This window comes from Balaenoptera acutorostrata, chromosome 5 (genome assembly GCF_949987535.1).
Source record: "Balaenoptera acutorostrata chromosome 5, mBalAcu1.1, whole genome shotgun sequence".
Classification (NCBI taxonomy): domain Eukaryota; kingdom Metazoa; phylum Chordata; class Mammalia; order Artiodactyla; family Balaenopteridae; genus Balaenoptera; species Balaenoptera acutorostrata.
Genome location: NC_080068.1, coordinates 123,673,599 through 123,745,687, shown reverse-complemented (window position 1 = coordinate 123,745,687; position 72,089 = coordinate 123,673,599). Strand labels below are relative to the sequence as shown.

The following is a 72,089-nucleotide window of genomic DNA, read 5'->3' as shown; positions in this document are numbered from 1 at the left end:
CTACTTCAAATGAGCGTTGTAAACCCTGAAACTTAAAGATTGTATTCTTTGAAGTCTTCTGGTAGGTACATCCTGAATTTTGAAGATCACACTTAAAATGATCAAGATTAATGTTTTAAGTGATCATCTGTGTTAGTCTTTAGTCACTTATTCAGTCAGGGTCCAATCAGAAGACAGAAACCCTGTCTGTTCTTTAACTAGAGAGAATGTAGTATAACCAGGCGTTGGAGAACTGAAAAGCGCAAACCAAGGGCAAAAAGGGAACTTGGAGGTCTCCCAGAGGTAGCAAGTGAGAAAGCAGAGGGTTCCCCTGAGCACAAACAGAAGAGGTGGAACTGTTCAAACCTGCAAGCCTGGAATTAGAAGCATGAAGGAGTTTGGTGGAGCTGAAACTCAGATCTCTGGGGATGAGACACAGTTAAACTCATGCTGCTGTGTCTGACCTGCGACCTGTGACCTGGACCTCTAAGGACAGGGTGCTGGTGTTTCTGACGGGATGTGATGAGGCAGACTCTACAGGCTGGGAAAACCGCAAACGGGCATCCATTGCTGCTACTGCAAAATACCACCATGGCCGAGTGGAGAAGCCCCACCGGGTGAAGTCTGAGGGCACAAGAAGCAAAAGCAGCAGTGGGAATAAAAGAGGAAGCGCTGAGGAAGGCAGTGCTCCTTCTCTGGCCTCCAGCCCTGCACTCTCACCCCGTCATCCATCCATCGGCAGAGCCCACTCCAGAGCAGCTGGCAAAGCGGAAATGTGTTCCGCCAGCTCCTCAACACCACAAAGCGGAGAGGGAGAAGGAGGGAGGTACAAAATGGAGTGGAAAGAGCTTAATGCCAGGCACAGAAATGTTATGTATTCAAAGGGGAACCTTTGAAAAGAGAATCATTCCCAAACCCAAGCAAAGAGGTGAAAAATGAAAAGTCCATCATTGTTTTAGGAAGACCTGTGAACTGTCCACAGCTTCTCAAACATTGGTCAGTAGAATTTATAAGTTATTCTCTTCTATGCTTTTGAGATAACAAATATATTAGAAGATTTTGATGAAACACCATAATATTACTCTCAGTTAAGAGTGAATTAAGTGGAATATAAATCATCTCTCTATCTCCACTCTGAAGCAGAACTATTCCTCTACCTTAAGTGAATATCTGTCTCTTGAGCTGCCTGAATTAGGTGTTTCACCCACTGAGAGATGCCGTTTAAAAACAAGACATTTTGTGTTTACTTTAGGTTAAAATCAATTAAGTTGGCCTTTAAGTTGGTTCTTCCCATTTGTATTATAAAACTGATTTTCTAGTTCTCTTGAACAAAGATAGTACAAGAAGCCTATAATAGACCTGGAGGTGTGTGTGTATTTCTGCGAATGTGTGTACGATCTATAAGAACTGGCATCCCAAAATAAAAGTGAGAGTTAGAATAAAACTGTTGCTATACTCTTCTTCTACTGACCTAATTCTGTTAAACTTAGCCCCAAACATATTATAGCTTCAAAAGAACACAAAAATGACATTCCAAATTAATATCACCTCTTTTGAATTATGTTGATGACTCTTTGTTGAGTTTTTGAGCCTGTGAGTTGAGGTAGATTAAAAATGGTCACAAATTCTTTACAGATTCTTCCATCAAGAAGGGGAGTCTAGGGACTTCCCTGGTGGTCCAGTGGTTAAGACGACATGCTCCCAATGCAGGGGGCCCGGGTTCGATCCCTGCTTGGGGAGCTAGATCCCTCATGCATGCCTCAACTGGGAGCCCGCATGCAGCAACTAAAAGATTCCACATGCCGCAACGAAGATCCTGCACATAGCAACGAAGATCCCACGTGCCACAACTAAGACCCGGCACAGCCAAATAAATAAATATTAAAAAAAAAAAAAAGAAGTGGAGTCTACTTCCTCACCTCTTGAATCTGGGCTGGCTTTGTGAGTTTCTTTCATCAATAGAATGAGGCAGAAGTAACATTGTGTGACCTCCATGCCAGGTCTCAAGGGGCTATTTCCCTCATCTCTGCCCCCTTTCTTGCAGGCCTCGGGGGCTCACTGCCCATTGCTCTCCTGTATTTCCTGCCTCTTTTCAAGAGCTTCCCACTGCTGTGGATCAGACAAGAGTCCTTCCTGCCTTCCTCATAGCCTAGGACTATCTCACTTTCCATGCATGCAAAGCAGCAACAAAGCAGCACTAATTATTTTAAGTGGTTCCATAGCAAATATTTTATTTATTTTAATGTGTATGAGAAAAATAACATAACTGGCATGTGAAACAGATATTACTGTTTAGGTTGTTAATTTCCTTTTTAAATAAGCTGTTTAGTAAAAATAAAGGTCTACAGTTTAAACAGATCAAGTAAGTAATAGTAAAGTCTGTGTTTAAATATGGAAAATTTGGGGGAAATTCTGCTATAAGGAATATTGGCTCAAATCCCACTTGGTGCAAATACACGATCCAGTTTAGTTTCTCTCCTTTTACCAAGAGGACCCCTCTAACTTCAAAATCCTCCCCACTTCAGTTTTCTATCTTCCTTCCTTTCACTCAGATTGCCCATGAAAATCAAGCAACTCTTTGAAGCTTCTCTAACTGGTAGTGAGATGCAAATTCTTGAAATATGCTACTCTGCCTCCCAGTAAATGTCAGTGTATGTTTTTGTTTTCTCATTACATAAGTATTGACTCTGTGATGTTACCTCTAGATTTGGTGCTAAGTCACATACCATCTCTTTTTTCTTGGGCTTCTCGACTCCTCTGATGCACTCTGTATTTTCCTGCCCCCGTGCCTACTACTGACTATCCTTAACCCTAATCACTTTACTACGTGTCTTTATTTTCTCATCACTCTCTATTTTAAGTTCTTAACTACTATTTTGTCTTCTCTTCACTTTTTTCTCTCCTTTTTATCCCTACTTCCCATCACCTTCATTCTTCATTTTATTGTTTCTCCCCCTACATGTGTTTTGCTAGACTTCCCTTGAAATACAGAGGAAGAGCAAGTAGGGGATTTGTAAATGTATTTGCTCATGTAAAGATGAAGAGAATCAAACATTTTTGCACTTCTGAAGTTCTTTCTGCACTTGGATCCTGCTTGATTTGTATCACCTATTCCCTAAAGAACATTCTCACTCAAAATAAATTACAAAATTTCTGGTCTAGAATTGATCGGATATAAGATTATCTTTAGTCCTTGAATGAGACTTTGTGTTTAACACAAATTACATATTCCTCATAGGTTGGTGTGCAATTTCCCACACAGATAAGGTCTTTGAAAAGTTCTTTCAAAATCAGAATGATTTTTCTATGTTTTGACAGATGTACAAATGAGTTCTTTGGAGTTTAGTGTTTCAAATGACCACTGAGTCTCCAACTTACTTGAATTTTCATGATGTTATTCTCTTTTAATTGTAGAAAAATGTCCAGCCCCTAAGTTTTGTTTCTTCACCATAGGAATTCCCTCAGATTTTGACTGAGTAGTCTAAGGTTTGGGGATTGGAAGTGATATGATACCAGTATGATTAGCACATTCATAGAAATTTATAGATTTACAAATATAGACAGTTACTGATAAAATGCTAGGAAGACAAAAGAGAAAAATTCAAGGTTCTAAATAGGTAATACTTATGGAGAGAATATGTCATATAAGGATTAATCTGAAGAAATGAAGCAGGTTTAGACTAGATAATCTAAGTTTACATTAGCAAAAATCAAAATTTCCCTTTGTAACACCAAGAGTTTTCAGATTCACATCAGACTCTATCAGAATGAAAGCTGTTTTCCCAAAATAATTTCAGTGGTTCATTTACAATTTATTATCTAGAAAAATGGCTTTATTCCTTTTAAATGACTCAAAATAATGCAATATTTTCCTTCAATAGAGCATAAGATTGTTGAGAAGTTATTCTCAGGGAACAAGAACCACCTATGTTTCTCATTACCTTGCACATAGAGATTTTGAATTTTACAGGGTAGTGATTCATATTTGATCTAGTTTTATAATAGAATCTGATTTGGCACAATGGATGAAATACTAATACATTTGTTTCATAAATGCTGGAGAGGGTGTGGAGAAAAGGGAACCCTCTTGCACTGTTGGTGGGAATGTAAATTGATACAGCCACTATGGAGAACAGTATGGAGGTTCCTTAAAAAACTACAGATAGAACTACCATATGACCCAGCAATCCCACTACTGGGCATATACCCTGAGAAAACCATAATTCAAAAAGAGTCATGTCCCAAAATGTTCATTGCAGCTCTATTTACAATAGCCAGGACATGGAAGCAACCTAAATGTCCATCGACAGATGAATGGATAAAGAAGATGTGGCACATATATACAGTGGAATATTACTCAGCCATAAAAAGAAACGAAATTGAGTTATTTGTAGTGAGGTGGATGGACCTAGAGTCTGTCCTACAGAATGAAGTAAGTCAGAAAGAGAAAAACAAATACCATATGCTAACACATATACATGGAATCTAAAAAAAAAAAAAAAAAAATGGTTCTGAAGAACCTAGGGCAGGACAGGAATAAAGACACAGACGTAGAGAATGGGCTTGAGGACACGGGGAGGGGGAAATGTAAGCTGGGACGAAGTGAGAGAGTGGCATGGACATATATACACTACCAAATGTAAAATAGATAGCTAGTGGGAAGCAGCCACAAGGCACAGGGAGATCAGCTCGGTGCTTTGTGACCACCTAGAGGGGTGGGAGGGAGACTCAAGAGGGAGGAGATGTGGGGACACATGTGTATGTATAGCTGATTCACTTTGTTATAAAGCAGAAAGTAACACACCATTGTAAAGCAATTATACTCCAATAAAGATGTTTAAAAAAACACACATTTGTTTCCTAGATGTAGCATTTAAAAGTAGAAATGTGACAAAATCCAGTGTTAACTGGTCTAATCCAATAAGGAATTTAATATGTTTGAGTCTGTTAATGCACACTGAGAAACTTAACAGATTTTTTAACATTGTTATTCTATCCAAGAAAAGTTTTATTTTCTCAAAGGGAACTTTTAAATATGCCACACTACTAAGAAATAGTTAAAATGGATGTTGATGTGACTGGACTTGGCTTGTTCTTGAATTCTTTAGTTCATTCCCCACATTTGTAAGGGACTACCTTGAATCCATTCCAAAAGGGGGCGAAGAGGGTGTCATAGCTAAAAGCACTGCCTGGGTTCAAATTTCTTCTTGGCAAGAAACAGGACAAGTTCTGACAGCCTCAGTAGCCTCATCTCTAAAATGGGCATCATAACAATACCTACTGATGCTGGCTCTTGTGGGGACTAGTGAGCAGTAACAGTAGAGGTGTGTAGAAACCACCTAATTAATAACAGGGATTAGACAGACAAAAGGTTAAAGTGGGGATGCCTTTTTCTCTTTTTTTTTAAGTAACTGACCTCTAGGGTTAACAAGTTCCTTGTAATGGAAACTGGTTGAATCAAAGGTATATACAGTCATGTCTGCTTTTTATGAGCTGCACATGTGAAGATTTTTAAAAATTATGTTAGCCCTCCTAGCCACACTGTTTTTCATGGACAAGCCAGTTTGTCAAGTGCCATTAGGGAAGGACCCATACTGTGTCAACTGGATGGAGTTTAAATGGTTTTCAAGTAAAAGACTCAGGCAGCTAAATCAGGTTGGACTATTCCACTTCCCTCTGGTTTAATCTTCCAGACTTGTGACCTGAGAAGTTTATGGCTAGAGTTGATGAATTCGTACACTTTGTGAAAACAGTATGTGTGATTAAATTTGCTCTTATAGAGTGCCAAGAAGCCACCAACTCAAATGCTGTGGTAAAATCGTTTTTTTATTATTGTCTATTAACATGACAGAACCAAAAAGAGAAATGAATATGTGAAAACAGTTGATAGAGAGGTTCCAAGTAATATACCTGGGCAGCCTGGGCAGCTGGTTAAGAGCAGAGGATTTGGGGTCAGACAGAATGAGGTTCAGGTTACTTGTGTCCCTAAACCTCAGTTCCCTCATCAGTGAAATGTGGAAAATTATGTTTTTCAGTCTGTGCTTTCAGGAATAAACTAGATAAAATGTGTAAAGGGAGGAGTATTAGATACAGCACATTTTATAAACCTGAAATTGCTTTTTGGTCATCCTAATGACCAGGTTCTTGATGATTCCATTCATTTCATTTTTTTTTCACTTACAAATGGTCTTCTGATTAGGCAGGGGCAAATGTTTTATGCATTTTCAGGCAAGTTGAAGCCAGGGAATAAGAATGGGCAGTTATTTAGTGCCTGTTTATATATCTGGCACTTTACATATTCAAAACTGTTTAATTCTGACAATAAAATTCCTCTCAGGGAAATTTTATTATTTCCATTTTACAGATGATAAAACAGAGCTTGAGAGAGATTAAACAACTTTCCAAGTCACACAGTCTCCAAGTCGTTAAGGGGCAATGTAGGAAACTGTACGCAAGACCTCTGATTCAGGAGCCTGTGTTCCTTCCACTCTATCGATGCCATTAAGCTTCACAACATTTAAAAAATAACTGGGCTTTATGAGCACCTAGAGGGGTGGGAGGGAGACACAAGAGGGAGGGGATATGGGGATATATGTATACATATAGCTGATTCACTTTGTTATACAGCAGAAACTAACACAACATTGTAAACCAATTATACTCCAATAAAGATGTTAAAAAAAAAGAAGAAATAGAGGGCTCTGGAGAAAAATCAAAGAAAATAAAAGCTGATTCTTTGATATAAATATAATTGATAAATTTTTAAAAAATAAAATAAAAATAACCGGGCTTTGTGTCTGAGTGGCCTTAAGGTAGTATGACATCACTGGCATGTAGCTATCAGGCACTTGGGCCAATCTTCCTACATTAAAGAATTTTCTTTTTAACTGTGTCTAAACAAGCCATGCAAGGTAGAAAATAAAGCAATTTTTAAATTATCCCAAATTATAGGGACATATTAATCACATAATCCTGGACTCCCTGTTATATCTAAGAATACCTCCCCACCCCTATTCCTTTCAGCCCTTTTTCGGCTCCAGACTGGCCCAGTGTTTTCGCGTCTCTTTTTGTGGGTGTGCACATATCTTCAGTACCCTCACTACAGTGCTGCTAGCTTGTCTTGCATGGTCTGCTCTCTCTACATAATTGACACAGTGCAGGCTACTGAAAATGGCGAGCCATGTCGATTTGGTCAACCAGCCTGGATCAAAGTATAGCGGTGGAATAACACAGGCTGAGACTCAATGTCACCAGTGGATTCCTTCTTCTAGAACATAGGATGCACTCAGGAAATGTTTCTCTGGATTGACATTAAAAAATACTTTAGTTTTTCTATCACATAACTGATAAAGTGTAATATATCAACTAGCAAAATTGTTCACAGGAAATGCAATGAATGAGCAGATATATACAGTTGACCCTTGAACAACACGAGTTTGAACTGTGCAGGTCCACTTATACGTGGATTGTGGATTTTTTTTAATAAATACTACAGCACCACATGAACCTAGGTTGGTTGAATCAACGGATGAGGAATCACGGATATGAAGGGCTGACTATGGGACTTGAGCATTGGAGGATTTCAATATCCACGGCGGGTCCTGGAACCAATCCCCCAAGGATACCAAGGAAGACTGTACTTTGAAGTGAAACAATAGGGGATTTTATGTAAGAGGAACCTATTTATTATAATCAAAAGAATGCCTCTTTTACAAACCAGGAGTATCCTTCTTAAGTATGGCAAACAATGCTTGCTTTAATGTTTTATTTGTTTAGGTTATACTCCTTGCCAAGAGGAATGAAGCCCAAACCTCATAACATGGTCACTCCAATCTACCCAACCTACATATCCGATTTCTTTCTCTATATTAATTCTATTAATTCCATTACCAAACCCATCCCAGCTAAACTAGTCTATTTTCTGCATCTTGGTATTTCCTTCCTCTGAACCTCTCCCAATGACACTTCTGTGGCTTTGATGCTCTCGGTCTCCTCTCCCTTAATTCAAACTTTTCCCAACGGTGAAAAAGTTATATCCTGCCATTTTTACTACTCCCTTGGAACTATCACTTGGTGTCTGATGTTGTGACCAATATTTGAAAGCCAACTGACTTGTCACTATTGTGCTATATGCTCTCTGAGGGCAGGGGTGACATCTGTCTTTTTAATAATACATCCTCAGGATCAGTCAGGCAATAGGCACTCAATAAATATTTATTGAATGTCTAAAGGAAGGAAAGAAAATATGTCTGAACTCATCTTACAGACTTTTCCTGGGCAAACACTATGCTTTAGATTTTTGTTTTATCTCTTTAGCATTGAGTTCAGTGCCTTGAACAAAGCAACAATAAAAATATTGTTTTTCGATGCACTAAGTTAATGTTTGGAAAGCCACGCAAAATTGCGTTTGAGGTTTCTTATAAAATTTTTAATCTTTTTTTTTAATCCAGTGTTTCTTTTGTAAGATAATGGTAATTCTGATTTAAATTAAATGTATTTAAATGTACTATAATGGTTTTAAAATATCCCATTCTAGTTCTCACACAAACTAAAACTCAAGAAAAATATGTTGATCTTATCTATACCTTTAAAATTAAGGTAATTTCCTATAGTAGTGGGTTTCTTGGTAACACTTCCTGAATATGTCATAGTCTATGCTGTTCCCTCTTCCTTCAAATCCTCACTGACTCCACCCCGCCATCCTTTAACCCAAGATGACTGACACATTCTCTGGGTCTCTATTTTTTAGATGTTACTTTTTCCAAGAACCTTCCCCTGACACTCCACTCCACCTTCTCATGGATTTGCACAGCACCCCACTACTCACTTATTACATCACATGGTAATTACCTAATTCTCCACTAGACTAGATTCCTGAGAGCAAGTGCCCTGCTTATCCTTTTCTTCCCAGAAGCTAGCATAGTGCCAGAAATATAGTAGGTGCTCAACAAGTATTTATTAAGTGAATAAATGCCCTCATGAAGAATGAGGGGTAACTCAGGCTTAAGGTTTCCACTTAACACTGGTTCTGTGTGTAAGAGTCATCAAATTAAAGGTAATCATTAATTTTGAAGGGAATTTAGAGTACTACTTCAAGAATTGTGTAACAGCCTCTGCCATGGAGAGGGTGGAGTAGGGAAGGGATTGAAACTGAGCCAACAAACAAAAGAATGCCTGGAACTGATTCAGTAGAATGCCCAGGCATGGCGTGATACTGTTTAATCCAAACTTGTATTTGTATGATGGTTTCCACCACTTCTTTTGTTCCAGTCCTCAGTGTAGAAATGTCCACTACAACACTCTATAGAGTTAAGTATATGTATAGAAGGGTCTATTTATATTTGGGTAAAATAAGAAATATGTTGGACAAATAAATGCATGTGAGGTGTTGGCCAATCATTAGGCAGATACTATGATAAGGCTTTGATGATCTTCAATCTATCTTCATGATTAGGCCTGTTCCATAAGGCAGTGGTTCTCAAGAACCACTAAGAATTACTGAGGATCTTAGAATCGTTGAGGATCCCAAGCAGTTTTTGTTTACGTGGATTATTTCTATCAATATTCAATATATTAGGAATTAAAACAGAAAATTTTTAAATTTATTCATTTATTTTAAAATAACTATAGCATATCTACTATGTTAACATAAATAGCATCATGTTTTTCTGAAAATAACTATATTTTTCCAAAGAAAATAATCTAGTGAGAAAAGTGGCATTGTTTTATATTTTTTGCAAGTCTCTTTAATGTTTGGCTTAGTAGGAGACAGCTGGATTCTCCTATCACTTCCGTATTCAATCTGTTGTGATATGCTGTTTTGTTTGAAGCAAATGAGGAATATCTGGTTTCACACAGATATGTAGTTGGAAAATGAAGTAACAGTTTAATAACTTTTTCAAATAATTCTGGATATTTTTCTTTGGTGCTATACGAAAACTCAACAAGTGGTAGTTTCTTAAACTTTATAATTGCAATACGGAATGTGAAACCACATCTGTTAACGTTTCATACTCTTATATTAAAATTCATTGGTCTGTCTTGGGCTTTGAATGGATCTGTAACTAATACATGATTTTAGAACATCACACATTATTGGTCATTTGGAAAATACTGGTGCACTGCGTAAGCAGACTTCCAAATGTCAAGACATTTCATTGTACAATATAAAAAAACCACGTTAATTAAAAAGGCCACAATCCTATTAGGAAAGAGTTTATGTTTTGGGAAGCTGTCAAGCTCATGGTAGCAGATACAAGTTTTCTAATTTCTATATTTTTTTTTCCTTGAAAGCTCAAATTTTTCATTGAAAATAAATACTGCCAGTTGTTTACCTTGAAGTGACAGGCTCAATTTGTTTTGAAAAAAAATGTCTGCCAAATATCAAGTGTGAATAACCATAGTTTGTCTGTCAGTTGTTCTTTCAAGTAAAAATATGTTTCATGAAAAAAAACAACTAGTTTAGCTCACAACTCAATTACACAAGGGTCTTAGCTCAGGACAAACACTGTATGCAGAAGAAAAGTCTTACGTGTGTCTCTCACTTTGCTCTACAGAATATTAAAAAGACAAAGTCGGTCTTCCCTGGTGGCACGGTGGTTGAGAATCTGCCTGCCAATGCTGGGGACACGGGTTCAAGCCCTGGTCTGGGAAGATCCCACATGCCGCGGAGCAACTAGGCCCGTGAGCCACAACTACTGAGCCTGCGCGTCTGGAGCCTGTGCTCCGCAACAAGAGAGGCCGCGACAGTGAGAGGCCCGCGCACCGCGATGAAGAGTGGCCCCCGCTTGCCGCAACTAGAGAAAGCCCTCACATAGAAACGAAGACCCAACACAGCCAAAAAAAATAAAATAAATAAATAAATGTCAGGAGCTCTTAAAAAAAAAAAAAAGACAAAGTCAAGGGTTAAACTTTAATAAAATGAATAATTTTACTGCTTCATCAAAGGCATTCTTAGGAGAAACTGACATTTGTAGCAGTGGAGATGACAGTAACTACTAGTACGGTTTGGTGCCGCTGCCTTGATTCATGCTAAGATGTTAGCAGTTTCACCCGCTATTGCTTTTGTACTATTGATATTACTGCAAATGTCAACACAGTGAAAAAGGCAAATTACCATCTTCGAGTTAATATGATAGTACCTTGGCCTTACAGATCTCCCTGAAAGGGTCTCATACCCCACCCCTCCACGGTTCTGTGGACCACACTTTGGGGACTGCTGCCTTAAGACAAGGGCTTGAACTAGGACTTCTCTTAAATAGACTTAAATTACACTCTTAAGTTTATAATAGTCTTGGACTTTTAATTTTTTCCCAATTGACTGAATATTTATGAATTTCATAGTTGAACGTAAATTGAGGGCTTCCCTGGTGGCACAGTGGTTAAGAATCTGCCTGCCAATGCAGGGGACACGGGTTTGAGCCCTGGTCCAGGAAGATCCCACATGCTGCGGAGCAGTTAAGCCCGTGCACCACAACTACTGAGCCTGAGCTCTAGAGCCCGTGAGCCACAACTACTGAGCCCGTGTGCCTAGAGCCCGTGCTCCGCAACAAGAGAAGCCACCACAATGAGAAGCCCGCGCACCGCAACGAACAGTAGCCCCTGCTCGCTGCAACTAAAGAAAGCCTGCGTGCAGCAACAAACACCCAATGCAGCCAGAAATAAATAAATAAATTTATATTTAAAAAAAGTAAATTGAAATATAAGTAATCAAATATCTGCCAAACACGAATACAGTATAGTACCTAATCCTCACAAAACATCTGTAAGTCAGCTCTAATTTGTTCCATTTCTATATTGGAAAAAACAACACTGAAGCTCAGTGAGATTAACCTATTTGTCCCACAGCAAATAATTATCAGGGTTTAGAATTAAATACAAGTCTGTCTGAATAAATACTGCATGTTCTAATATGGCTCATCTCCCAAGTCTCTCAAAACACACTGAGGATCTGTACATATATAAATATAAATACACACAATGCCATTGGCTTTACCAATGGCGCATTTTTTGAGAGGACAGCTATATTGATATATGCAAATCCTGATGTTCAAAATCAGGGATATTTGGGGGAACTTTCATAAAAATACCTTTCACAGAGTTTTTATAGAACTTTCCCCATAGACTACTCAGTCTGTCATTAATTGGCTGCTTTAATAAGTCACTTTAACGTCTTTTGGACTCAGTTTCTTCCCAATGGCAACGTTAAAGCACTATCTTAATGCCTGGTTTATCTGAACTCCCATCAACACTGTGAGATTCACCAGGTAGATATTGGTGCCGCCACTGTACTGAGGCAGGAACAGATCCTCAGAGAACTTCATAGACTTCTCTGCCTTTCTCTCTCCACCTGCTTTTCCTTTAGCATTGTGCAATCAAGACCAGGTATATCAAATAAGGAAAACAAACAAAAGTACGACTACAAAAATGCTTTTCTCGTCATCTCTCTCCTTCCCTTCAGGGCCAAAGGACTAGGGAAATGAGCTATGTTCTCTGTCCCCATGATCTCACCTTCTCTACCTGCTATTATCTGGATCCATTACACACATACAACAGAAACTACAATTGCTTGGGTCAAGATCACTGAGACATTCTGAAAAGAGTAGCAGTTGCTTTTTAGCCTGGTTGTATTGTTCACCCTGCCACCTTCCACCTTGGTCGCCAGTCCTTTGCTTCCTCAGTTTCATCAATGCTGCTCCCTCCTTGGTCTCCTCTTCCCTCTCTGGTCTCCATCTGTTTCTTTCAAAGGCCCCTCTTTCCCCATCCAGCCCTAGAACATTGATGTTCTGCCATGTTCCTTCCTAAGTCTTCTCTCCCTGGCTGCCTTCCCCGTCTCTCGGGCTTCAAGAAATATCTGAATGCTGATAATTCCTGATGGATCCTCCAGCTTGGATCTTCTCTCCTAGGAACTTTGTTTCTGGCTGCTTACAAGGTACTGCACTCAGGTGTCCCAAATGCACCCCCTACTCAACAAGTTTAAGACAGAACTCATCCCATTCCTCCTAAAATTCCTCCCCTCTATACATTGTTTCTCTTGACAAATGGCACTGTCCCCTGCCTGCTTGCCCCAGCCAGAAACCTGGGAGGCAGTCTAGCCTACTCCTCCTCTCCATTACCCTCCATGTGCAATCAACCACTAGGTCCTGCTATACTATCTCCTAAATATCTCTAGAGCTGTCCCGATCTTCCAACTCGTACTTTCACTGCCTTAGTTAGGGCCTACTTTTTCCTCTGGAAATAACCTCTTCACTGTTACCTATTTGTCTTCCACCATGATTCCAGAGGTAACTTTCCAAAACTCGTATTTGATGACATTTGAAAACCTTAAACTCTGTCCTTGCTTAAAACCCTTAATAGTTTCCCAACCACGCACCACCTCCAGAAAGTTCTGGCTCTCTGGGCCTGAAGTGTGTGGTGTGGCCTGGCCTTGCTTGCTTCAGCTGCAATTCAGCCACTTCTAACTTCTCCCAGTTCCCAGGACACACCGTGTACTTTGACACTTTTCTAACCTTTTCACTTGCTTCTCTCTGTTTGTGGAAGCCCTTTCCTCCCCCATCCTTGTTTGCCTGGCATTCTCTTCCTCATCCTTCAGAACTCTACACTAGAATCTCAACCAAGAGTAACTTCTAAAGGGGAATTAGCTGCTTCCCTTTCCATGCTCCTACAGGAACAGGTACAAACACATATTATAGCACTAATCACATTTTCATTGATGCCTCTGTCTCCCCACCAGGCTATAAACTTCTTAAAGGCCCAGCACTATGTCTTACCTTGAAATCTTGGCACCAAGACACATATGGTACACAGTAGGTGCTTAATAAATGTTTGTTAATGAGTTCTCCAATGACCTGTTTAGGGGCATATCTCAGAAGTGCAGAAGCCACTCTTCCAGATCTTCTGAGCAGAGATCCAGAGATCCCTTTTTCCTACCTCATTGTCTCATCTGCTAAAAACGTTTGCACAGTGATCTCAACGTCCCTTTTAACGCTTAAAAATTCTAAGGCTTTTATAAAGCAATTTTGTGGAGTAAATCGGTTTCATAAATCCACCTACTGCAGTGTTCTCATCCAAGAGCCACAAAACTTAAGGAGCTGCACTGGGCTGCCCTCTGTGACCAGGTATTTAACAAGAATATTACCTCGGTAAGGTTGATTTTCATCTTCATTTTTCTGTGGCAACGAGAAGCGGGCAAGTATTTTTCCTGCTTTCATTCCTGACACTATATCGTAATAAACTATATGTTCTGAGAACTTAAAGTGCAAGGGTCTACAAACCAGGTTAGCCGAAAACTAGGTTCCAAGTTGCCCAAGTGAAGTCACTTAGTCCCGCCCCCCGCCCTCCCGCAGCGTTTTCCTGCGCCCAGGCCAGGTTGCAAATTAGGTAACTTCTTATCATAATTACCTAGTCAGCCTTAATGGCTTCACACACTCCGCTCAGTCTCTCTGGTCCTGCAGGGCCGCTTTTCAATTGTTAAAACAGCTGCTGAGTTTCAAACCCGAGGAAGCTCGGAGCGCGCCGAGGGGCAAGCGCTCCCCGGCTGAAGGCTGTGGTAGGCAGGCGGCCGGGTGAAAAGTGGGACAGGAATGCACAGTTTGCACACTCTGCTTCCGCCTCCAACCTTCTCCATTTAGCTCGTCTCCCCACCCCGCCCTCAAATCAACCCGAGTTCCCCCTTATTGTGCACCCAGGTCTCCCAGACAGGGCGATGGTCCCGTTATGCGTCTCTCTGGGTTTCGTAGCTTTGAGGGGGTCTCGGTGGGCCTCCCTCTGCTTCCCCGCGGCTGGCTGGGAGGTGAGGAGGGGACTACGCCCCCCGCGATGCCGCCCGCGAGGGTCCGTTTGGGAGGGGGGGAGGGGGTGTGTGTGTGTGTGCGTGTGTGTGTACGCGCGCGCGCGCGGTGGCGCGCAGCGGGAGGGAGGGAGGAACGGAGCGGGAGGCAGCGGGCAGAGGGAGGGGGCGGGCGGGCAGCGGTGGGGCGGGAGGGGGAGCGGCTCCGGGCTTCAGCAGTGACACTCGGGAGAGATCACACACTCCCAGCTCCGAGCCGCGAGAGAGCGGAGCGAACCGAGCCGCTCACACGCCGCCGCCCCGTGCGCCCAGCTTTCCCCGCGCGGCGCTCCAGCCTGGAGCCGGTGCCCAGAGCGGCCGCCCGCGGAGCCCGCGCCGGCTCCCCGCTCAGCGGCAGCATCCTCCCGCCGCCCGGCCCCCGCACGCTCCCTGCCTTTTAAAAGGACCTTCCGCCGCTCCCTCGCTCTGCCCCGGCATCACCCCAGTTCCGCGCTTCTCCCCGCGCCACTTCGCAGCAACTTCGGCGGCCGCGCGCCGCCAGCCCTCGCCCGCCTTTGAAGTTTGCAGCGCCGGCCGCAAAGTTGAGACACTTCGGCCCATTTCATTTTTCTCCTTTATCCGCCTCCTCCTCCACCCACCTCCCCCAAGTCCCTTTGGTCCCTGAGTACTGGTGCTTAGCATCTTGGCCGGAGCCGGGGACGTGGCCCCATCACACCTCGGGAAGGGATATTTCCTCTTCCCCCCAGGAAAACAGTTTTTTAAGGTAAGTTGCGAGAGAAAAGCAAACCCCCGACGTCCGACGCGTTAGCCCGCCACCCGAGACCTGGCGCAAGAAGCGTTCGCACCCGAGGGCTCGTCTGGGATGGGGGTGGAGGCGCGCGTCTCCTCACTTGGTGGGGCCCCGCTAGGTTCTCGGTCACAGCTGGGCGAGGGCGCCGGCTCCCGAGGAGCCGAGGGCGTGAGGGGCGTGGAGCAGGTCTCCCTCAGTTCTCCAGGCTGGCTTCGTGGCTGGGCGGCCCCAGCGGTGCTGGGAGGAGACGCAGAGAGTGCATAGGCCGGGGGCACGGGGTCCGGTGCCCAGGGGGCGGCGGAGTCCGGGGAGCCGCCCCCGAGCCCTTATCCCCGACTCGGCCTGGACACTTTCTTTGCCCGCCCGCCGGGAGGGCCGCTGCCTCCCTCCGCTGGTTCATGCCCTCCGCCGGCCGCTGGAGAAAGCCTGCGGGGCTGGGGTCTTGCAGGGCGCGTCTGCGTGGGAGGCGAGAAGCGAGAAGTCAGGACAGCGCGCGGGGCTCGCCCGCCGGCGGGCCGGGCGCAGGTTCCTGGCGGGCGGGCGGTCCGGAGCCGCGCAGCCCCCGGGGGCGCTGGGATCTCTGCCGGCCTCGCCCGGCGGACCCCCCACCGCTCTGGCTCCTCGTTTGTCCTCTGCGTGGTAGGCGAGCATCATTAGAGAAACTTTCTGGAGCTCAGCGGGGTGGCCTGGGACCCGATCCTACTTTTACCGGGAAAGCAGAGCGGCCGCCGAGGAGACGCTCCTTCCCGCCCCAGCTGGAGCGACAGGGCATCCGGCCGCAGCACCGTCTATGCGGGAGTCTGGCGCTACCTTCAGGACTGCAGGCGGGGCAGCTCCGACCCTCAGGAATCCGAACGATTGGCTCTAGGTCCCAGCTGTTCTCTTGGGGGCGCTTCGCAAAATGCTGAATTTGGGGTGCGGTTTCGTTTCCTTGTGCGCCCTTCGTACCCCTTCCTCGCTGCACACTCCCGCCCCCAGAGGTCGAGGCGGGAGAATTCCCCGCAGCCCCCAGCCCGCGCTCCGCGCGGATCGCCAAGGCCCCTGGAGCTCACCGCGGGCACCTCGGCGCTGCCGCTGAGCTGTCCTTCGGGTCAGGTCGCGGTTCTCTCCCGGTCCCCTTCGGGGCGCTGTCCATCTCCTGCTCGGTAAAAGTAGTTCCCTGAAACCACCAAGACCTTGAGCGGGAAATGAACCTGAGAAAATGTTTCTGGGTTGGTTTGTTTGTGTGTTTTTAACAAAGTTCTTTTTAGCAACTTAGTTGGGTTGTAAATGTTTATTCCTCATCCCTCGATCCCGCTACATCACGCAAAATACGTATGTGTATATCTTCATTTCGTTGCCGATCTCTCTGAACACGCTACCCTCTCCTCCCCCCTCCACCCCTCCTCCTCCTGCCTCGCTTCCTGAACCCTTTTTCTTTTCTGAAGGAGGGAATCTCCGCACCTCCTCCTCTCTTCCTCCCACCCGATCCCTGAGCGCCTGTGAGAACCAGGGGAGTCGTCAATGGAAATAAATAGGACCCCGCTCCATTCTCCGCCCCCTTCAAACAAGTAAAATCCTCCCTGGGCTCGCAGAAGTAGAGATAAAACATCCCTCCCGAGGGAGCGGTTTTGAGGATTTGATGGGATTGAATTGTTTTATTATCCTGAAAGACGTGATGGATGGATGCGAGAGCAAATATGCGTGCAGAGCAGAGGGTGCTGAGGGCGATCAGTATTTATTATTACTCATTATTGTTTATTAAGAGTGATAATAAGGCCGTAACCCTGGCGGAAGACTATGTTTATATTTGGTTTTAATTTTATGTCAGTCTCTTATTACAGTGGTTTCAGAAAGTGAAAACACCAAAAGGGTATTAATTCCTCACACTCATTCTGCACATGGAATTAATCAATGTCAAAAAGATACTGTCGTTTTACCAAAGTTTTAACCCATGAACTTTTATAAGGTTGCAGTCTTATAAATGTCCTCATTTGCCTCAATCTGTCTCCTTAAAGTTCAAAAAACTTGGCAACATAATTAATTATGGTCCCAATTCCCATTTTCAATCTAAACCTATATTCAGGATTATATTAAACTATCCCATCATTTATCCTTTAAAAGTGACTCTGATGAGTTTAAATTCTTGGAGGGGGAGCTGGGAATGAGGGGCCCAGAAGTTAGAGAAATTAATACTATTTCAGATTTCTCTCAAAAATCCTTCACTAATTCCTTAAAAAAAAAAAAAGAAAGAAATTACAAGTTTTTTTCTCTGCACAGTTCTTAACTTCAGTGAATCTACTTAACCTTTACCACACACTGGGAACATAACAGCTTGCAGCTTTGTCTGTATTATTGTTTTCATTTTTATGTCAGGCTGTTTTATTCATTAACCTGTATGTCGAAGTCACAGGCTCAGCGTGACAATAACACTCTGTTTTAATTAGTAGCTATCATAAAAAAAGAAGCTAGAACTCTGTAATGGGCCTAAATTGCTATGAATTATGTGTGGTTTAAATTACGCATTTATTTCAGCAGAAATGAAACCATGAATATAAAACATCTTTTAATCACTTGCAGATACAGCTTTTATCTCTTTAAAATGTAACAAAATATATAATTGAAAAATACCCTTCTAAGAATGAGGGAAGCCCCCGCCCTCAGTTTATTTGTCCTGGGTTTATTGAACATCCGTGTGGTGAAGTATGAATGTTAAAGAGTAAAGAATAATAGCATGCTGAGGGAATGCTACTTTCGAAGTAACCACAGTGGGTCAGTCTTCAGATAACTGAATGCAGCAACTTTTTCAGTTGGCTTCGTGAGCCTGGTGATTCAGATTTTAGTTTCCTCACTTGGATTTACTGACCAGGCTGTCTGTGTGATAGTGGGGGAAATGTGTTGTAAAGCTCCAACAAGTTATTTGAAATAAAGGGGGGAAAGGTAGAAATAAAGCGTAAACTGTCTGTTATCTTCGTATGTTCATTTTTCTATTCAGTCTATCTAGAGGTCAGAATTTTTATTTTAAAACCGATTGTGTTTTTGTTGTCATTGTTAGGACAGAACTTACTTTGCATTTTGCTATGATGGATGAGTAGATATTGGAAATGGAACGGTTATGCCTGAATTAACAGATAGTATGGGAGCAGTGTGATTCCACATAATTTGCATTGATTGAAATTATTTTAATCCCTCTTCCTTAGTCTTCCCAATGATTATGTGGTTGATTCGAGTAACCAAGCAGGGTTCTCTGACACTTACTTGTTCGTTGTCTTCTTGTCAGGTGTTGCTTTGGGCACCAGCACATCCATAGTAGCAGCCTTGTAATGAATGAAACTTGCCAGGGTCAGTTGCCATCAGACAGTCACCAGAAAGAAGGCATTTCCTGTGATCTTCTGTACTGGGTCAAAGGCAAGCGTAACCTGCAAGAATCATTCAGATTATTCATTTGACCTTGCAATGATATCGAATACCTCTAAATATTTATTTTGGAACGACTATTCTGAAGAATGTAATTTATTCTTCCCCATTGGTTCACAATCATTTAGCAGAAGCAATAGCTTTAGAAGTTACAGTTGAATAGTCATTCACACCAAGTCTGTGCCTTGAAGACTGATTTTAAAATTAAAGTCCTCCAGTATTTAAATACCCCATTTAAAAATACTTTGCAATTTAAATCCTGAATTTAGGCTAAATTCTGCTTTATTTTCCCACTGTATTACAATGCAAATTGACACCTAGGATGCACGCAGTCATGTTTCCACATGTTAATTTCTACCTAGGAAGAAAAGTAAATACTGCTGTTGTTATTGTGGCTAAAGGAAAAAAAAAGAGAATCGTATAGTATGACATGGAAAAACAGAATTGCTAATATTTTATTGAATCACACAGTGGTATACTGACCATAAATTCAGTTATATTGCTGGGAAAACCAGCACCCTTTTAGTGTGAATCTGTGTTTGTTTGGATGTGCCTACAGACTTATGTATCTATTGCCACTTCTGAGATGACACCTGAGATTTGCCGTTCTATATCCCACCAATGCCCAAGCCAGTATAGGAAGCAGGTGGTTTCGTGGCTGCTTATTTCCTAAACACGCTTCTTAAACCCAAAGATGCTATATCTGCACCTTTCCCCTTCATTTTGGTATTTTACCAAAAACTGCAAACCAACAAATCCACACATTTTAGTCTTTTGAAATATTTGGAACATGTGAAATATATAATTTTAATTCACCCCAAATAAAAAACGCATTGCTTGCTTTGCATTTTAAAAAGTAAGAGTGAAGCATTTGATCAGTATGGAATAAAAGCAAACTAGCAATATGTTTCTGCAGACTTTTCCCTTTGGGATGAAGAAACAGATTTGACCACAGAACAGCTGGATATTGGGTCCTGTTACAATGTCAATTTTTTAAAGAACTCCCCAAGCTAGATTTGATTTAAACTTAACTTTAAAGTCTGCAGACCTCAAGTTTATAAGTATAGAAACTTCCAAAATTACATGTTATTACTCCTTCAATAAGTTCCGGATCCTTTGGAAACTGATTTATTTTAGTAAGTTGGTGAATAGTTTTTGGTTTTCATTTGTTAATTTTTTCCTGTAGCAAATTTGGACATGACATATATTTAATGTTTCATATATTTCTCTGAAGTATTTATTTTTAGTTTCACTTGTAAAAACTCTAAAATGAATCTTTTCTTTGAAAAAGAAAAATGTGGCAGAATGCATATGGTTAACTTCTCAAATATCTCTTTAAATTATTCTTTTGAAAGAATTTTCTGCCTTTTATATAGTTATGAGAAAAGAAAAAACATTTTTAGAAGTAACGGGGTTATATAAAGTTTGGAAGGAACACAACAAAAAACATGATTACACATGATTGAAAATCAGCTCATCTGAGTGGAACTCTTAGACACTGCCTCTGCAGCGTGGAGATTTTATATATAATAACCGAATAACAAAAAAATCAAGTTATGCACTCGTGTCTGTTTTCTAGTTGGAATGATTTCAGACAATAGCACAAGTAGTGGAGACCGACTGAAGTAAATGGTGACTACGTAAGTTTTTTGTCTGTTAGTGTTTCTTCTCCCTAACATGAAATCAAGGTAAACGCCCTCTTCTTCCAGCTGTGTGATCAAACAGCATATATTCCACAATCTAAAGACATAGCCAAAAAATATGGGCTATATTCAAATGAGTGTTTTACCAACAACAAAAGATTATCATAACTACATCTTGTTCGCTGAGGCAACGTCCTTATATACACAGATCTAAATAAAATAAAAGACTGAAATTTATCATTTTCTAAAATAATTAGTAAAAACTGAGCCCATAATTAGAAAGATCTGTGAGGTGTGACACCTTCTTTTTGAAATTACCATGATTAGTTTTAAAGTTATAGAAACTATGAACAAGTGTTTATATGCAAAGATAGATAATACCATATCTAGACAGTTGACAAAATGATAAACATTGTGGTAGTTACTTGGAGATATTATGTTTAAAAGGGAAAAATCTAATGTAAAAGGGCTTGATTTATTTAGGATTAATTTCTCCAATATAGGTGCCTCTTGGAGTATAGATGGTTACAATTTATAGCACATCGCCGTGAAAAGTAAACCCTAGCAATGCATGTGAACCTAGGAGATGGCTTTGATTACTCTCTTTTGTTCAGGTCATATGTACTCTAAGCCCATAGGCCTTGCCAAGTGTAACATTATGCATTTTATTCCAGTAATAAAATGTGTTTCTGATTAAATTATCAGTCATACCAAACACACACACACACACACACACACACACACACACACACACACGAACATAAATGTACTTGATCCTTCTTAGTTATCTTGTTTAAAATACATTTAAAGGTAAATAGTAAATACTAGTATATCTATCATGATTTAAATCTAAATATTGTTCATATGTTGATAACACTCAGTAAATGTTGTAATTTCATATTAAATTACAGCATTCACTAAAATTCACTGATATTATCAAAAGCTTCAAATAGAGATTGATTCAGAAGTAACTGGATCCTGTAATTGGAGAGATATTTGTTGCCAACAGTGGTGACAGAGATCAGAAACAGCAGTGCTGGCTAAAACACCTGGCAAACTGAGAAGAGACAGCAATCACTTACCTCCTGGCCTCTCCAAGTCTCAGTTCTAGGGCTGATCCTTCAAAATTTGCTAAAATTGCTATGAGGGACTTCCCTGGCGGTCCAGTGGTTAAGACTTCGCCTTCCAATGCAGGGGGGTGCAGGTTCGTTCCCTAGTCGGGGAGCTAAGATCCCACATGCCTCGCGGCCAAAAAACCAAAACGTAAAACAGAAGCAACATTGTAACAAATTCAATAAAGACTTTAAAAATGTTCCACATCAAAAAAAATCTTTAAAAAAATTGCTGTGAAAATATACTACTTTTTAATGGAAAAATAAAACTGCCTCTTAAATAGGAGATACAAATTTAACACTCTAACAATTGCAGTAGCAGGATTAACGGTACTAGTAGATGAACCAACAGACGGGTCTCCTGAGAGATGGCCTGAGAGGTACTGGGACCCTGCCCCAAATGTCAGTATGGTCTCTCATGGTACTAAAACACCACCTGAAAAAAGATGATTTTTCATTTTTAAAGTAATTTTGTTTTTCAGTGTCCCCTATAAATATGAAAATATCCCCAAGATGGGAAACAGGGTAAGCTGCAATTGGCCAACATCTTCCAAAGATGTTAATGGCTAGATAAAGCCAGATTGAAATGAGGCTAGTTTTAGACAGAATTTTAAAGAGGAATGATGTATATCTTGGGCTCTCTTAGCCTCTCCTTCTGTAGACAACCTACCCTTAGTATGTACCTTAGTATGTACCTGTTCTATGGTCTCTTCCTCTCAGTTTCTTATACTCTAGTATAAGTTATACTCAGGGCCAGCTTCATGGGCTGCAGTTAGGAGGAACCCCCGTGCTCAGTTGAGTACTCTGCTGTCGTCATCTTGAAATTCTTAATTTACGAACAAGAAATCTTGCATTGTGTCCCACAAATCATGTAAGTCACCTTCATTCTCCTTTGGTGTGAATTTAAGACAGAATCTTAATGTCAAAGAATTGGAAAGGACATTTGAGATTATTTTTGCAAGGTTAGGTCCAGTGAATATTTGATTTAAAAACGTGTCTTTAACTAAAATGAAAGAGACAGGATACTTCTTTAAACAATTTGAGGTAAAGGTTTCCCATTGCCTCCAAAATTATGCTGAATAGTTATCTAGCTTCTAATAGTATCAGTCTTGTAGAGCAAAATTCCCTGAAAGAGAGTGTCCTTTTCCCCTCATTACAGAACACACGGTGTCGGTGTCTCATTATGATGAAAGGAGAAAATATTAGATGCTTTATTTATATTTACTTTTATGTATAAAGAAGGAAAATGTTTTGTTAATATTATTTTTAATATATCTTTTGAAAAAAGTCACTCTTACTCAGCATATCAGATGGTCATTGAACAATAAAAACAACATGGCAGAGGTGACAGCTTCTATGACGTAAAAAGACAAAGTGAAAATAACATTCTAATCAGCTTTTACGGGAAGTCAGCCCTCGCCACAGATTAACTAGAAAAAAATTTTAAATATACAATTTCATCCGCTATAATTAATTATGATACTCATTCCAGTATAGAATGCCTTAAGTTATTTTATGTAAATGAAATATATCTATATATTTTAATCAGAATTCTAAGAGATTTGGAGACAACCCATTACAGAGCCAGAGGTCTTGAAAGGAGGTGGGCAGGTAGCTGAAAGAGCCCTCAATTAAATTAGCCACCATTATCTTCAAGACTATTCTTAGTTATTTGTACAAACATTTCACAAGTCCTCTGTTATCGATAATTAGATATTATACTCCATTATATTCTGAATATACTGAATATACTGGATATATATATCCAGTATATTCTCCCGTATATACTGAATTCTGAAATTTCAGTATTTTAAGAGTTAAAAAAGTTATCTAACCTTCTTAATGCTCTCATAAAAATGTATATTGAAATTTTTATTTAAAATTTTATTGTTTTTCAGTATAGTTAGTTATTAACTGTGTTAAAGTTGTTTCTGTGCTTTGGATTTCACAGCGTGAATGGAAAAGATTCTATTTATTAATAATATTATAGCCCTTGACTGTTTACAAGGTGCTTCCGCATCCATCGTTTTCTTTCATCTTCACAGGAACTCAGTGAGGAAGTTATTATATCCTCCCTCTCCTGAGAAATCTGAGACTCAGTTTTGGATGAAAGACTTACCGAAACACACACTTTTAAAATAAAGTGATAACTCTTTGATTTCAGAAGGAAAATTGATGGAAATGTCTAAAATTTTAAAATTTAGATTAATTGCCAAATTAATTTGCAAGGACACAATTTGCTTAGAATTTTTTTACAATATAATGATTCAAAAATATCATTAATTTAGTCTAAATCCACAAGACTTTAATCGTAGGCTGCTTATGTGCTACATGTTTGTTTGTTTTGATAATAGTTAACTTATTAGGGAATCTTTTGGGGGAAAATGATTACGTTTTCCAGTTTTAAGTCATTATTTAAGGTATGCCTAAACAACTTTTCTTTGAGAATAAACACATTCTAGCTGAAAATAACACAAAGGTCCAGCAAGGATAAATAGAAAAACAATGCCCCACACCTGTCCTTCTAGAAGGTGAAAGACTTTTTTTTTAATAAGGGGAATGTTTGAAAGTGAAATGGGGTATCGATTTCTGACTATATGTGTAAGTTCTGGTGTAAACCTGCCCCGCCTCCCCACATTCCCAACCTCTGTTTGCACAGATTCTACCCCAATCACAAAAGGCAAACTAGTTCATCATTTTGCTTTATTAAGTCTACATATAGCCGTGGAATCAATTCTTGAAGGCAAATCTCTTTTCCTTTCTTCAGCTCCCCTCTTATAGTCTCACTGACCAGCCATCCAACCCTGGGTGTTAAAATGCCCTAAGATATGCTATTTGTTGCATCTGATGTGTATGTGTGTGAGTGTCTGTGTGTATGTGTGTGTGTATAACAGACAAAGTCTTTAACATACTTTAGAGACAAGTTGTCTGGAAAAGGAAACAAAATATTTTCCTCAGAAAGCGGAGTCTAATAAGAAAATTAGGGATTAAAAAATGAGTTATAAGTGTATTAGAGACATATAACCTATGATTTTGACACATATTCCAAGTATATATGGCAGGTATAGTACGGAAAAATCAATGAGCTAAGAATCCCTTTTAAAATTAGTAGTAATTAATAGTAATTCAGCACTACAGTTATTTTATTATTCCATTAATAATGTGACATTTTTGAGAGGTAAGATTTCAAGTTAGTTCAGTGCTAAGATTTTTTTAAACAGTGATTTCCCAAAAACTTGGATGAAATTTTATTTTTCAATGGAATAATGAGAGCTATTATAGACATATATGATAGGATGTTCCAAATATCCAAAAAGTTTAAAGCCCTTTAAAACACAATGAGGAATAAGTAAGTTCAGACAATGAAAGTATTTATACACACCCCCATATTAACACTTCAGCCACCAGATTCAGTCTATAATTGAAAAAAAGTCTCTACATTTAAAGTTTATTCACACTTACAAAGCAACGACCACCAAGAGGCAGTTTGGAAACATCTTTTTCTCTTGGCAGGTTCTGTCTTGTAATGAGCACTGAACACTGTTGACCCCCAACACTCACCAGCTGCAGCCTTTCCTCAATGTTTCCCTTAAAAAGTTTTTAATAAGAATAAAAAACACACCTACCTATACATCTTACTTTTCGGGGAGGAAAGGAATGAAATAATTGTGGGTCTGAATACCCATATTGGGTCAGTATTTTGTGGTTTGTCATCTCCCTAATTGTTGCAGGCTTATATGTTTGTATTATTTCATCATAATTTGCTATAAACTCTTTATTAAAAGTGACTGTGAGATCAGTCCACATCGTCTGCCTTTTGACTGTCCTGTTCTTCAATCATCTCTTAATCCAGAAATAATAATGCAGAACGTCGCAGGAACTGAGCCTAATCCTCGACTCTCTAATCTCAGCACATGCATCTTAAATCCTTTGCTGGATCTAGTGCCTAAAATGCCTGCGCACACTCACCTTTGAATCAGTTTTAGTCCAGCTTTGTTTTTATTAAACAATACTGATGTCCTCAGATAAGGAATATCAGAGATAACAAAACGAATATTAAGAGTTTCTACTGTCTGTGTGGTTGTTTTCAAAAACCTAACATCTTGGCCTTTCTTCCGTGTTTCTAGTCAGTCTCTTATTAAATAGGAACCTAACCTTTTACCTGATAGATTAGGTAAATAAAGGTAGAATAATCTGATGTTGAAACTCCTTCTCATATCTCATATCTCGTATCTTGTTTTAAGAGCAAGTCAAAACCTGTATCTTTTGCCATTGAATAAAATTGTGCAACTAGTTGGGTAGCTGGATTATAGTATTTGTAAATAAATAGAGCCTTCTTTACTTTAAAAAGAGCATTCATGTCTACGATTTTTTAATCTTATAACAATCCTGGGAATAATTGTCTTCATTTTGTAGATGAGGAAACTGAGACTCAAAAGAGATTGAGACTTGCTCAAAGAACAAAAGCCGATAATTGTTTGGTTAGAACTTCTCCAACCCAGATCTTCTTACTCTAAGTCCAGTGATTGTTTTCTATTTTAAATAGAAATTTTGGCAGCCTTTTAACTGTCCCCAAACTTGAATAAATAAATTAATACATACATAAAAATTACATGACAGGGGGAGAATGGATAAGAATAAAGAACAAACCAAAAACTAAATTCAAGTTTTTGTAAAAACATTCAGTCCTGAATTGATAGGAGCCCAAGATGTGGGAATAGTCACCTGAGACACTGAGACAGGAGACAGGAGGGTGAGACAGAGAAAGACAGGAGAGAATCTCTAAATTACTAAATTGTCAGGAACCAGTATCCTTGGAGAATATTATCTCATCTCTCCAAAGACATGGCTCTAAGTTTATAGTTTGTTTTTGGCCTTGGATTTTAAGGCCAAACAGTTTGAAAACTTTAACTTATTTCTTTTTACAAGAACAACATACTCGTGTGCCCCCCTTTTTTCTGGAAATAAGAATAATCTAGGGTTAAACCATTTTGACTCTTTAAGATCCCTGGTATATCTATCTCACTCATCTCTCTTTCGATTACATTATCGTGAGTACAGTTATTTCTAAATCGCTGTTTTGATCTTGTCCTGGGCTTTGGCACCGGAGGCCCCTTCAAATCCTCTTTGGTAGCAGACAGGCTTTAATGCTGTCATATCAAAACAACTGCCAGGGGAGAGGAAGGAGTAAAGCTTCAGGACCATCAGATATTTGGGAAAATATGGGATTGGGTCCATGGAATCAAATGCCCCTTCCTAGTCTATGGTATTTATTATTCTATGGTAATAATAAATAATTTCTTCTTGATAGCATTTATTTACTAGGACTGTATTTGCCAACTCCAGTATGTATCACTATATGAACAAATTAGAAACTTTGGTATAACTTTGAATCTTCTCACAATTTCCCAAATGGTAAATGGTCCACTAGTCCATTATTGGGCTTTAAGATAAACCTAGACATATTCCCCAAAGGGAATAAACCTGCCTGTCATTCTTTTTTTTAATTTAAAGGTGGTAGAGAAAAGAGAAAGCTGTGAAATTGTGTGGATATAATAATAGTTCTCGAGTTAAGAGGAAGAGAGGATGTGGACAACCTCTATTTCACCCATGCTTCTCCCTAAATAGATGTTTAAAATGTTAAACTTTGGTAATGAATGAAAATTAGAAATCAGAAAGTCCAAACAATGAAAATCTTGGAGATGAAAATCATAGTGCTGCTCTTACCGGATAATAGGATTGGAAGAGTCAGAGCTACTCAAAGTACGGTCCCTGAACCATCAGCACCTGCATCTCCAGGGAGCTTGTTGGAAAGGATGAGTCTCAGGGCCCACCCCAGACCTTTGGAATCAGAATCTGCATTTTACCAGGGAGGCTGGGTGATGTGTGTGCATAATGAGGTTTGAGAAGCACTAGTCTGTACCACTCCAATTCTCTGATCAGAATGTATCCCCACCAAACATATTTTACACGTTTGCAGAGGACAGAGGCCCTCCTGAGTAATGCGCTATGTTATTCTTACCAGGACATTCTTGTGTTCTTAAGGACAAAAGAAATGCATCCTTATACGAAGTCCCTGCACTGCCTGGCACACACCATCTGTCCATGGCAGCCATACCAGCAGATGGCTGTGATGTCCACCTCAGAAGATTAAAGATATTCTTCCCAACATTTTAGGTTTCACACAGTAACTATTATAAGTTTAGTGCCCATAAAATTGTCAAAAGCATCCGTAACTTATTTCCTATGTAGCTTGTATTATCTCTTGTGAAGCAGATTCCATAAATCAGCAACAACAGTCAATTTTATTATTTTCATTTCCCTTTATTTGTTACACACTCACGAAACATCATGGGCATCTGCTAGGGGCTGGGTTCCGTGATCAGCATATCACTGTTGTAGAGAGAGAGCATGTGTCCTTGCCAGCCTGCGGGGGCGGGGGGGGGGGGGGGAGTGGTCTCAAGAATACATACAAAGAATTCAAAATGGTTTGCAATAGAAGTATGAGCATGGAACATTTAGTGCACAACTAAATTTCTCTGTGGCTGTAGATGCTGGAGTCTTGAAGAATGAGTGGGACTTTGCCACCAGAGAGGGGACAGTGGCATCCTGGCAAAGGAGGTGGCAGCTCCTCCGCATGCTGGGGATGTGAGCAGTGTGCGGGGAAGTTGTAGGAAGTGAGTTTGTAGAGTGAGGAGGGACCTAAAGGACCTCGCATGCATGACCTTCATTCTGTACTTCATGGGAAGCCTCTGACTTTTTTTTTTTTAAGCAGAAGAGTGAAACAGATTCCATTTATAAAGGGGACAGTACAGTGCTGTGTGGAACGATTGAGCAAAGATGCAGGAAATGAGTGTGAGAACAGTCAGGGGAGATGCGGTAAGTGGACAATTTGAGGCGTTGGCCATTTGGATAGAGAAGAGAGAGCAACTTTGAGAGAAGATGCAGCAGGGCGATTGTCAGGACTTGATGGGTAATGGGACACGGGGATCAAAAAAATCAGATAACGTTGAGGTTCTAGTTTAGCAGCCTCACCAGGAGCTACTGTGCCATTTCAGACAACAAACATGGAAACCAAGGCTCAGAGCAGTTCCGCTTACTTCATCCGCCCACGGTGGCAATGGTACGCAGGGGTCCCGACAGAGGAAGGAACCCAGATTCAGATTCGAGCCTGACTCCTGAGTCTGGCTTGGCGAGGCCAACCCTGAGCCACTCCACACCATTGAGGGTTAGATGCCTGGGAAAGGAAGGAAAATGGGTCTGGAGCTAGCAATCAGCCTTGAGGGTTTGGCCAATAACCACCCCCAACTGCCTTGCACAGTTCAGAACATTTAGGGATTTTTCTGATGGGAGACATTTCTGATTACCTTACTCTTTCCTATAAGCTTCTTGAAAACAGTATAATTAAGCAAATATTTATTTAGTGCCTATTTTGTGCAAGAACTAACTAAAAAAGTCTATGCAGGGGATCTAAAGATGAAAAAAGTAATCTTTGTCTAAGGGGCACTTTCTTGAGTAAACTCATGTTATGTAAGCCTCCTGAAGAGCTTTTTTTTTTAGGGACAAGAAAAAATATAAAAATAGCTATAATTCAAGTGAGATCAAGTACAGAAGAATCAAAGTCTCTGGTTTCACCAGAGGGTTGTGATTCTGCCTTATCCGCCTCTGATGTCCCCAGGGAACTTACAATAGGCACTTAATAAACACTAGCTCATTTACTGACAGTGTACAGAGAGAGCTCAGATAACAAACCATCTAAGTAAACACCACACTGCTGCAATCCTATTAAGAATCTCCCTGGGGAAAGTCAGGCAGCATCCTTCCTCTGTCAGAACACCTCCTACTTTTTAAACTGCGCCTGCGCCCTTCAGTTTAATGGCTGTATCAGAGAAATCCTTATTTTACTGAGTCCCAGTCTCCTTCCCTGTAATGCCACGGCAACCACTGGGACTTGCTGGGCTGGCCAGAGGGCTTCTAATCCCTCTTTTATCTGCTAAGGGGCCTTAAAAATATTTGGTGTCACACTTCCTCGCACCCCCTGGGTTTAACATTGGCCGGTTGTCCCCCACCTGATGTGATTGTCACGGGCCTCAGTGCCTGTCTTCTGGTCCCCAAGGCTTGCCAGTGTGGAGGCAAAGCCTCTTGGTTGCTGAGGGTCGCAGTTAATGCACAGGTGAGGCAGATTCCCGGGTGTGAAGCCCAGGAGATGAAATAGGTCCTTCCCCTCTGTCTTCCTCAGTTTCCTCATCTGTAAAAGGTCCCTTCTAGTCCCAACATTCTGTATCTCGCCATGGCTTATTTTCTCCATTCAAGCCCCTGCTGAAATGTCACTTCCTCCGAGAAGTCTTCCCTGACCACTCAGCCTAGAATCGCTCTGTCCCCCCAGCTCGGCCCTCCCTGTGGCTCTCCTCCAGCCTCGTCACCGGTTTCACTTTCGTCGTAGTGCTACTGCTCTCTGGAATCAGTATGTGTAGTTATTTACTTATCCATCATCTCTCTCCTACCTGCCGAAGTGTAAGCTTTGCAAACATGAGAACCTCGTGCACACGTCTTGGTCACTACTGTATTTCTAGATCTCAAGCAGTGCCTGGTACAGAGTAAGTGCCCAAAACTGTTTGTTGAATCAGCCAATGAGATCTGCAATTCCATCATGCTTGCGGTCCTAAAAAAAGTTTCTGTTGTCATTGCCTTGTGGATGAGTATCGCTTTTTATTACATCACTAGAAGCTTGGTTATAAAACATTTCTTTGATCAAAACTTATGGAAGATGCAGCCCATGTGTTCAACAGACATAGCTGGCAGAATTACCAAAGCAAGTTTTTTTTTTTTTTTGATTTCTTTATTTTATTTATTTATTTTTGGCTGCATTGGGTCTTTGTTGCAGCGTGCGGGCTTTCTCTAGTTGCGGCGAGCGGGGGCTACTCATCATTGCGGCGTGCGGGCTTCTCTTGTTGCGGAGCACAGGCTCTAGGCGTGCAGGCTTCAGTAGTTGCGGCGCGTGGGCTCAGTAGTTGTGGCTTGTGGGCTCTAGAGCGCAGGCTCTGTAGTTGTGGCTCATGGGCTTAGTTGCTCCACAGCATGTGGGATCTTCCTGGACCAGGGCTCGAACCCGTGTCCCCTGCATTGGCAGGCGGATCTTAACCACTGTGCCACCAAGGAAGCCCCCAAAGCAAGTTGTAAAACCAGGTTTGTCCTGAGAACAGGAATATCTTTGAACTTGAATAATTTAAGTACCTGATTTTGTTAGTAGGGTGAATAGAACTAAAAAAGCCTTTTAGATTTTGAAGTTCCTTTGAGAAGGTAGTATGTCTGCCCTGAGATAGATGGAAAGGACATAAATAGTCAAGGTTGTTGCTGATAGATGAGTGAAGAGATTGATCACTTTTTAGAATCTTTTGTTCCTGCTACAGTATTTTGCTCTTGTCTTTTAGTTTTATCCTTGCTGTCAGTAACACACAAAACCAGTAATGATCTCATTTCAGAAGATGTAGTGATTATTCAGTTTGGCCCATCAGTCAATCAATATTTAGTGAACACTTAATTTGTGTATTACAAAACATCTGAAATGATTGCTAATTTTTCTCCCTTAGACTCTTATCTTTCAGAGCTTGGCGTCTGTCCTAATGACCCTGCCGAGGTCACATCTTTGCTTTCTCTGCTGCTTTTTCCTGCCTGTTGGTGCGCTCGCGGCCTGCCTCTCCCTTGCCCACGCCTGTGTAGTCAACCTCCATCTCATATTATCCCCCTGTCTTGGGATTCCTCTCATGGTGCTGCTCGCCAGAAAAGTGCCTGGTAGCCTCCGCTATGTGACATTTGGCAGGTGTGGGTTCATCAGAAAGTTCGTGAGTTTTATCTAGCCTCTCCATTGGGACATAGCTTATAAAGGGGTCTGATCATATATGCCAAATGGCAGTGGTTTCTTGTCAAATTTTCTTCATAACTTCTGTATCTCTCTTAGTTTCTTGCTCACTTACCACAAACAACCCCTTACCAGAACTTTTGAAATATTAGTTGACCTCATGCATCCTTTCCTTTGAAGCAGCTACTGGTGTGTGTGTGTGTGTGTGTGTGTGTGTGTGTGTGTGTGTGTGTGTGTGTGTGTGTGTGTGTGTGTGTGTGTGTGTTGCCTTTCCCCAGTATGTCTCACCACCTTCCCTCTATCCAGCAGACCCCATTTCCCACCCTGACAACTGAACTCCTGCTACTTCCCACCTTGGCCTGTGCTCCTTTATGTTTCTCATAACACGAAGAGAACACCTTTCCTCTTTTCTCCTCTTTTCTAATACTTTATCCAGTATAAGAATTAGCTTTGAAAAACTGCATCAAGATGGCCAGCAACTCAAAAAATTATTTGATGCCAGCTGGAAACTCTGCTTGACTAATCTCATTTCCCTCTGTTTTCTTCCATCTCTTCATTACTTATGTTTTGTCATTTTATTGTACCTGTGTTCGTATAATCAAGGTGTTATCTTTGATTCCTCTCTTTTCTTCACTTCTTACCTCCAACTCACCTGCACGTTCTGGTGACCCTGCCTGTAAAACATATTCCCAATCTCTTCACTACTGTCCATCTCTGCCACGAGGTTTAAGCCATCAGCACGTCTACAGTGGACAACTGTAGTAGCCTTGCCTTCATCTGCTCTTTTTGCTTTTACAGAGATGAGCTTGGTTTTTGCTTTGACAATGATCCCTTCCCTAAAATCCATTTTCTACACAGTAGACAGAGTTACACCGAAAAACCATGGACCAGATCACGGTCCTGGCCTGCTTAAAGGACTTTCCATGACACTCAGGATAGAATCCTAACTTCTTCATATGGTTTGCACGGCTGTGTGTGATCTACCCTTTGACCTCCACTCTCCCCTTCACCCACTCTGTTCCACACTGATAGCCTTTCCTCTCCATAGTACCCCAGGCCTACTGCCAACTCAGGGCCTTTGCACCTGCTGTTTCTCTGCAGGAATGCTCTTTTCCCTGCCATTTGTTTCACTGCTTCCTTTCCTTCATATCTCAGAGTAAATGTCATTTTCTCCAAGAAATCTTCTCTAAATATACCATCTAGAGTGGCCCTCACCACACTATCTTTCACACAGGCTACTTTTAATTCTCTGCATAGCAATGACTACCAGCCAATAGTGCTTTCTTACTTATGCATCTGTGTCTTGCTATCACCCCCATGAGGACCTGGATTCATGAGATCATCCCTGTCCCCAGAAGAGGGCCTTGCATGTAGCAAGGACTCATTACATATATGTTAAGTAACAAAATAGTGAATGAGTGATACGGACATGATTGGACTCTGGTGTCTGGGTTGTGTAACCTTGTCTTTATGAGTAGATTATAAATTCCTAGGATATTTTTTTTGAGCCTTATATCACCCACTTCGGTTTAGAATATGGAGTCAGTGCTTGGAAAATTCTTATTCTCTTGATTTTTAGCTCTTTTGACCATATTTAGTTTTTGGTATCCTGAGAAATCTATGGAGTATCTTACTGAAAAGTTCCCTTCTTGAATAAAATAACTGTAAAAATATCAAATCTATAATTAATATACTATAGTCCCAACCTCCAGGAGGTCTACAACAACTCACCTCCAGTGTTTTAACGATTATTTCCAAGAAAGTAGAATTGGGTTTACTTGCCAGTAGAATTTCACATTAATATTCTTCTGTGGTGTTACCATGGCTGTGGAAACCCTTTCTCAAGGTTAACCTACAACAGTAACCATTCAATACATGAAATGGATGGACATGTTTCCGTAAAGGTAGGTTGATTTTTCTTTACTTCTGTCCTAAACCTGTTATTTCTTATCTTAGAATTAGATACAGAGGAACCCAAGTTGCATTGCGTCCTTGAGGAACTTAGTTTCTGCCCTATGCTACCAGCTTTTGTAAGAGACAGGCTGAACTAACCCTAGACTCAGGGGCTCACAGCTACAGAGTACCCTGGAGAACACCTGGGCCAACAAGCCATCAACATGAATAGTTCTCCTGCCTACAGTGGAAGTGTCTTGACTCTCAGTCTGTGATTTTTCCACTGAGCCATGCTTCTTGACCTTGGGGGTGGTGGGAGACTTTGTGTGGAAAAGAACAGTGATCTTCGAAAAAGTAGCTTGTCTTGAGGAAATATTTGTCCTTGCCTCTGGAGTCTTTCTCTGTGATCTTAGGGACATGATGTGAAATTTTAAGGACCCTCTTCAGAATGCAGTTCCCTGCTGATCTCTCTTTACCTCTGCCTAAGAATATTTTCTTCCTTACTTCTTACTAGACCATAAATACCTCAAGAGGAGAGGATGTCTTGTGTTACTGGCACGCCGTTCTGTGTCCAGCACATGGAGGGGGCTCAACTGACATTTGTTTACTGATGCAGTTCTACTTCTCTGCCTCAACTCCCTGACCTCCCCCACCTCCATCTCCCTTCCCCAAATCTAGTTCATTCTTCTCCCTTCTTCCTACTTCCACTCTGAGTCCCATTCTGTCCTCACCAGCTCTTGGTGATTCTTCACTCCAACTCTGTTAAGCACTTATTATCTCAGCTACCCTGTGTTAGCTTACATTGGAGGGCACTTTTATGCATGATTAATGTCCGCTCAACTCGATGGTAAACAGTGGGACGATATGGATGTGTATTCAATATTGTTGTACTCTCAGTGTATTTTTAGCGTGTTTCACACAGCAGGGACTCTGCTGACCATGACAATTCACTTTTGAGGCTGATATGTGCTGCTGTTAGATGCTGCTGGTACATTGCCATGTTCCATCTTAGCTAGGTTTCTGTTGAGGATGGCGTGTGTCATTTTTTGGTTTTTTTTTATTAACTGCTTTGGAGAACATTGCACAGGAAGTCATTTCCATTTTGTTGCAGATCAACAGGAAATAAGGCTTAGTTGCCAAACTAAAGTAAGAAAAGCAACCGAGTGTATTCCTCCTCCCTTAGGGGCTTTCATTATTCCAGGAATCATTAGCTTCTCCTAAGACAGTGGAAATGAGCCCAGGTATCTCAGTTGCACCTACAGAGGAAATTTGGATAGGAGGGGGATATTCAGTATCTTGTTCCAGCTTTATTTTGCATTATCTTCTAAATTGCTTTTGAATTTATCGTTATCTTCGAATCACCTAACTAACAGATGCATTTTAGGAGATCTACTCCTTCCTTTAGTAAAATGAGTCTGGCTTCCTGAATCAAAGACTACTCTCTATCTGTAGTACATTTATTTTGGCCATATCTATTGTTCATTATTCTTTCCATTGGCATTAATTATGGTAGGAATACAGGGTCACTTCCTTTAAAACCTTATCCTCTTTCAAGCTGTTCTTATTATGTAGGCTTGGCCATCTTTTAAAATTAGAGTGCCCTAGCCTTGGCCCTGCTGTGAACTGCACACCATGAGGATCAGAGGGAAGGGGATGACAGAATGGAAACTTTATTCAGATCTTTGGCATGTTTTAATTTTACATTGCTTTTTCATACTAATTTAATTTCCTTCCAGAATGAAAGTTGGCAATCATTTAGAGAAGTAGTAGAGGAGGTTGGAATCATTGCAGCTGAAATGCCTGTGAAGGTCCCTAATCCATAGATTATTGACATAATGAACTCTAAAACCCTTAATAATCATTCCACTCTGCAATGACAGCCTGCATTTAGAGAGCTTTAGCCTATGTGTTCTGTGCCCAATGCTGGCTCTGCTCTGTTGGGCTATAGGCGTTAGAAATATTGCAGCTCACCCAGCACGGGCAGGAAACCACTCCTTAGCGCAGACCAGAAGCTCTTGACTTCTACCTGCTTCTTTCACCCTTTTCAACTATGGAAACACACCAAACCACAGAATGCTCTATTTCCCTCAAATTTGCAACCATAGTAGAGGCTATTTGTATATTTATAGGAAGAACCAACTAATTTCAGTTAACATTTTCACTGTTTGCAGAAGACGGCAGAACAAAACGACTTCTGGGAATCCAGCTTTTTTCATTTTCTTCTGCCTTGAGGGAATCTATAGGTCCAGGCTGGGCATTCTACTGCGTCAAGTGCACAGACAGACCCCACGCCCCACCCCACCTCTCCTTGCTCACAGATCACGTCCTGGCAGGCACAGGGGCCATGCCCCTGACCAAGGCTACATTTTTTTTTTTTTTCTTTACAGCTAGATCAGATGCTTCAGATTTATTATCAGATGTGGCATGGATGATTCAAACAAAAACAAATGCCCATGAGTTTAAAAATAGAAGTTAAAAGACTAAATATTTGCACTTAAAAAGGAAAAGAAAATAACAGAAATCTCTGTGGCAGACCATTCCTTGAAATTATCCTCACTAAATTATAATCATGCACTTTCCACTCTCTGTAATTAAACATTAGATTTTATTTATTCCAGATGCATTTGTCTCAAGTAAATTCAGAATGCCCCATCCTTCTTTTTGGGCATTGTAAGTTTATTTCATGTTTGTGGCCTACACATGATTGGGCGCATTGGATAGTTTTTAAGTGCATCTTAATGACTCTATGAATTTTCGTTTTAATTGTATGCTATGTGTGGCCTGTTTATCCTGATGAATCTGATCTTATTAAGTTTTATACCATGTAATGTCTATAGGAGCTTGATGACATTTTTTACAAATACGTTCACATGTTCTACAAGGAATTTGCAGGATTTTGGTGGTTGGTGGTAAAGGGATGGAGGAATTTGCTTTGATCATATTACTCACAGGTAGGTAGAGCTGTTGGCTGCTGTTCTGAGGAACCTACAGAACTGAGAAAGGTTGCAATGCCTTAATTTATATGACATCTTCTATTCAGAGAGCCTTGGAAGTTCCATGAAAACCATAAAGAACGTTTTATTTGCCAGCCTTGCAAATTTCTTAGATTAGTGAAATAATGTAACTAAACAGCAGTCTATAAATATTAAAGGCAAGCATTTTAATGGTTTGAAATATTCCCTACTCTTAAGACAAGATTCTCAATTAGGATTTGTGGTTAAATTCATTTAATACATATTTCAAAGTAAAAAAAAATTAACCAGATTTATTTACTTACTATCATTGTTTACACAGTTTCAAATAATAAATTTTTATTTTCACTAAGTGAATCAGTGGATTAACCAAGATGATAAGTTGACTACGTAACTGAAGATAAATTTTGCAAAATGACGGTAGGAGAGCTGCTGCTGACTCCCTGGGGAAAGTTTTATTTGCTTTTAGGCCTATTGTGGTTTTTTTGTGGTGATAGAGGTCATCCTGGGTGGTTAGTTGGTACACTGATAAATTATTCCAGGCCCCTTTAATATTTTTTCTTGCTTACCATTTGACCATTTTACAATTCTCAAGCATTTCCACAGGTTTGTGGGAAAAGAGTGTGCCAGGTCAGTTTGACTGTTTAAAAGCCATGTAGAATAAAAAGTTTGGGCTTCCCTAGTGGCGCAGTGGTTAAGAATCCACCTGCCAATGCAGGGGACATGGGTTCGAGCCCTGGTCCGGGAAGATCTCACGTGCTGCAGAGCAACTAAGCCCGCAAGCCACAACTACTGAGCCCAAGTGCCACAGCTACTGAAGCCCGCGCACCTAGAGCCCGTGCTCTGCAACAAGAGAAGCCACCGCAATGAGAAGCCTGTGCACCACAATGAAGAGTAGCCCCCATTCGCCGCAACTAGAGAAAGCCCGCGCGCAGCAACGAAGACCCAACGCAGCCAAAAATAAAAATAAATTAAACAAATAAATTAAAAAAAAAAGAAGGTCAAGTTAATGCTGAAAATAAAGTCTTAGAATTATTTATGTGTTTTCAGTTACCCATTAGCTGCTCTACTCCCTACCCATTTTGGGACAGTACAAATGCTTTATATCTCTACATTGGCATTTTGTTTAAAACTGGTCTTCAATTCACCCACCGCGGTCCACGCTCCTCCACGCTCTCTCTGTGGGGTAGGGCAGCAGAGAGCCCAGCAGGGAAGGAGGCGAATGGGAGAAGTAGCTCCAGCCATCACAGTCCTCAGACATTCAAAAGCAGCCCCCCCTCCACCCTCCTGGAGCTGTAGTGTTCACTCGCTCGCCAGAGAGGGGGCAGCAGATATAAAAATAAAATTGTACATATAAAAGGTTCTTTTAGAACCATTGCTCATGTACCTTTAACATCATAATTGGATCCATATAGTGTGTCTAAATAGCTTGAATTTAAATATCTGTGTGTGTGTGTGTGTGTGTGTGTGTGTGTGTGTAGTCTAAACTAATAATAGTTTAGTTTATTAGTTAAACTAATAAACTTTAATATTTAAAGTTATTTACTTTTCAGTGCCCAAACCTCTCTCTACCTTTCCAGGTATAGAATACATTGTTAATCTCATTGGACAATTATATTTCAAAACAATTTCTCCTTTTAATCTAGGACACATTGGCATTCCAAAGGATAAAACTACCTCATATCTCCAATAATCTAGATTCCCAATAATCTAGATTAAAGTTTGAGGTATATCAAATCATCAGGTCATTTTTCTTTTCTCACTTCAGTTTTGGTAGGATAGGAAGGAATGTTCAAATATGGGGAAGGCCTCTGACAATATGAACAATCTCAGAGTTTTAGATTAGCGTCTATGAACATGATTCACCAGAACTTTTCAATCGAAACAGTCAAAGTCAGTCTTCTCAGTAATAGGATAAAACCACCTAGTTTTTCTGGGCTGAAAATCATTGTGTAACCAAGTTGATTGATCTGCCTAGCAAAATAAAAATATTTGGAACCATCCTAGCAACTTTCTACTTCTGTTGGAACTAGACCCTTGACTGTAGACAGAGAGCAAGATTTCTTGCTATGCAGACACATTTCCTAGATTATCCACAAGATGCCCATGACAGAAGTAATAACGCTGAATGAGAAGTTCTAAGAAATGTTATTTACTTTAAATTTTAAACCTAGATAAGCTCTAGATACCTAGAAGTAACAAAAAGAAATGAGAGGAAAAGTTATGCCATTAGAGGGCACTTTTGTAATCTTAGAAGAAAAGTCTGTTCTTATAGACTGGATTACCCAAGGCTTATTCTTAAGCAGAATGTATTTTCAGTTGTTTATTTAAAAGTGACTAATTCTTAAGCTAAGAGAGAACATTTTTTTGGTAGGGAAAAAAAATCTGTAAAATTCCATCCTTTAAACAATACTTACATAAAGCTTTACATTTGAATAAGTGAATATAAATTGCAAAAACATGCACAATATGTCTGCATAATAGTTTTTTGATTAGCCATATTCAATGCTGCTTTTAAGTACATCTTGTTAAAAAAATGCTGCCTGTAACCTGATCAAATTGAACAAATTATTAGGTTTCCCTAAAAACTGAGTATGTTTTTCCCCAGCAATACATGAATGTTATTAGATAACATTTTGAAAACAATAATCCTACAGAATATAAAGTCCTGTGTTTGGGGAATCATACTAATCTTTTCCAGTTTTATTGAAAAATAATTGACATACATCACTATATAAGTTTAAGGCATATATCCTGATGGTTTGATTTACATACATTGTGAGATGGTTACCACAATAAGTTCAGTTAACACCCAGCTTCTCCTGTAGATACAATAAAAAGAAAAGGGATCATACTAATTTTAAACACTTTTCTGAAAAGTATCTGTTTTGCCCGTAGTTGATGTGGCAATTTAAATGGCTAAAATTGTTTCAGAAAGAGGAAGTGTGACCTGATAGAATTTTAGCTGAGGATATATGAATTTTTTTTTTAAAGAAAGCAAAAGATAGTTTAGTCTGTTCCCTATTGGTGATTATCTAAATAAAAATGTCTACCTGAGCCAGTAAAGTCAATAAGCCAGTAAAATAATTTAACAAGTAAAATCTTAGTGTCAATAACTGTGAAGAGTATGAGATTTTACCCTCCTTGCAAGCTAACAAGTTAGCCTGCCGTAGTTTCACAGATGTTAGATGGCATGAGACTCCTGGGTCAGCGACCAAGGACTTTATTACACAGAACAACAGCAGAAGCCACAGATCCACAGCAGCAGCATTTTCTCCCACTGCCTGACCCCCCAATTCTCGTAGGGTGATGCAAAGAGGGCCTGATGGCATCAGCCCATAGAGTGGGGTTTATTATAAGAGAGCAGCCCTGAGCTTAGGGAACCCAGATTTTTATAATGGGTAGTAATCATGCCTGCTCTTTGCTCCAGAAGCTTTATCTTCCAAGGCTGTTTACTACACAAACGTCCTTGAAAAGATAATCTGGAACAAAGGCAGTCAGTTCTTCTTCTCCCCACATATGCACAAACAAGCACAGAAACCCATGGAGAATTGTCTTTTTAACATTTAACTCTGCATAATCCTATCATCTGAAGTTGTTCACTTTACTAAATATTACATGGCTAAGTAGCTGATGTGGGGGAATATATAATAATCATATTTACCACACTCCTGATAGTTTATATTTCTTATATCATATTGTATTCACTATGTGTTCTTACGCGTCCAAGCCTCAGTTTGATCATTTTTGAGATGAGATGAGATAAATAATAGGGCCTACATCATAGGCTTGTTGCTGGCATTCATGAGATAATAGATATGAAGCACTTAGAAGAGTGCCTGGCACGCAGCACATACACAACAAATTTATTAACATTGTTATTAACTCAAAATTCATCTCTTTTTATTAGCTGATTTAATAAAGAGAAAGTTCCTCCCACAGGCAGCTGAGGATGCTGGGAAAATTCCCACCAGTCATAACTTGCTAGCTCTCTAACTCTGGGGCTGACCTAAATATCCCAAATACCCAGGGGCATTGGGCAGCTTGTCCTGTTCAGCTGTGCAGTGGTACTGTGCAATTGACAGCTTTGAGGGCAAATATGGGGCTAATGAGAGAAGGCTGCCCTTGAGTGGTTCTAGGACAAATACTCCCAAGTATCTCACACTCAAGTGCTGCCATGGCATGTTTGCTCTAAGTTCCTAATAAATATGGAAAGCCAAATTCTAACCATTTCTGAAGAGGCATATTTTATTATCTGGCCTCTTCTGCTCTCAGGAGGCAAACTTTCAGAGATGCTACTACAAAGTAAACTGAATGTGTTTTATTATGCTGAAATAATAAGTATTTCTTTATAGGGGCGGCATATCAAATTCTATTCAGATTTTCCGTTTCTGTTAGCTACAGGATGAAGGGCATCAGAGGAGAGGGACTGAGGGTCGTGAGTGGAGGTCCCATTCAGTTTACTCCACCATGTCCCTATTTGTTTTTTTATAAATTTATTTATTTATTTTATTTTTGGCTGTGTTGGGTCCTCTCTGCTGCGCACCGGCTTTCTCTAGTTGTGGCGAGTGAGTGGGGGCTACTCTTCGTTGCGGCGCACGGGCCCCTCACCGCGGTGGCCTCTCCCGCTGCAGAGCATGGGCTTCAGGCGCGCGGGCTTCAGTGGTTGTGGCTCAAGGCTCTACAGCACAGACTCAGCAGCTGTGGCCCACGGGCTTAGTTGCTCCGCGGCATGTGGGATCTTCCCGGACCAGGGATCGAACCATGACCCCTTCACTGGCAGGCAGATTCCTAACCACTGTGCCACCAGGGAAGCACCCCCTATTTGTTTTGAATAGGTTCACTGAGCTTTGATTTTTGATCCCCCCAGCCATCTTTTGTAGATATAACCTTTGTTTGCTGTTAGTAACTCCCATGAGCTCTTGTTTATATCCCCAACTTTCCTTGGATTCCACCTTGACAATCACCTGGATATCTGAGGGACAGGTTATTTAATGAAATTCAAGGAGGCCTGGTCTTATTCCTAAACTGCTAGCTATTTGGGAAGAAGATTTTAGTGTTCAGTCTCAGAATCATCATTTGTTTTCAGAGTTTAGAAATCATCCATCCAAACCCTTCACAAAATTGAGGTCCAGAATTTTAAGTGAATTGCCTAAGATTACACTTCTAGTTAGGAGCTGAAACTAAAAAGTCAAGTTTCTTAGCTCTCAGTCAATTCTCATTCAATGGCAATACAATTGAGAAATAAGGATGGGAAATAAATGTTTGGGCTCTGCAGTCAGATTCACTTGGGTTTATATCCTTTCTCTGCTTATGTTAAAGGAGGTTTATACTTATATAAGAATAACATCTACTTCACAAGGTTTTTGTGAATATTAAATGCAACTTAGCACCGTGTTTTGCACATAGTAACTCCTAATTACTGCAGATATTTATATGGAAAATTGCAGAGCACATGGCAGAAAGGAAATTTTGAAAAAGTAAGTTAAAGGAACTTTCTGAGCAAGCTCACTGGGAAAAATTACTTCTCAAACTCTCATAGAAAAAAGAAAAGCTTATTCCCTTCAAAAAAAATATTTTCAGTTGTATGAATCTATTTTTGGTAGCGCTCAAAGAAAAACTAAAGTCAAGTGATGGTTTAAGTAGAGGTGACCTCATAGCTATAGCAATGACTATTTAGAAATAAAACTGGTATTCTCTTCATTTCAAATTATTGCAAATATTTGCATTTGACTTTCTCACTATTTAAAGTACTTCAATGTAAAAACACTATATTTCCCTAATGCTTGAATTCCCTGATGTATGTTGTCAAAGAGATAAGGGAAAACAACTCCTTACCTAGTTTTTTCTGTGAGGAAAACAGGCACCAAATCCTCAAAGGAAGCAAAGCCTTTCATTAGCACTTGAGGTGAAAAGAACTCGCCTACCTGCGGCTTCCTGTTGGGAAAGGGAAACATGTAGAAAATGGTGTCCTTGAAAACATCCCTACAACAAGGTGCCCTAGAGAATGATCCATGATTGCTTATAGGATTTTTTATGAAAGTCAGTGATAAATGCCAAAATGTAACTCAATGAAAACTGGAGTGGTAAATATCTAACTCTGCTGGAGGTTAAGACAAATGACCTAAGTATAGAACTTTCCAATGGTCTTTTTTTTTTTTTTTTTGGCTGCGCCACAGGGCATGTGGGATTTTAGTTCCCCGACCAGGGATGGAACCCTCACCCCCTGCATTGGAAGCGCGGAGTCTTAAGCACCGGACCACCAGGGAAGTCCCCAGTGGTCTTTCTTGATTTGAAGTGGGAATCCAAGCCCACTTTTTAATATGGTAAAAGTTTATATATAAGTGTTGTGTTGAAGAGTCTGGTAAATCTGTAATATTAGACACTGGCAAATAACTCACCTTGGGATTTTGGACAAATTGCTTATCCTATAAGAAAGTTAAACTTTATAATCTCTTAAAATCTCTGATTTATGAAAATCTGATTTGCAGAATAATTCTATATATGATCCTTCGTCAAATTTTAAGGAAGAAGAAAAGTCGCTGTGTAGTGGTAATTTTCTGGCTCTCAGTGGGTCTCTGTGACTTATGTTATGGTTCAAGCTTTGAGACATGTGTATGGAGATGTCTACAATGACCATATTGGCTTCTGCCATAACGAAGGGGGGGCCTTTTCTCTCTGAATACCCAAGGAAGTTAATGCACCAAGAGTCCTTTTGTTTCAAAATCTTTTTAATATCTGAAATTCTGGTGAATTCATTATCGACTTGTTGAAATACTTGGAAAAAAAAAGAACTGGAAAGTTGCCTTGAAGCTCATGTGCATGTATCCAAAATACATAATACAGCTCTTTCTGTCAAAACCAAATAGTGTGAACCTTTCAGAAAGTTCTCAAGTTGCCCACGTGTTTTGCCTGTAAAATTAATGTAAGCAATTCTTTTTGTTGCCCCAGGATGCTGCCTCTCCACTGGTGCGTGCTGTGGCTTCTGTTACCACTCAGCTCCAGGACCCAGAAGCTACCCACTCGAGATGAGGAGCTCTTTCAGATGCAAATTCGGGACAAGGCATTTTTTCATGATTCCTCAGTAATTCCAGATGGAGCTGAAATTAGCAGTTATCTCTTTAGAGACACACCTAAAAGGTATTCTCCCTGCAGTATTTCCTTTATCAATAAGCTCAGAAAGGGTGTCTCTGAAAAAGAAAGTGACCTTTTAGACTTAGTTTAGGTAATTTGCAATCAACCTCTGGATAGCATTGCCTATTTTTCTCTAAGTAAGAAAATAAAATGGCAGTGCAACATCTAGTCATTAGACATCGCTTTGATTCTCGCTGATTGTGATCTTTTGGGTGGAGAGAGAAGTCCTTGCATGTCTAACGTTTTGGAATGATCATTTTCTTTTCTTCAGGATGGTAGGAAATTTCTAAGAATGACTCTACAGGATTAATGAAATTAATTGAACACATATGATCCTTCAAGGGTTTGCATTGGCTTGTAAGGATAATATTTCTTTGATCAATATGATTTGTTCTGAAAGCATCAAACAAAACAGAGATAAAAACTGGCCTCTCGCTTATCTTCACTCCAACATCAACATATTGAACTCACATAATGCTTCTAAGTATTTTGGCCTTTAAAACTTACATATATCAACATATCATATCAATCAATCAATCATATAAACTAATTATATTTAAAGTTACTTACTTTGCAGTACCCAAACTCCTCTTTATCATATTTCAAAAACAGTTTCTCCTTTTAACCTAGGGCACCTTGGCGTTCCAAAGGATAAAACTATGTCATATCATCAATAATCCATTTTCCAAAGATTGAGGTGTATCAAATTATTGTCGTCTTTCTCTTGTCACATCAGTTTTAATTGACAGTAAGAATGGAACGTGGTGCTCCTCTTCCACTGAATGACACAGACATGTTACCATCCGGTCAGTCTGTGTGAGAGTAGATAATCAGTTTTCATATTTTGATGGGTGTGACCTATTGTTTGGGTATCATTTCAGCACCATCTGAATGAAATTATTTGTTTGAATTAACGTAATAGATTAGGAACTGATTTGTCAGTAATATATAAAATAATTATGACTCTTTCAATGACATTCATAAGAGTGAAGGCACAAAATGCAAGGATGATTACACTAAAGGAACTTGATGTCTTGGTATTTACAGAGACTTAGTCTGTGAAAACAAGGAAGGGTAGAGGAGGCAGTTTTAACAATTCAAATTAGTCTTAAATATCAGCTGAATTCATGCCGAACCATTTTGCTTGTCATATTCTTTTGTCTCTTGAAACTTTTGAGTGAATCCAAATTTTTCTTTAAAAATTACTTTGATTTCCCAAATATACTTGTGCACTGCTTTGCAGTGTTCTTTAAAATACAGCATTCCTCATTATGTAATCATTTCACTTAATCAAATAAATGGTTTATCTTTGATCTTCCAGTCTCTTAAAAATTAAATAAGTTTTGGTTCTAAGCGCTGTCTTAAAATTACATTTTTTTTTCTTTGAAGCATCATGTTTTTATTATAAGACATTTCAAAACAACACATGCTCCTTTCCTCCTTCTGTTTTTATTTCTTTCATTTGTTCATTCTTTTGGGTTTTTTCCCCCCCCACAAATCATGATTGGAGACTTTGATATCTACATTTGGATGCAATGTTAACAATAGTTAAATAAAGAGTTGTGGCCACAGTCATTTCTAGGGGTAAAATATGTGATGGGAGAACACACATAGACATTGTTGATATTACAACTAAAGATTAAATTCCAGATAAAGTTTGGAAGCAGAGAATAGCAAAAGAAAACAAATTCATTAATTATTCTTATGTTTATACATAAATTCCAAAGTCTAAATGGTTCATGAAGTGTTTATCCCTCAACTCTGGCCTTATAATTTGGAGCATATTTATCACATTTCTGTCTCCCTCACTAGCCAGTAAATACCTGGCGCTCATAGATCGTGCCCTATCATCTCTGATTGCAGCTGCCTTCCACCAGTGCACTGTGCATGGTAGACAATAAATGTTTGTCAAATTGTTAAAGTTTATTCAGATTGTCTTTTATCCCTAATCATAAGTGCTTCCAGATGAAAATGTTGACTTAGAGGGACTCTCTGATGTTTTCTATGTATAATGATTACCCTGTGGAATGCAAGCATTGTTTTCTCTGTTATTGGTTGCTTATGGCTGGTATTAAAGTTACTAAGACACAGTTCCATACTTTGGGAAATAAACTACTTTCTTGATTGAAATGAGAACAGAAGATAATAGATGAACATGCACATTGATTTCAGCACTGGTTAGCTCTGCTACCCACATAAAAACCAAAAACAAACAAAACTAAGAAGTTTTGAATACTTTTAAAATTACACGATGCTAAATAAATTATTTTGTCTTACCTAATTGTTTGTAATGTTCATAGGTTCAGTCATGTTTATGTGGTTAATATCACCTATGCAACCTGGCCAAAGGAACAAAATTCTACTCTCCAAAAGTTGACTGAATTTGAAAATTAAACCATCTGACACCTGTCTTTAGGGATGCTTAAGTCCATAAAATTTCCATACAGTAAAGAGTGCAATCATCTAGTTGTTTTGTTTGGATGATTGTCTAACTTTACTATATTCCAAACAAGCTTTTTTGCTTTTATAGGGTCTTCACTTTATTTGTCCTTCCACAGCCCTATTTCCACCCTCCAGCTCCTAATTCATCTTGGAATAGTGAAGGGGGGAAAGCACATATATTTCCATTCAGATTCAGTATCTTCAGGTAGAAACAGACTAAGTGTAGGTATCCTAAGGCTAGAATAAGGTAGGTGTTATGATTCTTGGGTTCTGTTTATTCATTTAGTAATGCATTCATTAAGAAAAGTTTATCAAGTACCTTCTACATGCAGAAATCTGTGCTAAATGCTGAGAATAAAATGACATGGAAAATGAACCCTAAGTGGGCCTTTGTTGGGAAAATGACATTAATCGAATAATAATATAAATATATAGTCACAAATTGCAATAGGTGCCCAAAGTGAAAAGTATAGGACACTCGGAGTATATGAGAGAACCTGAGCCAGAACAGTAAGAGAAGGCATCCCTGAAGAAGTGACATTTAAATATTAGTAAAGGCATGTACATCAACTATATTTCAATTAAAAAATTATTTATTTATTTATTTACAAATATTAGTAAGGACTAAGGGGTGTATTTCAGGCAGAGCAAACAACATCCCACTTGACGATATGACATCATGATATGGCTCAAAGAAGCCCTACGTGGTTCGAGCACAAAAAGCAAAAGGGATAATGACATGACAGTGAGGTAGGCGGAGGCCCCACTGCTGGGGAAGTTGAAGACTCTCTGAACAATTAAGGACTTTTCCTCAAAAGTGAAAAGCTAAACTTATTCATTAATTAATTCAACAAATATTTATTAATAATTATTTTAGTCTCTAAGTCTTCATCAATGAACCAAATGCCCTGCCCTCTTGTAGCTTTCATTCTAGTTGGGGGAGGTGGGAAAAGAAAAAAATAAACAAAGGTATATATAATACATCAGGTAGTGATAAGTGCTTTGAAGAAAAATGAAGAGGAGTAGAAGAGCTTCACGGGTAGGAAGGTGATATCTTACATAAGGGGTCAGAGTCAGTCTACGGCGAGATGGTGACCGACTCTAGAGAAGAGAGTTGACGCAGTGACTGAGCACGTAAGGTCAACAGCTGGAAGATGAGCATCTCAGCTGGAGGAACAGCAAGTTCAGAGGCCCTGAGGCAAGAGTATGCCATAGTCATTCCACAGAGAGCAAGGAGCTGAGTAAAGAAGGCAGAGAGTAGAGGAGACAAGTTTAGAGATTTGGTTGGGGACGCAAATCATTGCAAGTTCTGAATGAGACAAGAAGCTCCTGGAGGGTTTGCAGCGAGTGTGTTCAGACTTAGGTGTACATGGATATCTCCTCCTGGAGGGAGGTAAATAAACTAAGGGGGTCAAAGCGGAAACAAGACCAGTCAGAAGGCTATTGCAATGCTCAGACAAGAAAAAATGGTGGCTTGATCTGGTGGTAACAGGGAAAGTGGAACAAAGTGATGGACTCTGGGTATATTTTAAAGATGAAGCCAAAAAAAAAAAATGACTGCTGATTCAGTGTATGTGGAATGGAAGAGTAAGAAAAAGTCAAGAATGACTAAAACGTTTGTCCTGAGCAACTGGAAGGTTAGGGCTGTCATTTACTGAGTAGAGACAGACTGCAGGAGAAGTTGGTTTGGCGAGAGAATGAGAAGTTTGGATTAGACATCTTAAGTTTGAAATGTTCAGTAATATCTGAAGGAAGATGGCGAGAAGATAGTTGTCTCTAAAATTTAGCTAAGAGTTCAGGCTGACAGTTTAAATTGGGGAATCATTAAAATAGAAGAGGTTAAAGCTGTGAGCCTGGGTGAGATCACACAGGGAATGAGCACGGGGAGAAGACTGTGTCCTAGCACGGGCCCTTGGTTCACCCCATGGGTTAGAGGTCGGGGAGGTGAGAAGAACTGCAGAGGAGACTGATGGAGCAGGTGACCACGGTGGTCAGTTTGGAGAGGGTGTTGGGGTGGATATAGAGAGAATCGAGAGGCAAAGAGGTACCCAGGAGGTGCAATCTCTAGGAAGTGAAACTTGCTTATTTTTTGCCGTGAAACCAGTGAGGAAACCACTGTTTCCTCCCTTGCAAGATTATGGGCTTTGAAAGATAAACGGAATCATCTAAATTATTCAGAGTAAGACTATATAGCATTGTTATACATAGACAATATTTTTATTCTACTTAAACGTTCTTTTGAGACATCATTTTAAAAATCTAAGGGGAAAGCATAGAGGAGAATGTTTTGTTCTTTTAAAATGTTTTAAAATCACTAGGTTATTAATTCAACAGAAAATCTTAGTGATAGAGAAATGTGTCTTTCCACTGACTGACACAGTTATCTTTGCCTTTTAAAAATATTTCTCAAATGGTCATTAGATACCTCTCTCCAAAAGGATGTGGAATAGTAAAACTGTGAACAAAAGTCAAGATTGTAAAAACATGAATACAGTGTTATTTTGCCTGAGACCAACATGCATTTTAGAAGGACATTGCTGTGAAAATGATCTTTTGGAATGGTTGGTGCTTTAGAGTGCCCTTGGGGTAACTTATAAATTTATCGCCAAATTTATGGAAAATGCAGTACCTGTAGGGCAACGTACCTGGAAATTCCTCTTGGTTGTGACCTACTTTGCACTGGTGTTAAATAACACCCCCAAACTGGTAAGTGTTGATTCTTAACTCGAGCAGCACCCAAACTCCACGTTTTGGTTCAATGTCTTTCAATTATTTCAGACTGTGTCGATGGTAAATCTGGTCGCAGAACCTTGGGCTATTGGACTTCCACGGTTACTGCTGAAAATATCATGATTTGTGTCAGATAGCCAGTTTGATTTTCTGTTAAATGAATACAAGTTAAACCAAGCGATTTTCCCCAGTAATCTTGGTTGTAAGTGTTAGGATGAATTACCTCGGTCTGAAGTGGTCCACTTTCACCCAGGTATTTCTTTGTGGTTGAAGAAGACAACACCCCACTGTCAGTCACAGTGACTCCCTGCGATGCACCCTTAGCGTGGACGCTGAGCCTCCAGGAGCTGCCAGAGGACGCGAGCGGGGAAGGCTCAGGTAAGCGGCGCGGCAGATCTGGCCCCAGACCTCTGGATGGATAGCTGAAAGGCTTATGAGACGGACAGCCTTCTCTTAGTAAGAAAAACCAGCATGGATGCATGGGGGAAGCTGGAGATTTGGGGATGGAGATGAGGGAAATGGAGGATGACATCAGATGGTGGTGATTTGGTAAAATAAAAGGTTGAGAGAGACAGGTGTGTGGGTTGAAGGAGTGAGGAAAGGCAAGAGGTGAGCTTCCCTGGCTGAGGTTTGCAGTCTGGTCTAACCATTGGACTCACCACTGGGGGCTGTGTATGCTACTGACGACTGCATCCTACCTCAGAGGTTGTGATTTAATTGCCCTGGGGTGGGGTCTGGACATTGGGAGGGTAAAAGTTCCCCTCCAGGTGAATCTAATATGCACCCAAGTATAAGAGCCTCTGATCTCCGGGGAATAAAGGGTAGCCACAAAGAGAGAACAAAAGGGCATTGAGCACCACTGAAAGTCCAGGCTGAGAAGAAAGTCAGGAAGAATAGGTCAGGCATTTCAAGAAGATGCAGATGATGGAAAGCAAATAACAGATACAAAGAAATGAGTAGAGTCTGTATGAGGCCCTGGGTTGATGCTGCCTCCCTTTAAGGGGCAAAGGCATCCCAGCTTAAAGTGAAGGCTTGGGCTTCCCTGGTGGCGCAGTGGTTGAGAATCTGCCTGCCAATGTAGGGGACACGGGTTCGAGCCCTGGTCTGGGAAGATCCCACATGCCGCGGAGCAACTGGGCCCGTGAGCCACAATTACTGAGCCTGCGCATCTGGAGCCTGTGCTCCGCAACAAGAGAGGTCGCGATAATGAGAGGCCCGCGCACCGCGATGAAGAGTGGCCCCCACTTGCCGCAACTAGAGAAAGCCCTCGCACAGAAACGAAGACCCAACACAGCCATAAATAATAAATAAACTTTAAAAAAAGTATAAGTATTATTAAAAAAATAAAAATAAAAAAAATAAAGTGAAGGCTTGAGATTGGTACCATGACAGGATGTTAGCAAGCTGGATACTTACAGTGATGTGGGAACACTGTAATTAGGAAAATATTGAAAGGGCACATGGGAAGTGATGAGATTGAGGTAGAATGAATAGTCACATGATGATTGTGTTAATTGTGTGGTTTAGGAATATGAAATTCTACATACCTCACTCTCAACCTGCAGTGATCAGCTGGAAAAGATCCATTCCCACTCTGGCTACACAGTCCTTCTCTGGGTCTTCTAACACTGATATCTGTGTGATATCTGATATTAATAGTAACAAAAAATGGAAAACATTATTTTAGTTTCAGTACTTTCCCTATATTCCTCCTGAGCATGTGTTCTACACATTGAAAATTAGGTCCTCTTACTGGTGCTTTATATTCTATATTTTAATGAGATTGTCAAGTCCTACTAACAAAAGCAAAATTAGTGAAATGGCTAGCCACCCAAGTGCAAACTGATAGAATCCTTCTGGTAAGTAGATTGACAGTAGGGATTAGTCTCTAAGAGGTTTGCAGTCTTTGACCTAAAAATTCTACCAGCTGGAATCTATCCTGAAGAAATAATGTAAAATCAGAAAAGCCTTACATATGTAACAGCATTATTATAATGGTCAAAAATTAACCAACAGTTTTATTTTTATGATATGATATTAAGTGAGAAAAATGGAGGTTTCTCTAGGTACATATATGCATGATAATAAATGTTATAAAGTTGCAGAGAAAAATAAGAGAAAATAATACCAACTGCATAAACATGTGTAGAAGGAAGACTGATAGAAATAGACCAAACTATTAATAAAGGACTATCTGGATCTTGTATGAATGGATGATTTTTTTAATCTTGTTCTCTATCTCCCAGTTTTCTACTGGGAACATGTATTCCTTTTATAATGGAGAAAAACTCAATTAAATTGTCTTAAGAACACAGTCTAAGGTTGGCAAGCCGCAGCACATGCCCTGACGTGTAGGCTGTGCTTCTCTTGTGTCTTTTAGGGGATCCAGAGCCTCTAGATCAGCAGAAGCAGCAGATCATTAATGTGGAAGGCACAGAGTTATTCTCCTACAAAGGCAACGACGTGGAATATTTCATATCTTCTAGTTCTCCATCTGGTTTATATCAGTTGGAGCTTCTTTCAACAGAGAAAGACACACATTTCAAAGTATATGCCACCACAACTCCAGAGTCGGACCAGCCCTACCCTGAATTACCTTACGACCCAAGAGTCGACGTTACCTCCCTGGGATGCACCACGGTCACTTTGGCTTGGAAACCGAGCCCCACGGCCTCTTTGCTGAAACAGCCCATTCAGTACTGTGTGGTCATCAACACGGAGCACAATTTCAAAAGTCTCTGCGCGGTGGACGCGAAGTTGAGTGCGGACGACGCTTTCATGATAGCACCAAAGCCCGGTCTGGACTTCAGCCCTTTTGACTTTGCCCACTTCGGATTTGCTTCGGATGCTTCAGGTAAAGAGCGCAGCTTCCTGACAAAGCCGTCTCCGAAACTGGGGCGGCATGCCTACTCGAGGCCCAAGGCTGACATTCAGAAAATCTGCATAGGAAACAAGAACATCTTCACCGTCTCGGATCTGAAACCCGACACGCAGTACTACTTTGACGTCTTCGTGGCCAACAGCAACAGCAACATGAGCACTGCTTACGTGGGCACCTTTGCCAGGACCAAGGAAGAAGCGAAACAGAAGACAGTTGAGCTGAAAGATGGGAAAGTTACAGATGTGTTTGTTAAAAGGAAGGGGGCAAAGTTTCTACGGTTTGCTCCAGTCTCGTCTCACCAAAAAGTCACCTTCTTTATTCACTCTTGTCTGGACGCTGTCCAAATCCAAGTGAGAAGAGATGGGAAACTTCTTCTGTCTCAGAATGTGGAAGGCATTCGACAGTTTCAGCTGAGAGGAAAACCGAAAGCCAAATATCTCATTCGACTGAAAGGAAACAAGAAGGGAGCGTCTATGTTGAAAATACTAGCTACCACCAGACCCAGTAAGCAGTCATTTCCCTCTCTTCCTGAAGACACACGCATCAAAGCCTTCGACAAGCTCCGTACCTGTTCTTCGGCCACCGTGGCTTGGCTAGGCACCCAGGAAAGGAACAAGTTTTGCATCTACAAAAAGGAAGTGAATGATAATTACAGTGAAGACCAGAAGAAAAGAGAGCAAAACCAATGCCTTGGGCCAGATACAAGGAAGAAATCAGAGAAGGTCCTCTGTAAATATTTCCACAGTCAAAACCTGCAAAAAGCAGTGACCACAGAAACAATTAAAGGTCTTCAGCCTGGAAAATCTTACCTGCTGGATGTTTATGTCACAGGACATGGGGGGCACTCTGTGAAGTATCAGAGTAAAGTTGTGAAAACCAGGAAGTTCTGTTAGTTACCTTGTATAGAGATATATCACTTAGAACTCCAGGAGAGACATTAAATCACTTTAAGTATAAACTGACTACTCCCACAGCTGAGAGAAGTTGTGACCTGTACTTGTACTATGGAAGAAAGGATATCAACTGGTGTATATTGATGTTTATATAAGTAATTGTTGGAGGAGACTTGGTCTAGTGTGCCCCAATGGTACCTAGTGTGCATCTGATATCCACTGATGTCAAAGAGAAAGGACATCTTGAAGGAACTGCCATCCCTTGCTTTGACCACTGCATGAACTGCTTCTAAATTATTTTATCACCTAAAAATTTTGAATATGCCATTCATTGCACACATCCACAAATGCAAATTATTCCTCTCAATAGATGCTAGGATATATATAAATTATTTTATAAAGTCTTGTTTTAAATGTCAGTGTTTCTATGATTGTAAACTATTAAATTCTTTTCCTGTTAAAGTACGGATCTAATCTAAGTATATTAAGTGGACAGCCCTTTAGTCAGTTCTATTGCTATTGTAAATTCTTATCTGTTGAGTAAAATGTTTAAATACTGTATGTATCTCATGTACAAAGTTGACATACATTATATTCATGTATATAAAATTAAAGATATTAGATTATATACTGTTCATTTTCCCAAGCAGCTACCTTGGTGTATTCAATTTCTATTCTGTCCCCCAAACTGCGCCTTTATGTAATTTTGCACCAGGTTTGACCCTTTTTTTAATAGTTAAAAGGCATGCTGCATCTCTCTAAAGTTACTGTGGCATTAGAGACAGTTATTGAAATTTGTATTTTGACATTGAATAGGAGCTAGCTGTTGTGAGAATTGAGAGCGCACCAATGGACTTAGAATAAGACAAGCCTCAAAATACTGTAGCTCGATAAGTATTCAACAAATCGTCCTTAACAACCTAAAATATATTACCTCTATTTTAAAAATAAGCATCTATTTTAAGTACAAAATTGGGATATGCCAAATATTTTCCAGCTGCTTGAATATTAGCAAAATAATTGTTTTGATTTCTACTGGGAGCAACTAAGCAACCACCAATTAGGACTGTAATTAGTAATGAGAAAAATATGGAAGCTGCTGTTTTGTAACATTAACAGTCTGTTACTTTTAGCTTTGATTTCTCATGAATCTTCAAAAAGTAATTTAGGTGTAAGATAAAATTTAGGCAAATAATAATAGAAACCTTCATTTATCAAAAACTCTTTACAGAGGGCAGTTTTAGATAGTTTCATTCTCCACAGGTTCTATACATGATGTGTCATGAAAACACTGGAGGATTCAGAAGAGTCTGGGATTTACAGTCAACTAGGCTATGTGGCTTTAGGAAAATCTGTTACCTCCCCTCGTTCCTCTTTCCCATTTATAAAATTAGGTGGTGATAGATTTGGATAAGATGATATTATAGGATACCTTCTATCATGAGACGTTGCCTTTTGTAGAATTCTATGATTCTAAATTAGAAAGTGTTTCTGTAACTACAAGTGGGGCGGGTGTAATTCCTTAACCACTACATTTCCCCTGTGTGCTGACACCACCTTTCACGTGGTGGGCGTACATGGGTAGCTTTCTTACGGAGTATAAAGTCACTATGCCTTGGGGAGTATAAGTGGTGGTCCTTATGAAAGGACCACCGCAGGAGAAAATATCCCCCCTAAAAATGTGTCATCCGGGCTTCCCTGGTGGCGTAGTGGTTGAGAATCTGCCTGCCAATGCAGGGGACACGGGTTCGAGCCCTGGTCTGGGAAGATCCCACATGCCGCGGAGCGACTAGGCCCGTGAGCCACAGTTGCTGAGCCTGCGCGTCTGGAGCCTGTGCTCCGCAACAAGAGAGGCCACGATAGTGAGAGGCCCGCGCACCGCGATGAAGAGTGGCCCCCACTTGCCGCAACTAGAGAAAGCCCTCGCACATAAACGAAGACCCAACACAGCCAAAAATAAATATATAAAAAAAAAAAAATGTGTCATCCAATTCATCAGTGTTAAGATATCAAAACAAAATTTATCATATCTGTATGAAGCATTATGACACCTGAAATAATTTTTTAAAAGGAAGAAAGAGCATGTCCCCAGTGACCACATAACCAACCAACTTGGAAGGAGAACTTTAGAATTGACAATATCCCAGAGACCTTCTTATCCTAAGTTATAAATACGGTGCCTTTGGAAGGAGAATCAACTTTCTCATATTACTCACCAATATATTATTACAGAGCAATGTGCTAAATGGGACTACAGTGAATCAAAGAGTTATTGCAGCTTCTGAAGGTGATGGACTTAACTCTCAGATATTGCTAAATGCCTGGGAAACGCTGGGAGCCAGGCCAAGTCAATTTAACCAAGCTTTTATTTTTCAGCCAACTGGGATGGCAGTTTCTATGTAGTCTGGATATACCAGAGAATTCTTTCATGGTCCCAGTGAAATTTGCCTTTTAAAAGTTATGGGAAAATTAAACACACATTGTAAAACTTCTATCACTCATAAAGGAAGAGAGAAACCTATTAAAAATAAAGCTCTCTTATTTACTAATGTGTTTAGATTTTAGGAGCATTCAGGTAAACTGAGGACAAGAAAGAAAAATTTGTTCTTAATTAACAAAAGAACTAGAAAGCTAATATGAAAGCACCACCTTTTCTCCATTAAGCTCCGGGATAGCTATATTGAGAACAGGGCATTTAGAATACCAAGTATAGCCATAGTATCATTGAGGAGGGAGGAATCTCTAAGGACATTTTATTTGAGTTCACTATCTTTATTTTTCAGGTGCAAAAGGAAATTGAATACCAGAGAAATAAAAAGAAAGTTCTCATAGTCGAAACAAATAAGCAATAGAATTGCTTAGACTCCAAAATCCTTACTAGAATATAAATCACCAATTCTTAGGGAAAAGAAGTCACTTATGGATTATTTTCCAAAAGAAATAAAATTTTTATCTTATTTATGACTTCAAAGCAACTCATTCTTAAAGACCATTTCAAATTTCGTTAAGACTGTGTGTGTAACCTATAACTGACAACTTCAAACTTGTAAGAAAAAAAAATTTATGATTATTTTTAGAGACAGAAAGTATTCTAATCTAGGTTTGCATGTACACACAAACTGAGGCTGTTAAGTTCATTAGTCAATTATTTTAATCTAAAACTATTCAGAATCTATAAAAGTTTATAGCAGATGATTTTCTTGCTTAAGTTATAATCAATGTCTAGATTAATTTTTTAAACATGCATCAGAGGATTAGTGCTGGAAAGGAGATATGCATTGCTTATTTTAGTTACTCAGAATGCACTTGGAAAATTTACGATTTTTGTATCCTGAAAAGCCAAATGAAGCGACTTCAAATAAAAAATCACTTAGATGAACTTTAGAGATTGAAATCAGTTTTAATGATTTTTAATAGTTTGGGAGGTCCAGACACCATTGAAAATACACACACACATACACACACACACGTTTTGAATACAGTTCAAGGAATTTGTTGGACCTGAAACCAGTAGGAATCTCTTCCAACACATTACTAATGCCTCTTAGAGATCACCTAGTTCAACTATCTCAATTTATAGATGAGGAAATTGAGGCTCAGCTAAGACTAGAACCCAGATTCCTGTACTCCCAGTTTAATGTTCACTCCAGGAGTTCATTTTAAACACTTTTTCACTCCAGAAGGCATGCAGCCGCTCACCCAGACCATGCACCTTTGTCTCTCTTCACTGGCTGGCTTCAAAACAAAAACCAGCATCTGACTTGAAGAACAAGGTCATTTGGAGCTCTCCAGCCACTTCCTTCCCCACTTAGATATGGTGCAATAAAGTCAGCTGGGAACTTGCCTTTGGGTCCTTCCCCGAGGACCAAGCAAAGTGACTTCAGCCCGTTTTCAGCTGTCCTCTGTTTGAAGTTGTCCGCAGGACCTGGGAGACATCAGGACACACTCAGCATTGTGTTTTTCCCAGAGAGTTTTGGCCAGAAGAATATGCAGTAGCTTGGGATTTTGGTCTTTGTTGTTGTGAAGGTGGGAAATGGGAGGAGAACAGAGAGAGGAAATGGAGCATGGAGGAAAGTATAGTTTTATCTAATTTCTTTCTCAAAGTGGTCTGAGAGATCAAGGGAAGTGAGAGATCTAATACAGCTTAATTTTATTAAGGTTTTGGATTCTGTTCTACACACAACCTGACACTGGAAAATTTGATAGATCATCATCCACTGTATTAAAATTGCATCCCGCTATTTGCTAGGAATGGTTGATCATGTATCTGGGTGAGATTTCCTTCATTTCTGTTTGTTTGCATTCCCCTTCCTCAACCTTTGAGAAATAAACTTAGTAATCAAAGTTTAGAGATGAAATTACTTAGAATGGCTTTTCATATCCACCCTTATACCTCTTTCAAAGATATTTTACAATATTCTTTCAAAGTATAAAATATATAGAAGGCTATTGATCGCCGTCACAGAAAAATAACTGGTTCCAAGATGGAAGAGTGCAAGGCCTTAGGGGTAGTTATGTTGCTATATTGTCATTATTCAGATTCTAATGAAGATAGTGTGGCATCAAGTGTTAGAGGGGGAAGAGAGTAGTGCCGGGAGGGACATTGCATCCTAGTAAAGGACCCCTTAGAAAACAGAGAGAAGAATGAATGTAACTTGTCATCCCATTGCCCCACAGGGGAGAATTTTCAGAAAAGTGTAAGGTTTTCTGGAAACTTGTTAGAAACTTAGAGTCTAGAAACTTTGAAGCAGGGGCACGTCAAGCAGGCTCCCAGGATGTGGACATGTCCCAAGACTTCAGAATTTGAAATAATTTTATGAATTCAGACTAAGGTGTAAAACAAAGAAGTCACAGCAGATGGGTTCTTGTTATGGGTGATGAGATCCAGACAGAACAGTAAAAAAAATAATAATAATAACCATCTTACAACTAAGAGAAGCGATGAATGCATTGCTTTGTTTTTGAGTCCGGTGCTATCGTCAGAAAGTGAGCTTTAAGAAGCAATTTCAAAATTTTTCCAGTCTCTCTCTGCTTGTGTAAATACTTGCCAATATTAATATCCAATCAAATTGTCATAATTTGGAGAGGAGCAAATATCCATTTCTTGTCTATGGTTAGCCCTTGGTATAATCTTTCTACATTGTGTAAATAAGGCAGCACAGAATTATATAAACAGTTGTTTTAAGATACACTTGACAAGACTCCCAAATGTCCATATTTAATTATAATTCTAACAGGATTTTGCTTCTGAGAAAAATTATTTGTAATAAACGGAACCAAGTACATTAATACATAGCAGGGTTAGAAGTTTGACTGTTCAGTCTCATCCCTTCCTATAAAATGAACTCTGACCTATTAAATAAAATTAACATATTGCTACTTTTACCATGCAGGTTGGAAAATTTCCCCAATGCCAAATCAACAAGCAGTTTTTGGAAGCAGTTTGTTACCCTCAAAAGCCACAGAGATGTCACATAGGCCTCTGCATTTGACTGACCAATTTTGTGCCCTTCTGTGGGTCCATATGGTTAAAATACCTGGATTGTGGCTGAACCGTTCAAGAGTTATAACCACAGATATAGTTTGCTGTGTGAGCAATTTGCTAAGGGCAACTGGTGTAGTCACAGATATGGCCCATTTCCAATGGTTGTGTCTCCAAGTATCAGAGCACCCACAAGTAGCCTTAGTGACATCTAAAGTTTCCTGGTGCTTCTGGATGTAGTAAGAACTTTACTTGAGACCAGCGAAGAGGCAAGTGAAACAACTGAGAGAGACAAATAAAGGTACAAATATTTTTAAAATAACCAAATAAAATTCAACCAATTTTACTATGGTAAAATGTCATTTTAAAAACATGTTTTTAAAGAAATAACATACTCTTTTAGCTCTTTTTAATGGTAGTGTTGAATATCTCCTTCCTGCCAAATAAAGCTTGCCATTCTTCCTCAAATAAAGAGGCCAAGGGTAAATTACAGGTTGCCCAGTTCTGACTTTTTCCATCACGCACATGATCACGGGTTCTCTTGGCTTATCCACAGGTGATCTTCAGGTATGGAAAAAGATGACAAAGCTATGAAAGCAGGGTAAGATCCCAGCACTTACATTTAAATTACTTGCATTTTGTGCAAGTTCCGTTGACTAATGGAAGAGAGCTGGGCTTCAAATACAGCTGTGTGCTGAGCAAACTTCACTGCTCTGAATACTGAACTCCAATTCCTTTGCGGATTCCATGGGCAAGCATTCCGAAGGCCTGAGTTCAAATGTGCAGATAAATACTCAGTGCTGGAGTTTTTGGTGCCAAAGCATACAGAATACTTATGTTCTGCTATGGAAATCTTGGAAGAACAGAACTTCTGTTTTTAATATCTCTGAGGATTTAAAACAGTTCTTAGACTACTTATTACCTTTCATAAAACGTATACCTCCTTTAAAAGTCTCTTGGTGGCTTACCTATATTTAAAAAAAAGAAAACAATACTTTTTGATTCCACTGAGTTTTCTCTTCTCTATTGAAGATAAACAAGCTAATAAGAGAAAGGACAGCAGTGAAAAGAGTGTAGAAATGGGACTCAGGATGTGTGGTTTTTTTAACTTCTGTGGTCTTGAGCTTTCTCATTTGTAAAATGAGAAGGGTGATGATCTCTTAAGATTCCTTTTGGTAAATCAGGGAAACTAACAACCTTTAAGCACATACTGAGTGCCAGGCATGTGAGATACAATTATTTAATCCCCATAACAACTCTGAGATGAAGACATTATTGCAGTCTCATTGAACAAACAAAGATCCCAAAGAACAAAGAAATTACATAATGTGCTCAAGGTCACAAATTGAATAAAAAATGGATACATCTGACTCCAAATGTATGCATCTTTCTATTTCCATTTGTGTGGTGTGAGCTCTAGTGCTTATTAATGAACTTACAGAATAGAATACATGAGGAGACAATTGATTAAAATGGGGAAAATTTAAAACATATTCAAAGGTTGGCCTGGACATTTATCAACAAATTATCTTTGACGTGGATAAATATGAAGACCTAGAGACAAAAGAGAAATAATTCACAAAGGATCACTAAGTTCCTTTTACTGTGTAGGATTTCTCCATTTAATGATGTCTTATACTATATCACAACAACCTTTCTTGCTATTTGCTTATATATCTCATTATACAGAATTTGCTGTAATGCTTGCATAAGATAAAATGTGTCTGTAATATGATGCCAATAAACCTTTATTTAATGCTTTTGTGTTTTAGCATATAGAGTTGTCTGTGGCTGTTTGGGACTTTGTTTTGTACATATTTACTTTCTTTTGTTATAGGTTTTTTAATTGCAGATACTTAGTGGGCCTTCATTTATATGCCAGCCCCCGAGCTGAGGCATATTGTGATAATCCACACAACAGTCTTATGAGGTAGATACTATTATTCCACATTTTACTGATGAAGAAACCAAGGGTCAGAGAGGTTAAGTAACTTCCCCGATATCACACAGCTAATAAAGGGTACAACTCAGTGTCAAATCCAGGGTTATAGATAAAGCCAGTGCTGGAAGGGGTGATTCTCATTTCCTGCCTTTGGGAAAGATCCTCTGACTTCCCATGGAACCCACTGGCACAGATTTACTTTTAAAGTTTGCTGGACTTGTGCTCATTCTACTAAGGACTTAACTTTGTTGGCACATTGAGTATTTGATATTGACATTCTCCTGATTCGCTCTCTTATACCTTTGTTCCCATATAAATTTTTCCTATGCACCTGGCATTTAAGAAGCTCACACAGCCACCGCCTGAGTCGCAGGCTGAAAGCTGGTGAACTCTGTGTCCTGCCTGGGGAAAAAGCAGCTGACGACAGGGTTCGAGCATCGCCTTTGGGGCCAGTGAGTTAGTTGATATGACTTCTTTGGTTGAACTCTTTCCTAGACAGTGCTAAGGAGAGACGAGGGCTCTGTTGCCCCTTTAGCCCCTCCCCCATTTAAAAAATATTTTTTTCCTAATTGCGAAGGTAGTGTTTGTTATAAAAAGAAAACTACAACAACTAAAAACTTACTCAAACCTATACCATGAAACTTGAACCTTCACTCTAATTCTATTCCCCAATGAAAACTATTTTTAACAATTCTGTTTACATTCCAATACTTTTTCCTTCCCTGTATATAAACTACTATTTATTATTACCATTCATTTTTACCAAATATGGAATTATACTAAACACACAGTTTTGCAACTGGCTTTTTTCATTGAGTTTGATATTTGGGCCCACATTCCATGTCAGCTTGATCCCATTCTTTTTCAAACATCCTTTCTTCCCATTCTCCTCAGATATGTAAAATGTGTATCAATATGAACACACAATGATGGTCTCCATCAGTTACATGTTAAACCATCCTCAAATTCAGGACTGAACCATCGCTGACCTCTCCTGTGTTCATTGTTGCATACGGGCATCCTCTCCCAACAAGTGACAGACTCTCTCCTTGACCTGTAGTCAGGCTGGTCTGAGCTGCCTAGGCTTGGATCTCCAGTGTCCATCCTGGGAGGGCCTGCATAGCCCAGTTTTAGCAAGAATCCTGCTAAGTCAGTTTAGCCCGAATCCCCCACCCTGGAATCTGATGACTCTGGACATCTGGCCAAATTTCTCATCCCCTACCCCGCCCCCCACCCCCAGATAATATCATATCACCCCAGCCTGCCTTCAACAAGAATCCATCCCATTAGGTCAGCTTAGCAAGAATCACCATACTCTCATCATAATTTTTCATCCGCTGACCCCCTCCTCCCACCCTGCTCTTTGGCTGTAAATCCCTACTTTTCTTTGTTGTATCCTGAGTTAAGCCCAATCTCTCCTTGCTGCAAAACCCCACTGCAGCAGTCCCTACACCTATTGCAACCGCCCTGAATACAGTTCACCTTCCTATCTGAACAAGTATCAGAATACATTTTTTTAGCACAAGCAAACTACTTCCAGACCTTGTCTTCATCTTCAGCCTTGTCAATATCTCTGTGGGAGTGCTCACCCACCATGTGGGATACTGCTTAGGGGTTCATGCACACATGATACCCACAATCAGGCAAATATATTCAAATGTAAGTTCAAAGGAAATGTTTCTAAAGCCCAGTTGACATGATTGTGATATTAACATTTATATTTAACACTCTTGGGAGGATCTGTGTTTCTGATCCGAACTACTCAAGTTGACATTGGCAAGGAAAGCTGAGATTCTACGTAGAAATTGTCCCTGAATCCACGTGACGGAGAGGTTGGGTTAAAAGCAGGTCATTCCCTGGCTTCTCTTTTATGATCACCCTCATAAACCTCTACCCCACCCCACCCACTTAATACCATGAGAGCAAGGAACCAAGTCCTTTCAATCAAAGCAGTTCTTCAGTCTACATGTGTCTTGGATCGTAATCAGTTTCCCGGGAGGGGTGAGAATAGTGAGGAAGGAAAGTCTCTTATCTATTCACCCAGTGCTCCCAAACAATTCTGTCAGAGATGAAAACAACACACATCTTCAAGCCACCTTGAGGCTTTCTCCTTTGCAGGCAGCTCTTTGGAGCGTTCAGGTAGGGGACTGAATGGCAGGCACCAACGAGGGCAGAGACTGGTTCAGTATCTGGATCCTCTCGGGGTTAAATGTCGGGACACTCTTCTCTGACAAGAGCTTGAGCAAATACCTTTAAAATTCCCATTTCATGCTCATTACAAATTCAGGTTAAATGAAGTAACCATAAAAAGTAAAATGAAACTACTCTCAAGGGATCTATAGAGGACTGAACTAAGAATTGGAAAGTATTTTTAAAGACTATATAATAAAAATGATTATTGCATCTGCATTTTGGGCAAGACAAAATACAAAGTTAATGCCAACATCTGGTTTGTTGTACAAGTCCTGATTTTATATGTATTTACAAAACATTATGTATATTTTATATAAATACACAGAGAATATAAAGTTATTTACAAAACCATATATAGACTATAGCCATAAAATATTTCTCTTGGATTTATGCTTTCATGTCCCAGAATGAGAATGTCTTCTAATTTTTCTTTCTCAGACTGCCTTTGTCTGGTTTTCTTATAAAGGTTTTCTTTGCTTCACAAAATTGATTGGAAAGCTTTGCTTCTCTCTCTATCCTCAGAAACAATTTGTATACTATTAGGAGTTACTGATTTCTTGAATATTTGATAAAACACACCTGTGAACCATCTGGTTCTATTATCCTTTGGAGCGTTGTGACTATTCTATTTATTTACTGATAGTATTCTCTCAAGTTTTCTATTTTATCTTAAATCAAAAATTTAACTTATATTTTCTTTAAAATTTGTCATTTTACTTAAATTTTCAAAAGCACTGCTCCAAATTTATTCATAGTATTATGTTCTTTAAATATTTTACGTACTTTTAATTTTATTTCCTTTATTATTTTTAAATTATTTGTGTCTTGTTTTCTTAAATCTTCCCAAGAGCTTATCAATTGTTTTATATTTCTCAACAAAAACAGCTTTTGGTTTTATTACTCTTTTAAATTGTTTCTTTGTTTTATGTTTTGTTAATTTCTAATGTTATCTCTATTGCTTTCCTCCTTCTGCTTTCTTTGCATTTAATTGCATGAGTTGATCACTTAGCTTATATATTTTCACTTTTTTATTTTCTAACTGTACAGTTTAATGTATGCAAATTTTAAGAAATCATCTAGGAGGCCAGGGGATCCCAAAACGGAATACAGATTTTGGCCAGAGGATCTAATTGTATTACAAATGTATGTGAAACCACACCACTGAAGGGGATGGTTTTGCTGGGGGCGGGCGGGAGGGGAGGGAATTGCTGACCTAAGTAACTTTGGAAATGAAATGGAATTTGTAAAACTAAGAGCAAAAGAAACTTACATGAGCACTATAGTCCAGTTGACAAAGTTGTTTCCCATGGGGGTAAGTATTAACAATTCTGGTACTGCTATGAGTATATACTGGAATTGGACAATTGGGTAAATGTATGGCAGATGGGGGAAGCTGGCTTTTCACCGTTGGAATGGGAGATTACTGATAAACAAGGAGAGGAGGCTAGAATCCATGTGATGGTGATGAAATAGAGTTGGAGATGCCAGTATAAACTCATATTTAGAATAATATAAATACAGATGGTTATGTATAGAAAAGTTTATCAGTACATGTATATACATGGATTAGTATACACACATGTATTTCTATGCTCTGTCAATGAGAGAGTGTGGAAGCCGTGACACCCCAGTAGCAATAAACACAGCTCTCACCCAGATCTTGGTTTCTGTCTTAGTGAAACAGAACAGAACCCTGTGGTCCTTGCCCCTCATGTCCTCAGCCTGCCTTTTGTCTGTGGAGAAACTTTAGCCAAAGAAGAAGTTTAATCAGAGAAGTGAGAAAATGCAGAAACAAAGGAAAACAGTCCAACAAGACTAAATAATAATACTTTAGTCAGTAAGCAAAGTCAAGGGCCTTTAGCTCCTCTTCAAGGGCTAGAGATAATATTCCGAGCCACACCCTGGGAGCTGTCTTATAGATACTGAAACCCCTCACCAGGTGGAAGAAGTTAATTGCATGATGACCAGACTGTAGCCATGACATGAGCTGCCACGATTCTGATGACCGTCAGAGCTGACTGCGCTGTTTCTGTATATAGCCCCCTCCCTCCGTCGATAAAGGCTCTTGCCGACATCTGAACTACAGCAGCTTTCCTTTCCACCAACTTCGCCTTTTTATTGGCTTTTGCGCAGCGAGCAGCCGGACCCCACTTTCAGGAACAGCTTTTGAGTCTGGCGTGGGGCTGCCGCGCTCTCGTGACAGCTGGCTCCCCGGGGGCTGCCCGAGTAGAGCGCAGCCGTGACGACACGCCTGGACCGGACGGCCGCGAGGAGCACGCTGCTCGTGGCTAGCTGGCCCCGAGAGGGAGATTTTGGGGGACATTCGTAGGAGCTGCTGAAACCATTTGTTTCCGGGATTCTCCCTGTCTCTCCCTGGTTCGGCACTGGTTGCCAACTTCTTACACTTTTCCTTGGTGGAACGGAAACGTACATCTGGACGAGCCGCTGAGCTCCAAGACCGAGTAAGTCCACCGGTGTGCATCCGGGCAAACTTCACTTTTTTTTTTTTTAAATTTTATTTATTTAGTTTATTTATGGCTGTGCTGGGTCTTCGTTTCTGTGCGAGGGCTTTCTCTAGTTGTGGCAAACGGGGGCCACTCTTCATCGCGGTGCCCGGGCCTCTCACTATCGCGGCCTCTCTTGTTGCGGAGCACAGGCTCCGGACGCGCAGGCTCAGTAATTGTGGCTCACGGGCCTAATTGCTCCGCGGCATGTGGGATCTTCCCAGACCAGGGCTCGAACCCGTGTCCCCTGCATTGGCAGGCAGATTCTCAACCACTGCGCCACCAGGGAAGCCCCAAACTTCACTTTTGAGCCCTGAGTGTCGTTTGGGCACTTTGCCAATTAGTTCTGACTGTGTCTGACGTTGAGGGCCATTTGTGAGCCCTGAACTGCTATTTGGGCATTTTGCCAATCGGTTCTGACGTGTGTCTGACCTTGAAGGCCATTTGTGTTGGGGAGGTGTTTGTTTGGGACTCCTCTTAGAGCAGGGGTCCCCGAGCCCCGGGCCACAGACCAGTGCCGGGCCGCAGCCTGTTAGGAACCGGGCTGCGCGGCAGGAGGCGAGTGTAGGGCAAGCGAGCGAAGCTTCATCCGCTGCCCCCATCGCTCGTGTTACCGCCTGAACCTGACCACACCCACAGCCCACCCTTAAATTGATTTCTCACAATTCTGGAGGCTCTTAAGTTCTGGAGCCTGAACCTTACCCACACGCCCCTCTCCTGCCCACCCCCGCCCCGCCCGCGGAAAACTTGTCTTCCAGGAAACCAGTTCCTGGTGCCAAAAAGGTTGGGTACCACTGTCTTAGAGGATTTGTGACAGTTCTGTCTTCTGCTGTGTGAATGTGTATTCCGTTTGTGTGGTTGGTATTCTTGTTGCATTTTGTAAAATGAGAAATTCAGGTTCTGTTCATGAGAAAGATTTTAGCTATGAAACTATGACTAAAGAAAAAGAAAGATATTTTTTTTAAGCATTGTGTGGCCACCAACATTATCCTTCCAACTCCAGAGAAAATTGGTTAAATTGAAACTCTTTTGAAACTCCAAAACTGGTTCTTTTTGCATATGTAGTTATAGAAAGCTGGCTTGATAAAGTACTTTTTGCAGAATTCTGACTCTGAGAGAATAAAAATATTCCTAGGAGAAGGCTTAAAGTTAACTCTCATCATGTCCTTGAAATACAAACACAACCCACTTTGCCTGAGACTTCAACCTTGGGTTAATTACTAGAACTTCAAGCCAGAAAAAAAAAAAAAGAAGAAGAAGAAGAAAGAGGGTTTGGGTTTATTAAACATGTATCTTGTATCACATTAAAAAGAGATTGTGCTCTGAGAAAAATGTACGTTTTTAAAGGTTATAAAATATGTTCTTAAGTTTGCCAATCAAAAAGTGCTGGTATGACAGTTCAATTACTTGTTTCTTGGTTTTGTTAAGGTTTTCAAGGATTAAAATTTGTAATACATAAAAATGATAAGGGAAGCATTTCCGTATGTAAAGCAAATAGGACATGTCTTGCCGGCGAGAGAAGATATAAAGACTGGAGATATTTTTGTTGAGGGGGAAAAGAAGGAGAATAATTTTGTCCTAGGTCTGGTTACTTATGTATAGAGAAAATAGGGACAAGTTAATATGGATCCAGAAAGCATAAAATGTTTGTGAAAAAGGAACTTTGAGAAAAGAATTTTGTATGTTGTCAGGATTAAGATTAGATTGAATTTAATTAGGTAAGTGAATTTTGTTACTAACCGTAAACTAATGCAAGATCGAATTTGGTTTTCTCTCTATGGGAAGAAAACAAAGTTTTCCTGGAATACTGAGATGCTTTTGATAACAGATTGTAAGTTTCTTTCTCTAGCTAACTGAGTTTTCCAGAGGGCCCCTGAGGCATCTCAGAGAAAAATATTAGTAAGAAATTTAAAGAACTCTAATGGAAAGCTATTGTTTTACTTCTAACCATACTTTTGACTTCAGTGTTCAAGATCAAAAAATTGTCTACTGAAGTTTTCACAGAATATAACTACTTATGATGTGTATCACTGCTGGCTTTAAGTTTACTGCTTGAAGCACATGTACAAAGTCTGTGTGACAATTGGGTATAACTGATAAAATGTATAGCCTATAAAATGTTTCCCTATCAGCATACCTCTTTATACTTGTATGTTATGTCTGATTAGTTTTCCCCCAAAATAGATGACCAGGCAAACATAGAAACAAATAAGTAGGCCTAGTACTGACGGACAGGAATTGAGCCACTGAGTGGAAACTGAGCCACTCTGGCAATGCTGGAAAAATATATTAATTATCAGTGCTTTCTATGAAAAGATTTTCAATTAAAAGGGGAAAATGATGGAGGAAATTTTCACATATTGAGGTATGGGGAAGTCATTCTGGCTTATACATGATTTAATTTGAACTTTAGGCTAACGAAAACATCCTGTTTGTGGCCTATTAAGCATACATTGTACACCTGCTTTAACCATTAAGAAAAAAAAATTCAGAGAACGATACAAAGATGAATTTTGATTATTATTCTCATTGTAATAGGTCAACTCATTTTCAAATGTTTGTCTAGGTACTATGACAAAGTAATCGAAGAGAGAGGTAATGTTTTCAGAATAGAAAATATTGATACTAAGCTTGGAACTTGAGATTTGCTCCAACTCTGTGTCCATTCCCCAAATTAGGCAGCACTACCCCCCATTTCAGCAGAAATTAGCCAGAGCGGTCATCGTCCCATTCCCCCAAAGAGCTGGGAAAAATTGAAACAAAAATGGAAACTAAAACCGAGTTCCTCTGCCTAGTTTATGAAATGGAACAGGACCCTGTGGTCCTTGCCCCCCACGTCCTCAGCCTGCCTTTTGTCAGTGGAAAAACTTTAGCCAAAGAAGAAGTTTAATCAGAGAAGTAACATAATGCAGAAACAAAAGAAAACAGTCCAACAAGACTAAATAATAATATTGACAGTTTAGTCATTAAGCATAGTCAAGGACTTTTTGTTCCTTCTCAAGGGCTATAGATAATATTCCGAGCCACGTCCTGGGAGCTGTCATATAGATACTGAAATCCCCACCAGGTGGAAGAAGTTAATTGCATGATGACCAGACTGTAGCCATGACATGAGCTGCCACGATTCTGATGACCGTCAGAGCTGACTGTGCTGTTTCTGTATATAGCCCCCTCCCTCCATCGATAAAAGCTCTTGCCGACATCTGAACTACAGCAGCTTTCCTTTCCACCAACTTTGCCTCTTTATTGGCTTTTGAGCAGCGAGCAGCCAGACCCCAGTTTCGGTAACATTAGTCTGTCTGGGCTGCTATAACAAAATATCATACTTGGTAGCTTATAAACAACTTGAATTGATTTCTCACAGCTCTGGAGGCTCTTAAGTTCTGGAGCCCTCTTAAGGATTGCAGACTGCCAACTTCTTGCTGAGTCCTCACATGGGATGAGCTAACTTTCTGAGGCCTCTTTTAAAAGGACACTAATCCCAGTCACTTGGGCTCATGACCTAATCTTTCTTTTTTTCTTTTTAACATCTTTATTGGAGTATAATTGTTTTACAATGATGTGTTAGTTTCTGCTTTATAACAAAGTGACTCAGCTATACATATACATATATCCCCATATCTCCTCCCTCTTGCATCTCCCTCCCTCCCACCCTCCCTATCCCACCCCTCTAGGTGGTCACAAAGCACAAAGCTGATCTCCCTGTGCTATGCGGCTTGCGATGGTCCAGCCACCGCAAGGGGTCTTCAGGTCCCGACGGAGAGGGGTAAGGGACTGAGTAGCACCATGAGTATGGGGTCAGAAGGACCAAGGCAACTGATGGTTGCAAGGTACTTTATTTAGAATTTACTGAATCTTATATAGACAAAAGAGGAACTCATTATTAGACAATAATCCCATGGAATTGCTTATCGTCTCAGTTCAGTCACTACCACAAGTTTACAACAACTATCCTTGAACATCATCTTCCCTTAACCAGGCTCACACACAGCCCCCAGCCATAAGGAACAACCAGGACTCTCAGTTCCCTGAGGTCTCCTGGCTTGAGATAGCTTTGCTAATCTCTTTTACATTCCTCAGGCCTGGGAAAAAGAGTGCATTCCAAGGTAAGGGCTTTGCTTTTTGTGACAGACATACTGTCTCCTCCAGGAGTTACCTCCGGCTAAGACTGCATGCTTCCCACACGGCTGCTTCCCACTAGCTATCTATTTTACGATTGGTAGTGTATATATGTCCATGCCACTCGCTCACTTTGTCCCAGTTTACCCTTCCCCCTCCCCGTGTCCTCAAGTCCATTCTCTATGTCTGCATCTTTATTTCTGTCCTGCCCCTAGGTTCTTCTGAACCTTTTTTTTTTTTTTTTAGATTCCCTATATATGTGTTAGCATACGGTATTTGGCTTTCTCTTTCTGACTTACTTCACTCTGTATGACAGACTCTAGGTCCATCCACCTCACTACAAATAACTCAGTTTCGTTTCTTTTTATGGCTGAGTAATATTCCATTGTATATATGTGCCACATCTTCTTTATCCATTCATCTGTCGATGGACACTTAGGTTGCTTCCATGTCCTGGCTATTGTAAATAGAGCTTCAATGGACATGGTGGTACAGGACTGTTTTTCAATTATGGTTTTCTCAGGGTATATGCCCAGTAGTGGGATTGCTGGGCCATATGGTAGTTCTATCTGTAGTTTTTTAAGGAACCTCCATACTGTTTTCCATAGTGGCTGTATCAATTTACATTCCTACCAACAGTGCAGGAGGGTTCCCTTTTCTCCACACTCTCTCCAGCATTTATTGTTTGTAGATTTTTTGATGATGGCCATTCTGACTGGTGTGAGATGATACCTAATTGTAGTTTTGATGTGCATTTCTCTAATGATTAGTGATGTTCAGCATCCTTTCATCTTCTTTGGAGAAATGTCTATTTCGGTCTTCTGCCCATTTTTGGATTGGGTTTTTGTTTTTTAGACATAGAGCTGCATGAGCTGCTTGTAAGTTTTGCAGATTAATCCTCTGTCAGTTGCTTCATTTGCAAATATTTTCTCCCATTCTGAGGGTTGTCATTTCATCTTGTTTATGGTTTCCTTTGCTGTGCAAAAGCTTTTAAGTTTCATTAGGTCCCGTTTGTTTATTTTTGTTTTTATTTCCATTTCTCTAGGAGGTGGGTCAAAAAGGATCTTGTTGTGATTTATGTCGTAGATCATTCTGCCTATGTTTTCCTCTAAAAGTTTTATAGTGTCTGGCCTTACATTTAGGTCTTTAATCCATTTTTAGTTTATTTTTGTGTATGGTGTTAGGGAGTGTTCTAATTTCATTCTTTTACATGTAGCTGTCCAGTTTTCCCAGCACCACTTACTGAAGAGGCTGTCATTTCTCCATTGTATATTCTTGCCTCCTTTATCAAAAATGAGGTGACCATATGTGCGTGGGTTTATCTCTGGACTTTCTATCCTATTCCATTGATCTATATTTCTGTTTCTGTGCCAGTACCATACTGTCTTGATTACTGTAGCTTTGTAGTATAGTCTGAAGTCCAGGAGCCTGATACGTCCAGCTCCGTTTTTCTTTCTCAAGATTGCTTTGGCTATTCAGGGTCTTTTGTGTTTCCATACAAATTGTGAAATTTTTTGTTCTAGTTCTGTGAAAAAGGCCATTGGTATTTTGATAGAGATTGCACTGAATCTGTAGATTGCTTTGGGTAGTATAGTCATTTTCACAATATTGATTCTTCCAATCCAAGAACATGGTATATCTCTCCATCTGTTTGTATCATCTTTAATTTCTTTCAACAGTGTCATAGTTTTCTGCATACAGGTCTTTTGTCTCCTTAGGTAGGTTTATTCCTAGGTATTTTATTCCTTTTGTTGCTATGGTAAATGGGAGTGTTTCCTTAATTTCTCTTTCAGATTTTTCATCATTAGTGTATAGGAATGCAAGAGATTTCTGTGCGTTAATTTTGTATGCTGCTACTTTACCAAATGCATTGATTAGCTCTAGGAGATTTCTGGTAGCATCTTTAGGGTTCTCTGTATAGTATCATGTCATCTGCAAACAGTGACAGCGTTACTTCTTATTTTGCAATTTGGATTCCTTTTATTTCTTTTTCTTCTCTGATTGCCGTGGCTAAAACTTCCAAAACTATGTTGAATAATAGTGGTGAGAGTGGACAACCTTGTCTTGTTCCTGATCTTAGTGGAAATGGTTTCAGTTTTTCACCATTGAGAACGATGTTGGCTGTGGGTTTGTCATATATGGGCTTTATTATGTTGAGGTAAGTTCCCTCTATGCCTACTTTCTGGAGAGTTTTTATCAAAAATGGGTGTTGAATTTTGTCTGAAGCTTTCTCTGCATTGAGATGATCATATGGTTTTTCTCCTTCAATTTGTTAATATGGTGTATCACATTGATTGATTTGTGTATATTGAAGAATCCTTGCATGCCTTGGATAAACCCCACTTGATCATGGTGTATGATCCTTTAAATGTGCTGTTGGATTCTGTTTGCTAGTATTTTGTTGAGGATTTTTGCATCTATGTGCATCAGTGATAATGGCCTGTAGTTTTCTTTCTTTGTGACATCTTTGGTTTTGGTATCAGGGTGATGGTGGACTCATAGAATGAGTTTGGGAGTGTTCCTCCCTCTGCTGTATTTTGGAAGACTTTGAGAAGGATAGGTGTTAGCTCTTCTCTAAATGTTAGATAGAATTCGCCTGTGAAGCCATCTGGTCCTGGGCTTTTTTTTGTTGGAAGATTTTTAATCACAGTCTCAATTTCAGTGCTTGTGATTGGTCTGTTCATATTTTCTATTTCTTCCTGGCTCAGTCGTGGAAGGTTGTGCTTTTCTAAGAATTTGCCATTTGTTCTTGTCCATTTTATTGGCATAGAGTTGCTGGTAGTAATCTCTCGTGATCCTTTGTATTTCTTCAGTGTCAGTTGTTACTTCTCCTTTTTCATTTCTAATTCTATTGATTTGAGTCTTCTCCCTTTTTCTCTTGATGAGTCTGGCTAATGGTTTATCAATTTTGTTTATCTTCTCAAAGACCAGCTTTTAGTTTTATTGATCTTTGCTATTGTCTCCTTCTTTTTCATTTATTTCTGATCTGATCTTTATGATTTCTTTCCTTCTGCTAACTTGGGGTTTTTTTGTTCTTCTCTCTCTAATTGCTTTAGGTGTAAGGTTAGGTTGTTTATTTGAGATGTTTCTTGTTTCTTAAGGTAGGATTGTATTGCTATAAACTTCCCTCTTAGAACTGCTTTTGCTGCATCCCATCAGTTTTGGGTTGTCGTGTTTTCATTATCATTTCTTTCTAGGTATTTTTTTATTTCCCCTTTGATTTCTTCAGTGATCTCTTGGTTATTTAGTAGTGTATTGTTTAGCCTCCATGTGTTTGTATTTTTTACAGATTTTTTTCCTGTAATTGATATCTAGTCTCATAGCGTTGTGGTTGGAA

The 72,089-nt window shown here is 40.0% G+C and overlaps 1 protein-coding gene across 1 annotated transcript; it reads left to right on the top strand.

Annotated features, from left to right (window-relative positions):
• Nucleotides 1-15,001: 15,001 nt before the first annotated feature.
• Nucleotides 15,002-59,751, top strand: NDNF (neuron derived neurotrophic factor). The gene is made up of 4 exons (XM_007172411.2): nucleotides 15,002-15,530; nucleotides 43,384-43,572; nucleotides 48,992-49,116; nucleotides 51,119-59,751. Exons 2-4 carry the CDS (start codon nucleotides 43,385-43,387, stop codon nucleotides 52,510-52,512), a joined length of 1,707 nt encoding a protein of 568 aa, XP_007172473.1. The 5' UTR covers nucleotides 15,002-15,530; nucleotide 43,384; the 3' UTR covers nucleotides 52,513-59,751.
• The last annotated feature ends 12,338 nt before the right edge of the window (nucleotides 59,752-72,089 follow it).

Coding starts and splice junctions, on each gene's coding strand:
- NDNF (XM_007172411.2), top strand. CDS start 43,385: ATGCTGCCTCTCCACTGGTGCGTGCTGTGGCTTCTGTTACCACTCAGC. Junction 43,573..48,991: donor TTTAGAGACACACCTAAAAG/GTATTCTCCCTG, acceptor ACTTTCACCCAG/GTATTTCTTTGTGGTTGAAG. Junction 49,117..51,118: donor CGCGAGCGGGGAAGGCTCAG/GTAAGCGGCGCG, acceptor TGTGTCTTTTAG/GGGATCCAGAGCCTCTAGAT.